The 72,089-nt window shown below is 35.1% G+C and overlaps 1 protein-coding gene across 1 annotated transcript; it reads left to right on the forward strand.

Moving 5' to 3' along the window:
• The first annotated feature begins 15,427 nt into the window (after positions 1-15,427).
• LOC149550149 (abscisic acid 8'-hydroxylase 3-like) lies at positions 15,428-21,115 on the forward strand. The gene is made up of 9 exons (XM_089794435.1): positions 15,428-15,654; positions 15,967-16,285; positions 16,378-16,527; positions 16,888-17,139; positions 17,287-17,382; positions 17,482-17,560; positions 17,670-17,776; positions 20,750-20,868; positions 21,025-21,115. The coding sequence occupies exons 1-9, from the start codon at positions 15,428-15,430 to the stop codon at positions 21,113-21,115; spliced, it is 1,440 nt and encodes a 479-aa protein (XP_089650561.1).
• The last annotated feature ends 50,974 nt before the right edge of the window (positions 21,116-72,089 follow it).

The raw sequence follows: 72,089 nt of genomic DNA on the forward strand, positions 1-72,089 counted from the left end.
TAGATTTAGTAATGATAAAATATGACATCCATAACCAACATATCTAGCCTTCATTGTTGTGGCCATAACAATGAATTTACAACTCAAAGCTTTAAATTCATAATCTTTAGATATTTTTCTATCTATCTTCTATCATGTTATCATGCTACTTTCCTATGATAAATCTAAGTTCTTATATATCCAGCTAGACCACAAGTCGGCTAGTCAGCCATTAATTATAATATAGATCTTGTCCTGGAAATGTAAACCAAACTTAAGAAATGGGCATCAATTTTTCACATGCTTTTAAAGGTAGCTCCAAACGTAATCTTTAGATATTTTTCTATCTATCTTCTATCATGTTATCATGCTACTTTCCTATGATAAATCTAAGTTCTTATATATCCAGCTAGACCACAAGTCAGCTAGTCAGGCATTAATTATAATATAGGTCCTATCCTAGAAATGTAAACCAAACTTAAGAAATGGGCATCATTTTTTCACATGCTCTGAAAGGTAGCTCCAAACATAATCTTTAGATATTTTTCTATCTATCTTCTATCATGTTATCATGCTATTTTCCTATAATAAATCTAAGTTCTTATATATCTAGCTAGACCACAAGTCAGCTAGTTAGGCATTAATTATAATATAGGTCATGTCTTAGAAATGTAAACCAAACTTAAGAAATGGGCATCAATTTTTCACATGCTCTTAAAGGTAGCTCCAAACACAATCAAGGAGTCAACTCCCAACTATGCAAGATGTCATGTTATCATAGGAAACCATGCTAAAATAAATAATATGCCACACTAGATGAAATCTCAAAAAATACTGACTAGAGAAAATGGTTCATAACTTAAAGTACATAGCACATGAACTTATGTGCTCATAGGATAAGGATCTAAAATAGGTCCTCAACATGATGTCAGTCATGCTCAAATCTAAATCAAAACAAGAAATGGATATATCATAAATAGAAGATTGGTATAGAAAATAAAGCATTTATTTTTGGTCGATGGAAGATTGTTAATTGACCCATGATGCTCCTACATCAATTATCTTCCCCTCAAAGCTAGATTTATAACATCAATCAAATATTTATGACCAATTAACCTAGTGGAAATATCTTAATCTTATTATAGTTGAAGAGAATATATATTTTGGTTATAGAAATGGAAGATGAAAATATAGAGAGTCTTAAATCCAAGTCTAAGGTACTCAACCACAAATACTAACACAATGCATGGACATTTATGCAGCATACTATAGTCCACAAATTATGACAAAAAGTGCCCAATGTGATAAAAATTAAAAAAAATTCTTTGAATAACCTTAAAAAATAAAAAAGTTAGAAATGTGATAAAATATACAAAATAATAGAGATGAATGTAAATGAAATAAATAAACTATATGCAAACCCGTATGTGGTTTAACGCTTTTGAGAAAATTGCACACTTGCAAGAGAGGGAAAACTATATGGGGTTATTTGGAAACTTGCCTTAGTCAAGTCTTTTCTTTGGTGTTTTCACTTTCACAATAGCCAAAGAGATGGATCAAAAAGATAAATAAGTGATAATTCAATAGAAGAAAACCCCTCTTGATGAAGGAAATTCTTATTACATGAGATATGCAAATAGAAAAAAAAAAACCTACTAATGGAAGAAACCCCTTATTTCATGAGATAATATAATATTGATAGAAAGGGATGTGGTAAATCCAAATATGGGTAAAATATAGAAGGATATTATTGAATGTTATTGAGAAAGCCGAGATTGCTATTGAGATCATTGTGAGAAGCAAAGAGATTTGTGAGAGCCACGTAGATAATGCATGTGCGCACATGCGTGAGAGAGAGAGAGAGAGAGAGAGAGAGAGAGAGAGAGAGAGAGAGAGAGAGAGAGAGAGAGAGAGAGAGAGAGAGAGAGAGAGAGAGAGAGTTATATATCAATATAAAAATTGAATAGTAGGGGAAAAGAGGCTTACAGGACGTTTTAGGAGATTTCCACAAACAAATAAATGGGATAGGTGGAAGATATGCACGGAGACTAACATTTGAATAATAGGATGTCAGTGGATAAATGCACTATGGTGAGTGGTCACTTTTGTGCACATCATCTTGGTGTACTTCCCCATATATAAACAATTTGAAAGTTAGTTCTTGTTTTTAGAGCCTCAAAAATGTACAAAACATAATGTGTGAAAAAAATCAAGTATTAATATGAATTTTTAGGTCCTTTGATTTCTACAAATTGTAGTAGTAGAGAAAAATTTTCCTATCTCTTTTTTTAATAGTGGAGAGAGATAATAGTTGATAAGACAAAATATATGGTGGCAAGTAATGATCGTAAGAACATAATAATTGGAAAGACAAAGAAATAGGAGATAGTGATTAATAGAATGAGTACCTGTGGAAAGATAGTTAGTTTAAGGAGATAATAATTGATAAGAGGAATACTTCAAAGATAGTATTTGTGACAATAAGGAGATAATAATTTCTAGCACAAATAATTAAAAGTTTGTTATTGATAAGACAAGTACATGGTAGTAAGATCTAGTGATTTTAGGATCTTTAATGATAATTGATAAGATAGATAATTAGGATATGGTAAGTGATACCACAAATGCATGGCAACAAGAAGTGGTTGTAAGAATGTAATAATTTGATAAGATGAATAATTTGAGTTTATAGTTTCCATATTGTATTTAGAAGAATAAAATTGTAGAGATGATAATTGATAATAATTTGGTGACAAGGTAATGATAGTAAAGAGATAATAGTTGATAAAACCAATAATTTATTTTGATTGCACACACATACAAAAATTGATAGGATGAATAATTTTATGAGATGATAATAGATACCACAAATATGTGGTAGTGAGACAGTGGCTATAAGGAGATAATAATTTGATAAGATGAACAACTTATTTATAGCTTCTATTTTGGATTGAGATGAATAAAATTGTAAAGATAAAAATTGATAATAGCATGGTGTTAATGTAGTGATTATAAAGAGACAATAGTTGATAAAACCAATAATTTATTTTGAACACACATTTCATTCATTTATCTTTTTCAATTGTTATTATGATCATGATTTTAAGATATGATTAGCATTGTTTTGGCTCTGATTTTCAAATTATAAAATCTAATATTTAAAATTTGCTAATATTTTTATGAATATGTATAATTAGAAGCTAATTGAAAAACAAATTTTTGAAATGTATATTTATAATGTAAAAAAAAAAAAAAAAATTGAAATGTATATTTATAATGTAAAAAAAAAATTAAAAATCAAATTTAAATGAAAAAAATTATAAAACCAAAAAAAAACTTATATAGATTTTTAAAAAAAAGGTAGATACTAGAAAAAGAAATTAAAGACCAAAACTTTAACAATGATAAAACGCATGTTAAATGAATATTTCAAACTGTAAGATACAAATCTATAATAAGATGGAGAGAAGGATCTCTCTCTGGAAGAAAGAAATGAATATTCAAAAAAGTGAGATATAGATATGTAATAAGATGGAAAGGAGGATCTCTCTCATATATATATCTCTTATCTTCATTATTATGTCTCCCTTTATCTTTTCCTACTTTCTTACCTCTCTTTATCTATTTCTACCTCTACCTTTTTCTAGATATTTGTACATATTTTTCTCCCTCTTCCTCTCTTCCTCTATATTCCTCTTTACCTCTCTATCAATAGATATGTTTCCTCTAGATGTCCACCCATCTATCCCCCTATCGCTTTACCTAGAACTATACATTTCTATTTATATTTTTATCTTTATTTTTCTACCTATTTTTATCAATCCATAACTCTCCTTGTATATCTCCATATCTTTATCTCTATTTTCTCCTATCTCCCCATCTCCTCATTCTTCTCTATATATTGTTGAAGTTGAGAGTGAAACTCACAACCTTTAAAAATCATTGTTATCTATTTTTTCCTTCTTGTCAAATTGAAAGATTTAAATTCAAACATAATATAATGTTCATTTATTTTAATATTCAACTATTAGGGCATGCAAAAATATCTATTTTAATACCTTAGGTTATATTTTATTTCCTAAATGACTGTGCATTTAATATTTATGTGGGCCCAAATCTTGTTCACTATCTGATGCAAGAGGATCCATAGTCATCGCTTTGTCACTATCAGAAATTGTAGAACCTTTTATCATAGCAAAAAAGAAAAAAACATCCATGTAGCACCATGGACCCCTTTTCCTTCAATTAGCATAGTTCTCAATAGGTCTTTTCATCCACTATCAATCTTGCAACATCTATGGTCATCACTTTATTGCTTTGCAAAAGTGTGTGGGCTTTACTTCATGTGAGAAAGTGACGATGTGACATGTGGCATGTGGGTCCTCTTTTCCTTGTTAGTCAAAGGTGAGGTGGAAATTTGTTAGGTAAGCTGGAAAAAGGTAGCATTTCTCATTGGTTGATGTGCTAACAAGATTAACATATCTTTGGGACCGTTAGATGAAACAAGATCCACATGGTTATCATTATGTTGCTATGCAAAATTACTTGGACTTTATTTCATATGACATAATGGCAAATGTAAACATGTCCCAATAGGCCCAATTTGAAAGTAAGTAGTCACAACTACATCATGGTTAAGTCTATGGTTTCTTAGAGTAGTTACAGTTAAGTTGAAAAGGTGGTGTGGTTAAGGTAATAAGGTGGTCAACTTGTGAAGACATTTGTGAGCTCATAGAAAGAAATAAAACCATTGGTCCATGTGGCTCATTCTAGTTGTTGGACCCAGTTTGACTACTGATTTTGATTATTTGTTGAGCCAAGAATGAAAAAGTTTAGTTTTCTCTATCCAATCCAATATTCATGATCAATCTCAACCACTCTGAATGAATGTAGAGGCTAGAAATAACACAAAGGACATTTGATCACCACCTAGTTATCCATCTACTTGGTTAGAGCATTAATGGAATCATTTCTATCACTTCAGAGTTTTTTCTAGGTTAGGGTTTTGATGAGTTTCCTACATCTGAAGTTGTACTAGATCAGATCCATCATCTAGATTGTATCCAATCATCCTCTGACAATCTTGAATGCATTGGTTAAGTTGTGAAGAAATCCATAGTTTATGCTTGAGCTATAAAGGAATATTTCAAAACCCTTGTAATGGTTGACTATTCTCTATTTCTTTGGCATTGCTCTGGCATGCTTATTGTAAATTCCCTTTGCCTCTGAACTTCATGACATTCTACTTTATCCCTTTCAGCCATTGATGTATTGTGTAAGATTCATTTGCCTCTCATCAATGTATTGTGGTTATTTGTAATTTGCATGATTGTATCTCTTTTGGCCTATGAATGATATATAGTGAACTCTCTTCTTCCTTATGTTATTCATTTTGGTTGTTTGATCTACATGTGATTGTTGGATTTAAACAAGTCTGAATCTATATATATTTGATGTCATAATAGTTCAACTATACATGTAAGGGTAGAAATTGATTTGAACACTCTATTTTGGTGCATCACCTCCTTAAGATAGATTAGGTAAGTGTTTCATGCATGCTTTCTTCCCTTTCCCTCTCCAAGTGTAGTTTAGGTGCACCCTGATAGAAAATGAAGCTGACCTTCTCTAGAGACTCATCCTGATAGTTCAATTTCCATAGCTTGGAGGTTGTTTCCATGTTTCACAGGGTTCTCCATAGGTATAAAATTTGGAAAAGGGTGCAAACTTTTGTGACAATAGCTTATGGCATGCCCAATGGGACATATTCAGATTCATAAGTCTATTGGTTAGCTAGTTGAAGATTCATTCATTGAGAATTTGAGTGTTATGCTTAGTGAAATCAGCCTTAAGCATTCCATCAAACACCAAGGTGACTCTAGAGCACAGTCTACTAGTTCCAAATAGACACAGTGCTGGTATGTAAAGATCATCCTTGATCTTTGTGATTTTTTAAGTTTTCTATGAGTTTTCAATTTTTATGAAGCCACAATAATGGACCCATTCCCTAGAAATGGCCACTATTTCCCCCCATATCATGAAGAGGCTATTCCTTAGCCCTCGTATTCCCTATGTCATTTGCAGCCTAGTTATGACCAGTAGGATTATCCAGATCACCAAAGGAAGAAAAAATTAGGCTCATTTGCAGTTTCCTCCATAGTTTCAGTCTCTATTACAATACCAAATGACTAGCCTACTCAGTTTCCCACCAAGCCTTATAATATTCCCAAAGACAAGATGGAAGAGCTCTGAAATAGCATAAATGGCCTATCTTCTTACTATTCCAACCTAGGAGGGACTTTTGAAAAGGTCCATAACCCTTATGAGCATTCATATGGTGGGAATATTTCCTTCATCATGCTCCCCATGAAGTCTTGGGTTGATGCAATGCATAGAGATAGGGAGACATGGTTTTATGACTCTTATACCTATTAGAGTGGGGTTTCCATTTCACCAAAAGACCAATCTTCCAATGCTCAATACAACCACTCAACTTATAGTGTATAGGATGTGGTTAAACCCTTGTCAAAAATCTTGAGGGGAGTGTTAAACAAATTTCCAATAATCTCCCCCTTAGCATTATCCAAGGGTCTAAGGATTCAAACCTGTGACCAAGCTCTGATACCACTTGTTAGAGTGGGGTTGTCATTGCACCAAAATACTGATCTATCAATGCTCGATACAACCACTCAACTTATATTGCATAGGAGGCAGTCAAGCCCTTATCACGAATCCCAAGGGGAGTGCTAAAAAAATTTCCAACAATACCTGTGAGGTGGTAAGTGAGACTTCAGTGGTTTTCAGAAGGGCTCAAGAAGCTCTCTCCCAATTTCAATGGGAGGAGGAGTAGAGGTAGATAAGGATCAACAACAAAAGAGAAAGGAAAATGAGGAAGTTGGAGGAGGTAAAGCTTAAGCTTTCCAAAGTACAAAAGGTTGAAGTGCAAGAGCCTCCAAGGATGAGGTTTACCAATTTTAGACAAGGTAGCCCTCCCCAACCCTCTCTTTCAAGCTACCCTAAACCTCAATCTACAATTTAGACATCTCTACATGCCAAGGAGGAAAATGCCCCCCCTTCCCCAAAATATATCACCCCATGTTTTAGGGGAACCCCTCTATTGGATGAGCCTTGTGTTATTTCCTCTCTACCCCCTGTAGGAGAAAGTTGGCTTAGTCATGAGCCCCCTGGACCTATCACTACTTCTCTATTTCAAGATGGACCAATTGTATGGACTCCTAATGGTCCAAATAAATAATTTTGGAGGAGTGAGTTCAAGCCCACAAAGCTTCCATAGGAGGAGTTGTAGCCTATTGAAGAGGCAAAGGACACAGCGGTTGAGGAGAAGGAAGAGAGTCCAATCCTCTTATTTGAAGAGCTTCCCTCCTTTGTTGAGAAAGAAGAAGAAGAAGAAGAAAAGGTTTTTCCTTATTTCAAGGAACAAGTCATGGCTTTTGAGCCTTTTAAAGAAGATGAGGATCTACTACAAGCTTAGCAAGAAGTGAACCATTTTTTGCAGCAAACAATCCTCCATGATTTGGTGGATGGGAAAAAGAGCCCCAAGGATAGATCTGTCCTTGAGGAAGCATATGTTAACCTGCATGAGGTTTTCCCTCAACCTATGCATGTTATTGAAACTATAATGGAGGAGATTGATGATGAGGATGACCCTATGGATGAGTTGGATGTTATTTTATCTTCCATAGATCTTGAATCATCATTTTGTATCTATGTAGAGCATTTTCTTCATCAGCAACAAGTGGAGACTCACGCCATATGAGTAGCTCCCAAGGAGATGGCTCATGAGCATTATGAACAAGATGTAGAGATTAGTTCTTCACAGAAGGAGGGGCCATTTCCAAACTAGTTAGAGACTACCATTGCAGAGAACAATCAAGTGATCAAGGATGATTCTTCTGGCCCTGCACCATCAAGAGGATGTGATGCAAAGATTAACTCAATTATAGAAAAAACAAAAGGAACCAGCACCAGAAAGAGATAGATAATAATATTCATCTAATTAATTCATTAAATGAATAGTATATACACTTACTTTACTAAAGATTTCTTCTTCCATAACTTTGTATCCAAAAAAATTTATCCAAAGCAACTTCACTCTGAAAAAACCTATCCAACTCTAAACCTGAAGACTCCATTTATACAAGCTAAAATGGTCTAGGGAACATTCTATATTATTACATAGGAAAACTGACCCTGCGAGACTAAAACGGCTTATAGAAAGATCTAGATCCTTATCTCTTGCCAAAATGGCTTATAGATTGTTCCAGAACAAGATAGAATAGGGTAAACCAACCCCACAAGGACCTATACAAATCCCAAGATAAAATCCTCCAGTTGGCTCACGCAGAACTGACGCTCGGTAGTGACTGATTGGCATATGCACATTTTTTTATTTGGGTGCTTTTGTACCATACTCCTGGGGACAATAGAATCCGAGTCCCTTCGATTGGCCTTCCTCTATCGTGCCTTCCAATTCTTTGGTATTTTTTGTTTGTGCTCTTGAAAAATATCCAAATCAACTATCATATGTGCATAAACTTTTACCATATTTAGATAGAACTCCTACAAATATACAATGAATGGATTAGATGGAACCTCATTAAATATGACTTCACCAATTTGGGTTACTGTAGGGACTGCTGCATCCTTTGTTGTGATGTCTTTATGCTGTAATATCTCCATGTGTGGAGACAAATTCATCACTATTGGAGCCTCCTCTATCCTCTTAGCTTCATCACAAGTCTTCTTCATTGCTGCTAGTATCCTTTTGATAGGCCAAACCACCTTCTTTTTTAACTTCAAATGCCATTTCTTGGTTGCATTAAGGACCATCACATCCAACTTTTTATTAACCATTTCATCACAATGCTCATCAATGATTTCAACTTCTTTTCTATCTTCAAGAACTTATGTATTATAATTTCATCAAAAACATGTTGCTCCTCACCTTGTATATCTGCTTCACTATGTTCATTTGGTAAATCAGCATCAATCTATTCATCTGGTATATCAGCATCAATGTGATCAGGTTGTTCTTTCAACAGATAACTCTTCTCTTTCAATGTCTTGGTATAGGCTTTTGTAATTTGAATTGGTTGATGCTCCAAATTTGTATTTTCTTTTTCAGTATTTTTTAGCAATTTCTCTTTTAGTCACACTGAATTTTCTTCATGCTTTCACAGTTCCTGCATTGAGAATTCCATTTGTTCTTTTATCTCTTGATCTATTCTGGCTTCCTCTTCTCGTTTCTTCATTTTCTCTTCCATTATTTTCCTTGCTTCTTCCTTCTTCTTGTTCTAAAAATCCCAATATGAAACCCATGCATCAAATAGTATCTTTTGATCATGAGATAAATCTCCTCCTGTGACCATTGTCTCCTATCTAGGTTCTATCCTCTCAACCTAGTCTTGTGGCCACACTTATAGATTCTTTCCTCAACTTGTCACAAAATCCAATCCACCTTAGAAGCTAAAAGCTTTTCCCAAGATTTTCTCAAGCACCTTAGGAGCTTTCCCCAAGCTCTGATACCAAAAATGATGTAGAGATAAAATCAACAGAAGAAAAAACAAAAGGAACCAGCACTAGAAAGAGATAGATAATAATATTCTTCTAATTAATTCATTAAATGAATAGTATATACACTTGCTTTCCTAAAGATGTCTTCTTCCATAACTTTGTATCCAGAAAATTTTATCCAAAGCAACTTCACTCCAAGAAAAACTATCCAACTCTAAACCTGAAGAGTCCATTTATACAAGCTAAAATGGCCTAGGGAACATTCTAGATTATTACATAGGAAAACTGACCTTGCGAGACCAAAATGGCTTACAGAAAGATCTAGATCCTTATCTCTTGCCAAAACGGCTTATAGACTATTCCACAACAATATAGAATAGGGTAAACTGACCCCACAAGGACCTATACAAATCCCAAGATAAACTCCTCTAGTCAGCTCGTGCAGAACTAACACTCAGTAGTGACTGATTGGCATATGTACATTTTTTTTATTTGAGTGCTTCAGCACCACGATGCCCCATAAGGCATCTAGCTCTACAAAAAATCTGCAAGTTGCCCCCAATCATGCTTACTCATGAGCATGAGGATGAAGATAAAAAAGAAGAGAAAGCATGTTTTTCTCAAGTTAACATTGTACTAGTACTAGAGAGCTTTGTTGTTTTCAGCATTGAGAAGGAGGTATTTCATGCAGCAGTGTGTTTTTCACATTTGCTATCATTTTTAGTTGACCTCATATATGAGAGAAGAAATCAACTGGTGAGGAAGGGGATGAGCTACATTAACAAACTAGTCAATGGGTTTGTTTAAACTTTTCATATATGTAAAATAATGTATATAGTTAAGGTAGTTTCTTTCAGTTCTTTCCTATTTTCCAAGAAGTGAGTGGTGCACATGGTTTTGTTCCTTTGGAATGACTAGTTTTGAAGAGGTTTTGCAGAGGACAGAGGTGGGATTTTCCTAAGCTTTTTGCAATTACAAAGTTTATTTTCCTTCAGTGTTCTAGTTTTGTGCAGAGGGTGGATCTTCATATTTTTCAACTTTGTAGCCCAGTGGATGGTGAAGGTAACTAGTCGTATGCATAATAGGCTTGCATCCCCCTTGAGTCGCCAAAATTGTTAACTATTTTTTCCTTCCCACCAAATTGAAATATTTAAATTGAAACATAGTATAACATTCATATAACTGAATATTCAAATATCAAGGCATGCAAAAATGTATATTTTAATACCTTAGGTTATATCTCATTTCCTAAATGACTGCACGTTTAATATTTCTTTGGGCCCAGATCTTGTTCATCATCTGATGCAATAGGATCCATGGTTTTCATTTTGTCACTATCAAAAATTACAGAACCTTTTGTCATAGCAACAAAGCAACAACTCACCACATAGCACCATGGGCCCCTTTTCCTTCAGTCAGTGTAGTCCTCAATAGATCTTTTCATCCACCATCGGATCTTGCAAAATCTATGATCATCACTTTGTCACTTTGTAGAAGTGTGTAGGCTTCACTTCATGCAAGAAAGTGAAAGTGTGACATGTGGCATGTGGGTCCTAGGCAAGGTGGAAAGTTATCAAGTGACTTGGCAAAAGGCAACATTTCTCATTGGTTGATGTGCTAATAGGATTAACATATCTTTGAGACTGTCAAATGAAATGAGATCAATGGTCATCATTATGTCACTATGCAGAGTTGTTTGGACTTTATTTCATGCAACATAAAAATAAACAAACACATGTCCCAAAGAGCCCAGTTTGAAGGTAAGCAATCACAGCTACATGATGGTTAAGTCTGTGATTTCTTAGAGTAGTTACTATTAAGTTGAAAAGATAGTGTGGTTAAGGTAATAAGGTAGTCAACTTGTGAAGACCTTTGCAAGCTAATGGAAATAAATAAAACCATTGGTCCACATGGCTCATTCCAGTTGTTGGACCTAGTTTAACTATTAATGTTGATGATTTGTTGAGCCAGGAATGAAAAAGGTTAGTTTTCTCTGCACAGTTTGATCTTCATGATTGATCTCAACCACTCTAAATGAATGTAGGGGCTAGAAACAACACAAAGGACATTTGATCACCACTTGGTTATCCATCTACCTAGTCAAAGCATTAGTAGCATCGTTTCTATCACTTTAGGGTTTCAATCAAGTTAGGTTTTTGATGATTTTCCTACCTCTGAAGCTATACCAAATCAAATCCATCATCTAGATCATATTCAATCATCCTCTAATAGTCTTGAATGCATTGCTTAAGTTGTGAAGCAATCCAGAGTTTGTGTCTAAGCTATAAAGGAATATTTCAAAACCCTTGTAATAGTCGACTCTTCTCTATGTCTCTGGCATTGCTTTGGCATGCTTATTGTAAATTCCCTTTGCCTCTGAACTTCATGACATTCTACTTTGTCCATTTCAACCATTGATGTACTATGTAAGATTCATTTGCCTCTCATCAATTTATTGTGGTTATCTATAATTTGCATGACTATATCTCTTTTGGCCTATGAATGATATATAGTGAACTCTCTTCTTCGTTGTGTTATTTATTTTGGTTGTCTAATTTGCATGTGATTGTTGGATTTAAACAAGTCCAAATCTGTATATCTTTGATATCATAACAGTTCAAGTGTGCATGTATGGGCAGAGATTGGTTTGAACACTCTATTTTGGTGCATCACCTCCTTAGGATAGATTAGGTAAGTGTTTAATGCATGTTTTCTTCCCTTTTCCTCTCCAAGTGTAGTTTAGGTGCACCCTAATCCATGTTTCAAAAGGTTTTCCTTAGGTAAAAACTTTGGACAAAGGTGAAAACTTTTGTGACAATAATCACCTATAATAGAAATACCTATCACGAAGAAATATCAAAGATATCATGTTAGATTTGATAGTAAACCCCACAACTCCTAGAAATTATCTAAAAGAAAAATACATGATACAAAGAGAGAGATCAAAAAAATTAATTTTATCATCAACTTAAGAATTATATATTCATGTGACAATTCAAACTTAATATAATGTTGAACATCGAATGTCTAGAAAAGAAAAAACCTCAAATTATACCCAAACTGGGGATTAAATTAACTTCAGATAATGTCCCCATCTTAAGCAGTCACAAAACATAAGCTATCATTGGTGCAACCTAATAATAGACATAATTTACATGTCTTAGCTTAGTTGAAATGGAGTAAAAGGGAACCTAAATAATTAATCCCAATCATTTTCCTTTCATATTCATTTGATTTAAATCACATTCCCTTCTTCTTTAACAAATTGCATTTGGGTTGATATTCACATGTACAAACCTCTTCTTAGGGATTTGGTTCTCATGGTTGAGGATAGGCCATGGAATAAATCATTGGATTGTCAGGGCCTTCCCTTTTGATATTGTTGATGCTTCTTTACTGGTCACTTAGCAATGGACTATTCTCTCTCATATTGTAAGGGCATTACCACTTGATGGAAGGACACTTAGGGTGATCACCTGATTGTCCTGGGTTTCAATTCTTCCTCTAATAACTCCTCACAAGTTGATGATGACTCCTCTAAGATGATCTCATGTTTCTAGTTTGGCCTTCTCTAACCTTGTGGATCCTACTCCACCCCTTGTTTCTAGTGTGTCCCTCTCTAGCCATGAGGACCATTCTTCACTTGTTGCTCTTGTTTTACTGCAACCTTTGGCAGACGATGTGAACTTATCAACACTTTTCTCCTTGTCTTGATAATCTCATAAAGGAGATTTTCCCACTTGCTTGAATGATAGCATTGTCTATATTATTGTTTGTTTGCGTAGTAAAGATCATTCCTCCTCATATTCTCATTCTTTTGTCCACATTGTAAGTGAATTGCCTACCAACTCTTGATGTATGTTACTAGCTATTATACTAGTTTGTTGTAAATGTTTTGTTCTAGGTTTTGTTATATGTGGCCTTTTCTTGAACAAGTTGTTAATGACCTTTTTAGTATGTCTTTAAAAGACTGACACTCTGATTATACTACTAGTTATATCAAAAATAAATTAAATCTACATATTGAAGTACTATTTTGAAATAGTTATCTTAATTCATACATATCACATCTAAAAACATCTAACAAAATCCAAACACATCTCATCAATTACTTTTCCTTATATTCAACAAAGCTGATGAAATTTTTTTATGTGCTCCTGCATCGTTTTGATGAATAGTTGATATATTCTCTAGAACCAATAAAACATTTGTGTGTGCTCTACATCAACTCGATGAATAGAAGATTTAAAAGAAAGACATGCGAGAATCTTTGGCAAAAACCAATCAATAATGAAAACCAATTGATGCACATATGGCTTGGTCACAATTGTTTTAAGTATAACCCCTAACTTCACATGTAGGGCACCTATCTTTACAAACCTCACACGAGACCCTAATCACCAATTGTCTAACACCCTTGGCAACTATCCAAACCCCAATTCATTACTCTTGTATCAAGAGATCCAAGGTTTTATAGCTTTGAGCACCTCGGGACCTATTTTGCAAGTCTTCCCCTTAAGAGGTGTGTGTTTTCTATTCTTGATATATGTAAAAGTAGTTGTCAACAATCTACAGCCACCCTTAAACATCACACACTAAGGGAAGAATTAAGCTTCCGGAAAAAAAGATCAACTTTGACTATTTAATACTTTTGGTCTAGGAATTAAGGTTAGTGTGTGATATTTAAGCCATTCCACCATCTACAAGACAAATCAAAGGTCGCCTAGATATTTTGCATAGAGATTTCGTTTTAAAAATTTAACTCCTTGAAATCACATAACCTATGCATAAAGTTCTTCGAATTTGATTGGCTTATGAAAGAGAGTTTAATCGTTGTCTAAATGCTATCCCTCCACTATAGTTCCCTTGATGAACTAATGATCTTCCCCAAACATGTGATCACTTCTATCCGTTGACCTCACAATCTGTCGCATCTTTGATGACAAGCCCTTATAGTTTTGTTATATTTGTGAGAGAAATCTTTGCCATGCAAAACGCTTTGCCAAAACAAGTCAATGTATTTTATCATCTCCAACCATAAGGTTACCATTTAAATATTTTGACACATATTAATACAACTCTAATTAGAAAATTCTTCAAAGATTGGATCACGATAGAAAGTTTAACTGTTGATTAATCTTTTGAAAAAATATCACTCTACTTCAACATTAACCAAACAAATATCACTGAATGAGCCTCTGCATAACATGATGAAGGGAAACGTTAGGACAGCTGTGAAAAGAATTATTTAAAAGTAACATTAACATCAAGCTTGTAAGAACCTCTTGAAAGAGGGATCCACTTAACCTTTTTTTATCATTATTGACTTTCTAGTTATTATCACATTGGCAATGACAATGTTAGATAACATATAAAACTTATTTACAAAAGGTACCTTTTTTTATCATTATTGACTTTCTAGTTATTATCACATTGGCAATGACAATGTTAGATAACATATAAAACTTATTTACAAAAGGTAGAGAGCTATTCATTGTTTGTTTTTTAAATGGAAAATGGCATATTCCTATTGCCAAAACAATTTGCCCTTTGGGTTTCAACAATTGTCTTGCATGTTTATTTGGTTCTAAACTTGCTGTAGAATGCTTAAATCCCAAAAAGCCATTGATGGCTAAATTTTTTTTTGGATACATTGTAAAGCAAGGATTCCAAGTTTACTAGGCCAAACACCCATAAGCCAAAAGAGTTTGGATTTTAATATAATGGCAGAGTTCTTAATTGAATAAGCCTTTGTTTCTTTGTTGTACAAGTATATTCTGAAGCGGCCAGCAGGACTGCAAGAAGATAAATAATGTTGAATTCCGTGGGCACTCCAAGACATGAAGATTTAACCAATATATTTGCATATATAATAGACCAGGTGTAATGGGCATGTAGAAATCTATCAGAAGAGAAAATGGCAGAAATGTGGAAGTTGGTTGCCCTCCAAGTTGTTTTTCCTCTAATGACGGTTGTTTTCTTTGTTTTGATGAGTTTGAGAAGGAAAGGAAAGAGAAATGATGGTCTAGGAATGGTGGTGCCAGGACACACAGGATTTCCCATTGTTGGGGAAACTCTTTCATTTTTCTCATCACTTAAAAGCCCAAAAGGAATCCAAAGCTTCACAGAAGAAAGAGCCAAACTGTAAGACATAAGACATTCTTAATATTTGAAGGGTTATCTTTGTATGTTTCTAAATTTAATTGTATTGAGTTTTTTTATCAACGTTTCGGATCATATTGATCTATCATCAGGATGAATGATGGAGAACATAATTGAAAACATTGATGCAAAAAAACAACACCACAATTGAATCTCAGACATTTACTGTCTTTCATTTGAAATATTAACATCATATTTTTTTCCTTGTATTGATTCATTACAGTTTGGATATAATCATCTAGGAAAGTTTTGAAGATTTTGTGTCCTAATTAAGTTTTTGGTCATCCTATGTAGGTATGGAAGAACCTTTTTGACCAACATCCTTGGGAATAACAGGGTGTTCACATCAGAAAGAGAGGCAGTGAAGTTTATATGGTCAAAAGAGCACAATTTGTTCAGATTTGGCGGAGGAAAAGCAGTTGCAGATATGTTTGGGAAAAATAGTTTGTTTTACGTAGGAGCAGATGATCATAAGAAAATGAGAAAGTTGGTTGGAGAGCCATTGTCAAAAGATATTCTCAAGAAAAATTTTGAACAAATGGAAGCCATCTGCCATGATATTCTTGATGGGTGGTCAGGGAAAACTGTTTCTGCTCTTGATGGCACTTCAGCAGTAAGTACAAAAATTATTTTCAATCCCATATCTACTTTTCTATTTTTCTAAGTACCCTTGAAATATAATTCTATCATTGGATCTTTTGGCAGTTTGCATTTCAAATCATAAGCTATATAACAGCAAGCATAACCAAAGGGCCGGAGCTCTCTCTTTTATATAAGAGATTTACTGAGATCATAAGGGCAAGCGAGAGCTTTGCCATTAATATACCAGGAACAGCTTATTATAGAGGACTTAAGGTGCCCATCTCTTACCTTCACGTGACTATTATTGAACTATAAGTGATAATAACTATATCAAAAGCTCAAAAATTCTCTGCTGAAAACAAGAGTGAGGCAGGGGGGCAAAAACAAGTTAACAAGTGAATTCAATTAAGTTTAAAATTATATTAATTAGTGAATACCATTATTGAAAACATTTTAGAATCGTGGTTATTAATTAAGGATATTAGATTTGTGCAATTTATATTGTTGATTGTAATTCTTTCTAAATTTTATTCCGTGATAGTTTTTATATAATATGGATCACAAAGTCAAATTTAGAAACATTTATAGTCAATATAATTATTATTTTGAGAATTGTGATGTTGTGATTTTTAGGCTAGAGAAGATATTATGGCCTCATTAAACACCATAATTGATAGAAGAAGAAAGGGAGATGAAATCAAAGATGACTTCATTCAATCAATGATTTCAAGAGATGGGCTTCCTCCAGATGAGAGATTGACCGACATGGAGATAAAAGATAATTGTCTTCTTCTTCTTTTAGCAGGACATTCTACAACAGAGGCAACTCTCACATGGGCAATGAAATATTTGGAAGACAATCCTACTGCCAAAGAAGCTCTTATGGTATTTTCAAATAAATGTTATTATTTGTATAACTAAATGATCTAAATTCATAATTTTATTAAGTATATGTTATTTATTTATTAGTAATTATTAGAAATATATGATTTTATATTGTATCTTAAAAAATTGTGTTGTGGTGTGATATAGGAGGAGTACAAGAAGATCCAAGAAAAGAAGAATACTTCATCAAACTTAACTAATTTAACATGGGATGATATTAGTGATATGCCATATACTCTAAAAGTATTTAAATTCAATTTTATCTATATACATTTTATTTTGGCTTTATTTTTAAAATAAATAGTATATGACTTTATTTATTTTCAATTTCAATTCTATTAGGTAATATTTGAAACTTTAAGAATGTCAAGCCCGGCTCCATGGATTTCTCGAGAAGTACTTCAAGATGCTTCATTGCAAGGTATAGTTTCTCTTACTTTATCGATTTTATATATATGATATTGTAAATTACAGTTTAGTTTAAAACTAATCAGAGGATTTTAAAATATGAGTTAATTTCATTTTTGTAGGTTTTTTTATCAAAAAGAATTGGTGCGTCAATATTGATGCCAATGGGCTACATTATGATCCCAACCTTTTTGAAAATCCAACAAAATTCAACCCCTCGAGATTTGATGTAAGTTTTTCAACTTAGCATTACAAAATATATATTGATTTTTTATATTTTATTTATAAAGAAAAGATACATTATAGGAAATGTCGAACAAATTTTGCCTAGTATTTATGTTTTAAATGAAACAATCAATAAAAGGTCCAACAAAAAATGGTTTTTCCCCATCTAAGAATATAAAACAAATGATGTTGCTTATTGTATCTCTTGAAATTACTATAGAAATTAGGCAAGTAATGAGATTAAACAGTAAAGTCATTATGTTCTTTTTCTTAACATTTGATATTTTAAATCAAGATATTATAGCATTAGTAATATGATATTTAAATTGATTATAGTTATTAATATTAATTACAAAATAAAGAGAAAACTTGTCATGTCATTATTGGATGTCATTAAATACACCTTATTTTATAAAGAGATTATACTTATTATAGATATCAATTAGAAAATAAGGGAGATTAGATGTGGAGCTGTAGGGACTAAGATTTTCTCATGTTGGCTAGGGGAAATCCTAGTTGCTTCCTATTTTCTTTGGTACAATCTATGTTTACAATTTAGGGTAGGGTTTTTTCTTTGGAAGCTAATCAAATAGGTGAGGTAGTGATTTGCAAGTGGTGATTGCATTTTTTGAGCCAATATTTGTACTGAGTAGGCATGTTATTCTTTAATGGCTATTTATGTAAACCACTCATTTAGTCTATGGCATTTCATTTGTGGTATTTTCTTTCTTTTCATGTTCTCTATTTTTTTGTTTAATTCAAAGTTAATTATGGTGTGATTTATTTGATGTGTGAAGGTTTTGGTTCTTTCAGATTTTTTGCATAGAAAAGTAAATTATTTCTTTGAACCTGTGGGCACAAGGCCTATGGATTTTTTTATCCTATATTCTTCATTATATTAAAATGTTCTAGGATATTTCAACAATACTTTGGCTAGCAAAGGTTCATTATCCTCAAAGGGTCTCAAAGAATAAAGAACATGAATGGATGCTTGGAGAGGTGCCCAGAACACCTTGTATTGGCTATTCAATTGGGGATGATCTTGGATGATGTCTCTTATTAGAGTAATCACACTCTTATCTATAAATTTGTAGGGCTCCAACTCTCCTTGTTAATTCTAGAATCTTGGGTGTGAAAAGCTTAGAGACCAAAAAGGGACATAGAGATAAGCTTGGAAGCCAAAAATTACTTTTTTTTATTTTTCTCATGCATATAAGATCAAAATAAACCTTTTGAAGGTAACCCATATTCAATTGATGAATATGTGCTCTTCATTAAATCCCAGCATGTGGGTTTCAATTCTAAAGAGGAGCTTCCCTTGAGCCTACATGTTTTGTCTCATCTTCCAAGGATTTCATTTGAATTTTGGAGGGAATAAATTATCCATTCCAGTAGTCTTATTCTTGGGAAACATTTAGGTTCAGGTACTCATATATAGGACATGAAGGTGATATCTTATACTTGAATCTATGTTGAAGTTGATTTAAAGGACTTGCCACCAAATTCTATAGAAATATGTGTTGGATCCTCCTCCTAGATTCAATAGATAGACTATGAGACACTTTTTTTCATGTCCAAAATATGTCATGAGTATTAGCATTTTCCAAGAAGCTTCCCTAGATCTATGTTGACATCTATGTCAACTAATGCCCCTTATAATTATGCTCCAAAGGTGGAAAATAGAAGGCTTCTTCATCTAAAGGGTCTAATGATAGAGTGGGATTATTTTATATTAAACCATGCAAGAAGGAATGAGGTAAGAAGAGAACTCTAAAAGATAAGCATAATGATGCAAATTTTAACTAATTTAAAGTTTTCGATGACTTGGTTCAAGAAGACAAAATCCTAGTTGACTTATCCTTAGGTGACAAACAATGGGGAGTGACATTAGAAGAGGACAAAAGAATTATAATTATAACATATCTATAGTGCACTTATAAGAGGGTTTTTATTGATACATATTTTTCTCCTATGCTTCTATATGTGTCACTACCTAGTGGGGCCTTGAGATTGAAAAATGATGCATTAGTGTTAGACTCAAATTTTTCTTTAATAAAGGAAACCTTGAAATCTAAGAGATGTATGGTTTCTTTAAATTTAAGTCTATGAAAAATAAAATTCGAAAGGGTCCTTTGGAGAAGCCTTGAAGAGTGGACAAAAGATAGACTAGGAGAAGGTATATATTATTGGGGATCATACTTTTGTAGAATCTAGATTAGTAAAAACCATTGGTTATCATTTCTCTAATCTACATAAATGATTATTTTATCATAGAAGGTGATGGGTTAAATCAACATCACTAAACAAAAGGTTTTTTGGGATTTGATTGGTTTGCATTTTATTAATATTATATTTATTTAACAAACCAAACTAACAGAGGAAGGTTTGGATAATAGAGATCCCTTAATTTAGTCTCGTGGGTCTTGTCACTATATTATATCCCATTATAGTTTGAGGGTAAGTGCTTGATTATGAGTTCTGAGGAAGATTGTCCCTAGGTGGGGGTTTAAATTAATTCTTCTATTTCTATAGTTTTTTTTATTTTGATTATGAAGAAATCTATAATTTTGTCATTTTTTATGCTCCTACTAATCATTTGGCTTTAGATCATATTTCCTTTGTTTCATAGTCCTTGGGATTAGAATGGAGTGTATGATTTTTTAGCATAACAAGATCTAGAGAGTCTTGATAGGTGGGATGTGGATGGTTGAGGTTGTATGCACCCTAAGTACAAAAATACTTTAAAGGAGTCAATTATGGAGGGACAAATTACGTAATTTATATGATGGGATGCCTTTTAGAACCTCTTCTTGTTCAGTGTTGGGTTTTCTCCATTTAGATTTGGGCCTTTTGATTTGTACTCTTAGATTTGTAATGAATGAATTTTTACCCCCTCTTTTTTCAAAAAAGAGTTAGCAAATAAAACTATTATTTTTAAAGTTGGATAGTATTTTAGTAAATTTTATAATTTATGCAGGAAACACCAAAACCTTTTTCATTTGTTGGGTTTGGAGGAGGTTTAAGAACATGTCTTGGAGTGAATCTTGCAAAGTTAGAAATGACCATTTTCCTTTATCACTTATGTACCAAATATAGGTAAATATTTTCAAAATCTTTTTTATTCAAAAGTTTCTTTGTTGATAATCTCTTGTAAAAATTAGATTAAAATTATTTAATTATCTTTATAATATGCATATTTGGTTGCTTATTTCTAATTTATGTTTTTTTTTTTTAACTTTGAATGTGATGCAGGTGGAAAAGTGTAAGCAATGATAACACCTTAAGTTCGACTTTTGTTAGAGTTTTGAAAAATGGGTATTTAATAGAAGTAGAACCCAAATAGAGTATACAATATCTTTTGAGATAAATTATGGGTTTTTTTAATTTTAAAATTACTTTCTTCGATCCAAAATTTGTTGTAACAGCATTAATATATTTTTATTGTTGAATAATACCATTCAATAGATGGATATTAAACTCTTCCTATATTTAATAGAAAGTTCATATAGTGTTTTAGTTATATTTTTATTTTATTAATTTATTTAAACTTTTACAACATTATTAATAAGTGGACTTTGGTATGAGGGCTTGGATATTTCATTATCATAGGACATCTCTATAGATTAGAATATGCAAGTGAGGTGAATATATCATAATTTATAGCTATGTTATATGATTATTGACCAAGTTACTTATAATATGTCCATATCAAGTTGTCACTAATAAGAAAAAATACTAGATAATATTAGTTTCACCAAAATATGTAGTATTGCATCAAAGTTTGGGATAATATAAACTATATTATTAACAAGTACTATCTAGCATGACATAGAAGCTTAGTCACATTCACCTTCAGCATGAATCTTATCTATGTCTTCCTCTTCTTGGCCTCCACCTTCCTCATCATTGGCCATCTCTTTACCCTTACCTTTGGACACTCTTTTCCTTGGATAGGTCATATTTATCTGAAAGGGGTTGAATGTTTGTGTAAGAGGTGCGGAGATCCTTTCCTAGCTATAGAATTGTTAAAGTTTTGATAAGGGGGCTCTAAATGTTTAACTAGCTCATACCTCCTTGGTTGATATTGATGCTTCTTATAGTACATATTTTGGAAGTCAATGTATTCATCAAAAAAATTGTGTCTATTTTTCTAAGATCATAAGGCCAAAACTTATAGTTTTTTCCTTCATAATCTTCATAAATATGTTGGTTGGGAGCTTCATTGTAGAAGTGAACTATTCCATAATTAAGATGGCAATGAATATACATGTAAACTAAGTAAGGTCCCTTTGTTTACTATTTCTATTGGTCATACCACAAGTTAGTATACTAAAAGGGTGGGGTGAGGGGTCAATCAACCTACTCACTAGTTTTAACTTTTTACTCTAAATCACACTTCACACTTATCTATGGGTTTGTGATGACTGTTGGGTGATACAACGCGCTCTCCTGCCCACAGGTGGTTAATTATGTGGTGTTCCATGTTCACTAACAATCATGGTTTTTGGTGCAATGGAAAATGGGCCCTACAATTGGTATCAGAGCCTGGTTTTGGCCTGGTCATGGGTTCAAATCTCCTCGGTGCCTTCCCGACCCGCGTAAGCACCTTGAACATTCATTTTTCTCTGAAACAATCAGAGTAGTAGGAACAATATGATCTATAGTTGAGTAGGGAGAACAAATAGCTGTTGTAGATTCTGATATAGTGATGTGGCACAATAGACTTGGGCACATGAGTGAGAAAGGTATGAAAGTACTTCATTCAAAGAAAGTTTTACCAGGTTTGAAATGTGTTAATATGGATTTCTGTGAAATTTGTGTGTATGGAAAACAAAAGAGAGTGAGTTTTGTAAAGACTGGGAAGGAAAACAAAAAGGATAAATTAGAGCTTGTGCATACAAATGTATGGGGACCAGCTCAGGTATCTTCCTTTGGTGGCTATCATTATTATGTTACATTTATTGATGACGCAACTAGAAAAGTATGGGTTTATTTTCTTAGACAGAAATCTGATGTATTTCAAACTTTTAAGAAATGGAAATGCTTGGTTGAAAATGAGATTGGTAAGAAATTAAAATGTCTTAGATCTGATAATGGTGGTGAGTATTGTAGTCATGAATTTGAAGATTATTGCTCCACTAATTGGTATCAGAGCTTGGTTTTGGCCTGGTCATGGGTTCAAATCTCCCCGATGCCTTCCCAACCCGTGTAAGCACCTAGTATGCATTTCGAGGGGGAGATTGTTGGGTGATGTGATGCGCTCCCCTACCCATAGGTGGTTAATTATGTGGTGTTCCATGTTCACTAACAGTCATGTCTTTTGGTGCAATGGAAAATGGGCCCTACAATTGGTATCAATTGTTAGATTGTGGTGACTGATCAGGAAAGTACTGTAAAAAAAAATTTGGTACTATTCGCCATTTGTAGATTTGTGACTAAAGTTATGGCTAATTATGGCCAACATGTTATAACCCTAAAGCAGTTTAATACTTGTATAAAAGGGTTTAGGGTTGGATATTTTTTCAATATATTGTGATGCAAAATTGGTTCTTGCGGCAGTATTGAGCTGTAAGGGATTACGGATTGTAATCAGGTTGTAATCACTGGATTGTAATAAGATCGAACTTTTTGTTTGGTGGACATAGCCCAGGGATTGGGTAAACCACGTTAAATCTTGGTGCCTTGTGTTCATTTATGTGTGATCTATTATTTTCTGTTATTGGTTATATTTGCATGTAGTTTTTTATTTCTGTCTGTGGTTTAGCCTAACAATGACTATAACTTAACTAGTTAGGATTAGGAAAAAAGAAAGAACATGAAAATAAAAACACATAGCATAGTATTTATCTTGTAGAAACCCAGGTAGGGTAAAAAACATGGTGTGTGATTCAATCCACACAAAGCTTTCACCCTCTTGAAGTGCACCTAGCCGAGAGCTCAACCCTATTAGAAGATTAAAGGTGTTACTCGGTTAAAGGATTTTGATAAGACCTGTTAAAGTTGTTCCTTGTTAGGAGTGACCTGGTTACATGACTTTGGAACAAAGTTAATGTGTCACCCTATTTGGGGATTTGTACAAAGAACCTATGAGGTTCCAACCTTAATGGGATTTAGTAGTGAAAATATTAGTAAAAAATAGAGAATGATCAAACAAATAGCTACTACATTTAACTTGAAAATTAATCCTTCTTCAACTCTCTTGACCCATAAAAAACTATTCTCTGCCTTCTCCTGATTCTACAACTTCAAACCTCAATCACTTGTGCACTTGGCTACCATTGATCTTACACATGATAAACCTTATGTTTTCTAGGATTACTCACTTCTCTTCAACATGATAACTTTTTTAAGGAGGTTTCTCTATTTTCACTCTATTCCACACCTTGAGATTCTTCTTAGCTTGGCTCTTCTAGCTCTTTGGCTAATCACTTGGTAATCTAACCTTTTCTCTTTCAACTTTGTCTCCTTTTACACTTTCTTCTAGCTTCTCTTGGAAGACCTAATCTATGAATTCAAAATTTGAATTCTCACCCCTACTACTAGCTTGTCTTCTTGTTGCAGTAGTACGTTGCTTTTGTTAGATGTAGAATGTTCATATAGGATTTATAGATTTCAAGTATTCCCTATGAGTTACTTTTCATTCATTTGTTCCTCAATGTATTCACCTGTCACTATTAAATACAACATTAAGTACACTCTTACCCTCTAGATGACTTAGCAATCACGAGTGTGTTGCTCCATGCTTAACTCGTTAACTTGTCCAAACCATCTTGTGTGGCCACTGGTTGAAATTCTTTTCTTTTTGTTTTGTCATCCTCCTACTGACACAAACTTCACTTATCATACATCGTCTCAGTGGATCACCTTTATCATCACCTCTACTAGGCTCACACTTCTTCTCTTCTTTGATCACCCTTGTGAACTAGAGTTGTACATCAATGTGCTTTTATGCTCATTTCTCTCTACCAATATTAGTTCCTTCATGTGCCTTGACATTAGTGAAAACACCTTTGATAACTAAATATATCGATCTTTCTACCTGTCAGTATTTAGGGTTGAAGACAGTTGTGCCAATAGTTTCTTCCATAAAATCCAAAGAATATTAGTGGTGAAGAACACCCTTCTAAGGACTTCCACCATCACTTTTTTTTTTGTGTTCAAATTCTCATAACAAGTATGTAATTAGAATAAGAGCTTCAAGCTCATTTTGTGTGTGTGTCTAGGCCTAAAATTTCAAATGGTCTTTAATATATAAATGGAACTTTGATTCAATGTATGCTTTCATCTTGAAATCAGTGAGATTTGGAGTCTTAGGTTGGTTTTGGTTGAATTTTAACACATGAGAGTGCTTTAGGAGGATTTCTTTAGAGGTCATTGAAGCCTAGAAGCAAGGTTGCTTTAGGCGACAAAAGTTGTTTAAAAGATGTCATCAATTTTTTAAAGTTGTTAAGCAACTTTTTCATTGATATAATCTAACCATGCCAAGAGGCTAAGAATCCCTAACCAAACACTCAGCCCATAGAGAAGACTATAATAGTCATGAGAAACCCTAAACCAAGAGTTAGTGAATATTATTGTATAGCCAAAGTACAAAACAGAAGACTGAGAATTGAAAAAAAATGACGACATTTACTAGTTTTTGTGAATTTTTGAAGGTAATAGAGAAATTTTTGTGATCTTTGTGGATTGGAATAGTATCTATAGTGTTTTTTCTATCATTTTCATGCATTAGATTAGGTTTCTTCAAGTTCTGCAAGTGTTTTATTTAATTCTATCTACATAAGTTGAATTTTGCCAGTTTTGGCATAGTATGTAAATAAGGGGTTGTATCTTTGGTTTCCGAAATGGGAAAGACATGGAACCTTGGAATATTGAAGTGAAAACCTCATTTTTTTGCACAAAATTATAGGGCCCTTGGATGTAAATGCAACAATTTTTTTGAGCTTTCCCTAGGCGAATACAACAGTATTTGGCTAGGAGTGGACAGAAGTAAATTGGCTCTAGAATGCAGAGGAGTAGGTTTGAAGCTAATCCCTTTGGAGGGATCTAAGAGGAGTGTTACAGGGTGATATTTGGTGAAGGAAAATTTTTTATAAGTTTTGGAAGGTGTTGAAAAAGTGAGGACAGCAGGAAGCCCTTTAAAACCCTCAAAAACCCTTAAATTTAGCATAATTGTTGTACAACTTTTTGGTGGCTCAAGACCCAAAAAATCCTTCAGGTTTAGTCATTGGAAGCAATTTTTCTTATTACTATATTTTATGAAAATTTAAGGAAAAGTTGGAAAAAGTCCTATAAATCTGCAAGGAGGCCTAATTGGGGCTCCTTTAGTAGCCCTGTTTGTGAAGAAACTCCTCAATCAGGTAACAACCCAACTTGGATATCATCTTGATCATGTGGAATAGGTTATAAAAAATTTGTAAAAATCCTCACAATACTTTTTAGATCTTGTTTTGGTGAAAAACCCTAAATGACCCTTATAAGCTTGTAGAGAGTTGGTTGCTAGAGAACAAACTTGTAATGCTAAGGAGTTTGAAGTCTTGACTTGGTGGGTAGGTTTAGGTAGGTCAGGGGATTCTTGAGTGTTAAGTAATCCTATAGACCATTAGAGGTATTAGAAGAACACTTAGATCCAGTTTAGGATTAGGAGCATATACTAGCTAGTCTATCTGAAGCTTCTCCATTAGATTAGTATCTGAGCCTACAAAGGTGTGGGACAAAGCGAGTGTAAAGCAAGGTGAATATAGTCACCTAGTCAATCTAGTGATTCTAACACAATGGTAACCAATTCTAAATTGGCCAAGAAGGTAGAAGAGCAAGAGGAAGACAATAGGTCTTTGAGAGAAAGATTGGCACAACTGGAACAGTTGTTGAACGAGGTCCAATACACCACAAATAAAGTCAAGTAAAAGATGGAGCAAAAAGAAGAGAAGGAAGCTAAAGAGAAAGACATTGAATTGGAAGAATAAACTCCTACACCAAACCCTATTTTACCATAAGAGCCTTACTTGAAGGCAATCAAGGCAATAAATAGCAAAGCCTTGGAAGGCATTCCTTTATTTAGTGGTAAGATGGATCCCAATTTCATCATGGAGTGGATTAAAGGAATGGAGAACCATTTTGAATGTTATGGTGTCTCTGATACTCAGAAGGTCAAGGTTGAGAGGTACTATTCTAACTTGGTGGAAATTTGTTCAAACAGAGGCAGAAAAAGAAGGAAAAAGTCATATTGTTACTTGGAAAGGTATGGTGGCTAAAACAAGCCTACATTCCTGAAGATTATGAAATACAGCTGCATAGAAGGAGACAAAATCTAAGGAAAAAAGATATGGATGTGCACTCTTATACCAAATAATTCCAAAAGCTATGCTTAAGGTCTAAAGTGGTAAAAGATCAAAGTATCAAGTTGACAAGATATTTGAATGGGCTCAAGTGGTCTATTCAAGAAGACATGATCCTTGTCACTCCTAAAATAGTTCATCGTTATTATCAAATGGCCTTAAAGGTGGAAGAAAAAGAAAAAATAAAGTAGGACCATGCTTCTAAGAATAGAGGAAGAGGTAGAGACTCTAGAGGAGGTCAAAGAGGTGGTTCTAGTAGAGGTGGTGAATCAAGAAACCAAGGAGAGAGTAGACTCTTGGAATAAAGTTCTGAAATCAGCATAGGAGGATCTTTTGATAGAGGAAGAGGATCTGAAGGAAATAAAGGAAGAGGAGTAGGAAGGACCAACTCCTTCTTTCCCACCATGAAATGTTATCAATGTGGACAGCTTGCACACCCTACTTATAGGTGTCTTGATAAACCATCAACCTCAAGTAATGAGAAGAGGGTAGCTTATGCCCAAGAAGATAGTAGTAGCTCATGTACTAATGAAGTCAACAAGTTAGAATTAGAAATGGGTGAGAACTTAATGATCAAGAAGATACTCATAAGGTAGCCTAATCAAAGTGAACCTAAATAGAGGAGGGCTCTTTTTAGAGTCAGGTGGAAGATCCAAGTCAAAGTTTATAAGGTTATAGTGGATTTAGGGTCAACAAATAATATCATATCAAAGGAAGAAGCAAAGAAGCTGAAACTTACAAAGGTTCCCCATGCAAACCCCTACAAGGTGACTTGGTTGAATCAAGAACAAAGTGTATTAGTTAATGAGTAAACATGGGTGGAGTTTTCAGTTGGAGCTTATAAAGATAGAGTGCTTTGTGATGTCTTTCACATGGATGCATGACATCTTCTATTGGGAAGACCAAGGCAATTTGATAGAAAGGTGATATATGATGGAGAAGAGAATGCCATTTTAGGTTATAGTGGATTCAGGGTCAACAAATAATATCATATCAAAGGAAGAAGCAAAGAAGCTGAAACTTACAAAGGTTCCCCATGCAAACTCCTACAAGGTGACTTGGTTGAATCAAGAACAAAGTGTATTAGTTAATAAGCAGACATGGGTGGAGTTTTCAATTGGAGCTTATAAAGATAGAGTGCTTTGGGATGTCTTTACCATGGATGCATGCCATCTTCTATTGGGAAGACCATGGCAATTTGATACAAAGGTGATATATGATGGAGAAGAGAATGTCATTTCTTTCAAGAAGGATGGAAGGACTTTCAAGATTCATTCCTTAATAAAGAATGAAGGGGAAACTTCTAAGACACTTAGTGTATTACTTAGTAGTGGTAAAGATTTCTTACAAGCACTATAGGATGAGGAGACCATAGGATGTGCTATTATGGTGAAGCCAAAGGAGGAAGATAGGAAGTTGCAACCAATACCTTTTGAAATACAGTAGATTCTTGATGATTTCAATGACATTATTTCAGATGGTACACCAGCAGTACTACCACCTAAAAGAGAAAACATCCATCAAATTCACTTTGTACCTGGTGCATCTCTACCTAAAAAAGTAGCCTATAAGCTTACTTTGGATCAGAATAAGGAACTAGCAAGACAAGTGTAAGAATTATTGGATCATGGGCTGATTCAGAAGAGTATTAATCCATGTGTAGTCCCAGTGGTCTTAGCAACAAAAAAAGGAGGAATGTAAAGGTTTTGTATAGATTCAAGAGCTATTAACCGGATCGCCATTAGGTATAGATTCCCTATTCTAAGAATAAAAGACTTGATGGATTGTTTAGGACATGTTATATACTTTACCAAGTTGGATTTAAAGAGTGGTTATCACCAAATTAGAATCAAGGAGGGTGATGAGAAGAAGACCACTTTTAAAGCCATAGATGGATTATATGAATGGCTTGTAATGCCAATTACTAATGCCCCAAGCACCTTCATGAGTTTAATGAATGAGGTCTTGAAGGACTTCATAGGAATATTTGAAGTAGTGTATCTAGATGATATACTCATCTATGACCAAAAAAAAAGAAGACCACCTTGAACATTTGAAGTTGGTCATGAAGAGACTCCAAGAAGAGAAACTAGCCATTAATCTAGAAAAGTGTGTTTTCATGTAGCAAGAATTAGTTTATTCAGGATTTTTAGTGTCCAAGGGTAATCTAAAAATGGGCCCAAGCAAGGTGGAAGCAATATTGGATTGGCCTACTCCTAAAATAGGGACTGAAGTTAGAAGTCTTCATGGCTTGGCACAATTCTATAGAAAGTTTGTGAGGAACTTCAATGGGATTTGTGCACCAATACTAGACACCATCAAAGGAGGACTGAAAACAAAGTTCAAATGGACTAAGATAGTGGAGAAAGCATTTAAAACATTGAAATAAGAGGTAGCTACAAAACCTATCTTACTCTTACCTACTTTTGATAAGTTGTTCACCATTGAATGTGATGCAAGTAATGTAGTAGTAGGGGGTGTATTGAGTCAAGAAGGAAGGCATGTGGCCTTCTTTAGTTAGAAACTCAATGAGGAAAAGAAGTATTCAACCTATGACTTGGAGTTGTATTCATTGGTACAATCTCTTAAGAAGTGGAGGTATTACCTTCTACCCAAGGAATTTGTTGTCTTTACTGATAATCAAACTTTAAGCTAGATAAATAATCAAGAGAAGCTTAGTAATAGGCATTTGAAGTGGATGGAGTATCTCCATCTTTTACCTTCACATTCAAGCTCAAGAAGGGGCAGCTCAACAAGGTACCAGATGCCTTGAGTAGAAAACTTTTAACTGTCCAAGAAGTGCAGTTGCAAAGCATTGGAATAGAAGGTTTCAAAGACTTATATGAGGAAGATGAAGACTTCTCCCAAGCCTACAAGGTATGCCTAGAGTTTGAGAACCATTTTCATAGTGAGTTTGCAGATTATACCCTTCAAAATGGATTTTTGTTTAAAGGTAATCAGTTATGTGTACCTAAGGGATCCATGAGGGAAAATTTGATTCAAGAAAAGCATAATGGAATCTTGAGTGGACATTTTGGCATAAAAAAAACATTGGAGTTAGTATAGAGATACTACTTTTGGCCTAAGTGAGAAAGGGATGTAGAAAGATATGTTGAGCAATGTAGAATATGCCAAAGAGCTAAAGGAGGTTCAAGCAATGCAGGACTCTACCAACCCTTTCCAATTCCAAATAGGCCTTGGGAATGTGTAAGTATGGATTTTGTGGTTGGACTCCCCAAAACCAAATTAGTTATGGATAGCATCTATGTTGCAGTAGATAGGTTCTCTAAAATGAGTCATTATATTCCATGTAATACTACTCATGATGCAAATTATGTAGCACATCTCTTCTTCAAGGAGATAGTTAGGATTCATGGAATCCCTTTGAGTATTGTGTCTGATAGGGATAGCAAGTTCATGGGTCATTTTTGGCAAACCTTATGGAAAAGGCTAGGAACTAATCTCTCTTTTAGTTCAGCATACCATCCTCAAACTGATGGTCAAACTGAGGTCATCAATAGGGTGCTTGATAACTTGCTAAGCTGCTTGACAAAGGAGTATGGGAAGACTCAGGATCTTGTTATATCTTAGGCTAAATATGCTTACAATGATATTTTCAATAGGACCATAGGAAGAAGTCCTTTTGAGATAGTGTATGGAAGACACCCTAGAGGAGTGAGTGAGTTAAGAGACTTAGGTCCTATGGAGTTAAAAAGCAGAGAAGCTGAAGATTTTACCAAAACTATCAAAGATGTTCAAGAACAAGTGAAAAAAACCATGTTGGAGTATACTCAAAGACTCAAGGCCAAAATGGATGAGAAGAGGAAAGAAGTATAGTTTCATATTAGGGACTATGTCATGGTCCACCTTAACAAAGCAAGAATCCAGCAGGATATGCCTACTAAGCTCTAGATGAGAAGAGTTGGCCCATGCAAGATTATAGCTAAATATGGAGAGAATGCCTAAAAAGTGGACTTTCCATCAGACCTAGCCATCTTATCAATGTTTAATGTTGTAGACCTAATTAGATTCAAAGAAGATATCAGTTAGCAAGGTACAACTCCACCAAGGGTACTACAAGACATTAACACTAATGCAATACCTAGGAAGAAGCCAGCCAAAGTAGAGAAAGTCTTAGAATCTAGAGTAAAGTAAGCTACAAGGCATCAAGTCTACATGGAGAATCTGATCAAATGGAAGCATCAACTTGAATCTAAAGCCACCTAGGTTGAGGAAGGATAGTTCAAGAAGTTTGGTATTGATCCAGCTCTTCTTGACCCCAAAGTTCCTTAGTTTGTGTTTGGGCAGGGGGGGAGTATGGTGTAGGAGAACCCTTCTAAGGACTTCCACCATCAATTTTTCTTGTTTTTTTCAACTTCTCATAAGAATTATGTAATTAGAATAAGAGCTTCAAGCTCATTTTGTGTGTGTGTGTCTAGGCCTAGAAGTTCAGATTGTCTTTACTATGTAAATGGAACTTTGATTCAAGGCATGTTCTCATCTTGAAATCAGTGAGCTTTGGAGTCTTAGGTTGGTTTTGGTTGAATTTGAGCACATGAGATTTCTTTAGGAGGCTTTCCTTGGAGGTTGTTGAAGCCTAGAAGCAAGGTTTCTTTAGGAAACAAAAGTTGTTTAAAAGATGTTAGCAATTTTTAAAAGTTGCTTAGCAACTTTTTCATTAATAGAACCTAACCATTCCAAGAGGCTAAGAAGCCCTACCCAGCACTCACCCCATGGAGAAGACTAAAAAAATCATGAGAAACCCTAAACCAAGAGTTAGTGAATATTATTGTACAGCCAAAGTGCAAAACAACAAACTATGCATTGAAACAAAATAGTGACACTTATTGGTTTTTGTGATTTTTTAAAGGCAATAGAGAAGTGTTTGTGATCTTTATGGATTGGAATAGTGTCTATAGTGTTTTTTCTTTCATTTTCATGCATTAGATTAGGTTTCTTCAAGTCCTGCAAGTGTTTTATTTAATTCTTTCTACATAGGCTGAATTATGCCAGTGTTGGCATATTATGTAAATAAGGGGTTGTATCTTTGGTTTCCAACATGGGAAATAAATGGAACCTTGGAATATTGAATTTTATACCCCATTTTGTTTGTACAAAAGTGCAAGGCCCTTGGATGCACATGCAAAAAAAATTTTGAGCTTGTCCTAGGCGAGTACAGCAGTATCTGGCTAGGAGTAGACAATAGTAAATTGGCTCTAGAATGCAGAGGAGTGGATTTGAAGCTAAGCCCTTTGGAGGGATACAAGAGGAGTGTTAGAATGTGATATTTGTTGAAGGAGAATTTTTCATAATTTTTGGAAGGTGTTGAAAAAATGAGCACATTAGGAAGCCCTTTAAAACCCTAAAAAACCCTTAATTTTAGCATAATTGTTGTATAGCTTTTTGTTGGCTCAAGACCCCAAAAATTATTTAGGGTTGGTCACTAGAAAAAAATTTTATTATTACTATATTTTATGAAACTTTAATAAAAAGTTGGAAAAAGTCCTAGAAATCTACAAGGAGGCCTAATTGGGGCTCCTCTAGTAGCCCTGTTTGTGAAGAAACTCCTGAATCAAGTAACAACCCAACTTGGCTATCACCCTGATCATGTGGTTTAGGTTATAAAACCTCTATAAACCTCCTCACAATACCTATTAGAGCTTGTGTTGGTGAAAAACCCTAAATGACCCCTATAAGCCTAGAGAGAGTTGGTTGCTAGAGAACAAACTTGCAATGTTAAGGAGTTTAAATTCTTGACTTGGTGGGTAGGTTTGGGTAGTTTAGGGGATTCTTGAGTGTGAAGGAATCCTATAGACCATTAGAGGTGTCAAAATAACTCTTAGATCTAGTTGAGGATCAGGAGCATAGACTATCTAGTCTATCCCAAGCTTCCCCATCAATTAGTAGAGAAAATATGACAAAATTCATTATGTTTTCTATTTGGATCAAGTGTACAATCCATGGGAAATTTAGAATTAAAAGTCACATTAACTTAATATGACCCATTATTAGAGACCAAATTGCATTAGTACATTGGCAGTGGAAGGAAATATGAGAACAACTTTCTATATTGCTACAAAAAATACATTTACAAGGTGTTTTTCTAAGATAAGTTTATGAAGAAAAAGTTTCCACTCAAAATAATTCAAATAAGGTTCAATGTTAATAGACCAAAAAGCCTCACAAGTTTTCTTCAATAAATTATAATTAAATTTCATCTTTAAGTTCTCAACAATATGATCTGGGATACTTTGGGTTTTTGTGAGTAATTGTCTAGAAAGTTTTATATGAGAAACTTAATTAAAGATATATTGTTATCTTTTTAATAAGGGTAAAAGAGGGATTTTTAAAGGTCCCCAACCCTTATACATATAATAATATAGATTTATCAATTAAGCTTCACAAACATCACAAATATTGCAAGGAATAAATAACACAAAAGATCGATAAACACTAACCATACAAAATATCACCTCACTAATGAGGATAAAAATATAAGTAAAACTAGAATGGTCTTATTAAATTGAATTATTCGAATCAAAACAAAATCTAAAGTAAGATTCAAAGGACGTGAAATTTTGAATTATCAAGAACACTAAGATTCAAGCAACAAAACTTCTCCTTAGAAATAGAATTTGCATTACATGTATGACAACATGAGTATGAGAATTAATCAAAGGAATTCCAATAGAATTTGTGGAATATGTGAAAATATATACAATTGAAATACATATCCAAAAAATCTAGTAAAAATAATCTTACTACTTTCTATCTCTCAAATAATTACAAAATCAGGAGCAAACTCAAAACTATTTCCTTCTCAAAAAATGTGCTTCTAAATAGATAGACATGAGATTGATTGGAATAATGGAACACTAAGTATATCAATGAAAGTTCCTTCACTTGTGTCATTGAATCCCTTATTATAGGTTCATCTACTAAATTTAAGACTTGCATATGTGCAAAATAACATTCCTTTGATGTTTTCTATCTTACTTCCTACTCTAGCTATTGTTGGTTATGTATATGTTGATGATGAGAAAGATGACAATATTGAAGATGAATTTATATTTTTTTCTTTTAAATAATGTGCTTCAATTTATTAATTTTTGTTTTATAAACTTATGTTTATCATGCCTAACTATTTTATAACATAAAAACTTGTGGGTTACTCTTTTTTAGGTTTATAATCTTTAAAAGGGTGGAATGTTTTGGTTTCTTCTTGTAGATGCTCAAAAATGGTTTGCATCTACACTTTAATCATATTTTCACACTATCATGGCCCATTATCTCATTTTATTACTTCTGATCTTTTGGCCAATTTAATTATCATTTGAGCATATTTTGATAATACTCTTCATCATCCACACTCCCTTTCAAATCAACTACAGATTATTTCATAATTGGGTTTGGTTCTATCCAAAAAAATTAGAATCGACTCTAAACCATTTTAGCATCATCAAAATCTCATCCAATCAACCCTAAACCATTTTAATATCATTGAGATCCTTTCTAATCAACCCAAAGTCATCCCAAATCAACCCAAAACCATCCCAAATCAGCCCTAAGCAACCTAAAACATGTCAAATATCTTAAATCAATCAACACTTATCCAGTCCTAGGCATTGTCATATCCCCTAGTGTCTTGGAAATGTATCAAATCTAACCTTAGCACTACTATGTCTCTTAGTGCTAGGTCAAATCTGTCATTTTTATCATTCAATCATCAACATTGTCAAGTCCCTCAGTGTTAGATTGTGACATTATCCAATCAATTTGATAATATTTGACAATGTCCATCGATGTTATTATCATTAATCTTATCAATCAATTTCAATCTTTTGGCCTTTACAATGTTCATTAATCCATGTTATATGTATTTGCAATGCTATCAGTCGTAATCACTCAATCAATTTGATCATAGATTTGATTTGCCCATCATCATCCTAGTTGATCTGCACAATCATTGCATTTCATACAATTGGCCAATCATTTACTAATTTGTCCTTTAGGATTAGATAACCCATAATCTATTCGCATCTTATTTCAATCATTTTTCATCCTGCCTGACTAATTATTCTTACTAACCAACATTCTCAATTAATTAATAGTTATTAATTAATTATTTCATCTTTGAAAACTACAAGAATTCTCAATTTCCTAAGTTCTATTTCCCCATTTCTAAAATCTAATTTACTAATTTCCATTTGTGTGGAATTATGAATTTTTAATACAAATATTCCACCTAGTCTTGACATATGGACATAATGGGTCATAGATTGTCTCTTTATGCTTGGCTAATATGTGTCATGCTTGACATATATTATTCCTTAAACATGACTATAATAAGCCACATTTCTCATAGGTTATTGTCTACAAGTGGCTTTGATGTGTCATATGCATGTCATAGATTCTCTTCCACATTTATCCATGTTGACTTTTGTGCATCATATAATCCTATATGTGGCATATTGTGTCATTTTTGTCATAGATATTCTAAGGAATATCGTGCCAAGTTGCACGCTCGAATGACAAATGTTCATATCCTCATTCATGTCTCACCTCTTGCATTTGGATATAAATTGAGCCATCTTACAATCTTTTCTGATCCTTAACATTTCTTAGAACCTCTTAACATTAGACAAAAACCACACTTCTAGTATTCTCAATAGTATCATCATACCATTGTGTCATTTTCTTTCAATTGTGTGTGCACTATATGCAATTAGAGCTACATCAAAATGGAGAAGAAAGAAGGACATGAGAACTTGTTGCCCCATTTTTCATCTTGTACCCATTATGAAAATTGGAAAATGGTCTTGTGTCTCAATTAGGTTTAGGTATGTCTGAGTCTGTTTCTTTTCCCCAAGTGAAAAGTCTCTCCATTGAATTTTCAGCTTCCTCCTTCTCTCGCATTACATAACTGGGTGGGCTTCCCCTTGTTGTTATGAGTTTTATGGGTAATCTATGATCCTTTTCAATGGAGATTTTTAGTTTGTATGATGATCTTCACAAAGTCATTTCCAAGAAAGAAATTTCTCATGACTCATTATAGTTTACACATAAAGAAAAAGAAGTCTGTGGAAAACCTAGCATCAGCTTCTCCTTGGCAGATTGTCGCACTGTGTAGGTGATTTTTTGCAAAGGCAAACTAATAAGGTTTATAGGCTAAACCAAAGAAGAAACAAGTTATTTTATGGATAGATTGTTCCTACACTATAGTATTCTACCTTAGGAGTTACTCAAAGATCATTATAATGATTAGAATAGTATTCAGCGAAAAATTCTGAATTAGCTTCTCCACGACAGGTTTTCGACCAAGGAAGTTAGTTTTTTGTGAAAAACATTTGTAAGGGAGAAAAGCAAGTAAGTGGGTTTATTTTTCATTTTTGTCACCCTTTTAAAAAAAATTAAAGCTTAGAGACACATTGACTTAAAGGGGCTAAGTGAAAATGAGACAAAGGTGGAAAAATAGAAGTTGCCTTCTCCTCGGCAAGTTTTCAACCCTTTGAAGCGAATTTCTGCATCCATTGAAAAATTACTTCTGCGAACATGTTGGGCTTATAGATCAATCATAGGATTCTTTAAAAGTATAATGGAAGCTATTTGATCACATTTGGGAAGGTATCTTGAGAAAAATCTAGTTGGGCGGATTTATCCCCATGAAGTACTCTGTTCTTAATTCTCTGCAACTTGGGGAAAAATGGCAAAGTAAGTCTGTAATAAAGGAAAGTAACCATTGGGACAAAGGGAACAATGAAATGACATTAAAAAATCCATTAGAAACCCCTACATTTACTAATCTAATAGATTTATCTTTTAATTCACTTGTGTGGCGCGGATCTTGAAGATTAACGGATGGATTGAGACTTCTATATAGAGATGAACATAATGGATTTTTAAACCACTACTTTCTTATTTGAATTGTTATGCTATTGAATTGAATAGTCATTTCAAAATCCTCACAGCTGCAAACCTCTACTCTTTGTACTATTTTCAATTTTAAGATTTACAGCTCATCTCTATCTCAGTTAAGATGGCAACAAGATTTGTTGGTTTCAATGGACTAAATGGGATTAAGTCAATATTGCAAAATATCATAGATACTTCACTCCACTTCTTTGACATGCAGGATTTTCAAAGAAGATTGAAGATGGATCCAATCCACCCTATAACAGAGAAACTCTAAGGAAGTGGGCTAGTGGAAGCAGTCGAGTTCTCGTTAGCAATTTAAGCCCCTGAGCTGATTGTTGAATGCATTAACCATTACAATCTGTGTACTAAAAAATTGTGTTGCTAGATCATACAGTTTTAATCTCAATTGACCAAAAAGCTATAGTCAATTGCCCCTGGATTCCAGAACGAGAAGAATTTTCCAAATTGACCATGAGAAGAGCCATGTTTGAACTCTCCTTGAAGAAGATGGTGTGGTAGAAGGATATCATGAGGTCTTCGTTCCAAAAGCCACAAGGACCTAAGAGTAAGGTTCCTTAGACACTTTTTGGCACTAATCTCAAGCCCAAAATTGTGGACATCCTAGTTCTTTTGCATCGATTGAAAGGTGAGGTAGAAGCACTCAATTTTGTAGAACAATATTTCATTTTAGTGAAAATCATCTGTTCAGACACACATTATGTTGATTGGGTGTATGAGGTGAGTGAACATCTTTCCAAAGCTCTCAGTGCTACAAAGTTTTACATTACCTTCTATATGTCTTCTTTCCTGATTTACATGTTGGCTTCTTTACAATTGTGGTCGGGCCTTCCCAGAATAAAAGATTTTTTTGACAATGTTAAAAGCTATGAATTTTATCCATGTTTACAATTACAGAATAGTTATGCAGAGTATGTTAGGGTTAATGACTATTTTATAATGAGAATTTGTAGGGAGCTACAAGGATTCCTAAAGAGGAGGTTTAGTCTAGAAACAATGGCAGCCATAAGTCAGTTGGGTAGCTACTTCATTCAATTCTCATCCTTCTCATATTTGCATCTTGTAGCTTTTGATGAATTTCCTTTGAAGCTGCCTAGATGCCCAAGTCACATGATCATGCTCATAGAGATCATAAGACAAGCTATCCTAGTGAACATGTTGAGCACCAGTCTAAGGAAGAAGGTATATGAGTTCCCCATGAAGGTTGGGGCTTATAGTTGTGATTCTCGAGCTGATGCTAAAAACATGCTGAAGGCATTCGAGAATAAGTACAAATTGGAGGAATATGAAGTTATGAGGCCCATGTTTGACCCAAATGGATCTGCAAGGGAGGTGCATCAGATTGGGAGTGTGATCAAACATGTCACCACTCTAGAGGATTATTCGGTAGATTACAAAGATGAGTTGGAGAGCCGTGATTGTGCATTTGCGAGACTCACGATGGAACAAATAAAGACATATGGTGTTGATCTCAGCATAGAGGGATTAGAGGATAATGGTCAAAATATGTATAGCAATACATATCTTACTAAATTAAGAGGAATTTGTATTAGTTCTAAGCCATATGTGGACATGGAGGAGAGTCTTGATATTATGATGGCAAGGATAATCAAAAGAACAGGGAAGTTGGTTGAGTGGACAACCAGAAAGAGCCGGAGTAAGGGTGCAACCACTCAAGCCTCTCTAGTAGCTGCAATGCCTACTTAATCTTAGAGTGTTATAGTGGATGTGACCATAGCTTCCACCCAAGGACTGGCTCAACCTATGGGTGGAGGTGATCAACCCCCAGAAAAGAATGTTCTTATAGGCCCAACATGTCATGATGGATCCTTGCCAGTTATAGGAACCCAGACTAGCACTGAAGAGAAGAAAGTAGAAGAACCAAAGGATAGTGCTCCTTCTCTAGTACCTTCCCCAAATACTACTCCCATTCCATCTCCTCACACTACCCCTGTTCCTTCTCCATACACCACTCCAATCTCATCCCCTTATCATAGACCCATGCCATTAGCAAGTGCTTCCCTTTTGAGACCAGGTGGTTCCCCCATACATATAGTGGACTCAAGGGATGGAAAAAGTAGCACCAGTGAGTCAACTAAATCAGATGAAGAGATGAAGAAGACTTTAGATCCTTCTAAAATCATCTCCAAGGATTCAAGGAACCCTTTCTCTTCAACTGTTGTGGCCATGACTTCAGTGAAGAAGAAGATGTTCATCATTAAATCACTCATAACAGCTTCCAAGATGATAGGAATTGATTCTTAGCTAGAAGATACTTTGGAAAGGAAAAGAAAGAGAATGGATGAGGGTGTTTCTACAAAAGACACTATATCCCTTCCAGTTCATTCCAGGACTACATTGACAATGGTTAAGAAATAGAAGACTCTATCCATACTTGGACAAGATCCAGAAATAGGGCACTTGAAAATGGAGATAGAAAAGCCAAACAAAGGAGGGAGAATTGAGGATATGACTCCTGACGATTTTACTTTGCATTCAATTAACCTTGAGGAAGCTAGACATGATACAAAGGTTGGCTTGTGGAGATCGAGTAACAAAGTGATAGAGGGACAATTAGAGAGTTTTAAGTTGTCAAAGATCAAGATGAAGGAAGAAATAGAAGAATTGAATAAGTTTATTAGGTAGCTAGTCACTCCACTAGCAACTATTTTTGGTATGTCTGTGACTCAAACCCCTAGTGTAGCTAAAGTGCAAGCTCTCATTTCCCAGCTCCAAGAAGATAGGTACTATGGCTAGATCAGTGGAGAGTGGATTGAGAGACTCAAATCAAAAGGAATTTCTCTCATAGATCAAATTGGAAATGTTATTCTCATATTGGAAATGTTATTCTCATATTGGAAATAGAAAAGAATAACATATTATCTAACAGTAATACTCTGGTTGGTGAAAGAGCTAGATGTGATGAATGCATCTCCCTTTTGAAGATGGTCATCCAGATGAAAGCCAAGGAAGTAGTCAAAGCCAAGATTCTAAAGAAAGGGAATGAACCTTTGTTTGAATGGTTTCAAAGTATGCAATTCAAACTAGAAATGATCCAAGAAGCTGAGAAAGGGCTCAAGGAGATAGAGGGAAAAATAAAGAAGACTCAAGATAGAGGATTTGAGCTGATGAGAGGGTTACACACTAACTCTCAAACTAGTGGCCAAGGAAAAGACTTCATCAGAATAGAAGTGATGAAAAGTAATTTCTCTACTTTTTAGATAACTTGTTTTTAGTAGCTTCCAATAGACAAAATAGAACTGTAGAACTCCAAGTGCTCAGTGGATGGGTACATGTGGCCATAGAAGAGTTGCTAGATCAGATGAATGTCATAAAAGAGTTGGCAAGGGAACATGCAAAATGGATTTTGAGATTCACCAATATATACGTGCCCAATCATGAAGAGTTGATCCCAATAATGGTTGTTGCCAAGTCACATAGATCAAAAATAGAAAAGGAGAAGAAATCTAAATGATTCATATTATACCCTCTTTTTGTTTTCTTTTGTAATTTCCTTTGTAATGGTCATCTCAAAACTCTATATGTATGAATTGAAAAGATTAATGAAAGGTCAACAAAAAATTTGATGTGAAGTACTGTTTGTTGCGGAGATAATTGAATGGTATTTTATGTCAATCATTTTTTGTTCCAATTACTATTATATTTAGTTTACACTTTCTCTTTCATTTTGAATTGGAATAAGGGAAGAACAGAGTTTCACCTCCCCTTTTTCGAGGCAACGGATGAATGTGGTAAGTATTGTTATAATTCATTTGATGAAGGGATTCTGCTAGTATTTCCAATTTATTTATCATAGTTTAGATTTGAATTAGCTTAGTGAAGCATTAGTTAATTATGTGGATGGAATTTATGGATTCATAAGATGTGTGGATGCCTAAATCTATTTCAGAATTGAGAAGTTTTACCTACCTGAGTTGGATTTTATTTAGGTCTAGCTCAGTTATTCCTCTACTGTTCTTGGGTTAAGAACATAACCTAAAGTAGTTTAGGAAGAAAATAGAATTCATTGTAAATCTATTTTAGGGACTTGTACCTACCAATGCAGAGGAAAACTAAAATATCTATAAAGAGCTTTCCAACTATTTGTGATCAGATATTGTTCTGAATTAGGCATTAAAGAGTAATAATTTGAAAGAACAAATCTATTTACCAATAGATTTTTAGCAACTTTGTTGGGGAGACGAACAATCACTTGACCAAAAAGCCTACATCATGAGGGAAAATGGTACTACCTCATGAAAACATAATTACAGTGCTCTAACCTAACCTTGGTTTCCAAGATGACCAAGAGGACATAATTTCATCCCTAAACACATTCATTTGGAGACATAGATGGAACACTAAACATTACAGGAATGCTAGCCAGGTATTGGAGGAAGATGAGAGGAGAGCTAAAGCCTTGGAGAGAGTTGTGCAAAGGGGAGATATCCAAAGAGTAGAAAGACAATTGAGATAAGAAGCTCAGAGATAAACTAGACCCAGCATCCTAGAACAATTTAGGTTCCTTAGAAGTACCAAGGAATAGGGCGGGCAAGATCCTATCTTTGATAAGCTTTCAGATCTTGGCTTTCCTATTTTAGATGTCCCAAAGTAGAAAAGAAAAGGTAATAGCTATATACCCCCATCCCCTGTTAGAAATCAAGACGCTAGCACTTTGCATTCCACTTGTTAGGTGTTAGCACTACATGGAGTTACTGCTCCTCCAATTGTTAATTTCCCACCATATACTGCCAAGACAATCATGGCTTCTCCATGAGCTGCAACAATAGGACCCTTAGCATTAAATGCTTGTCATCCACTTCCGACAGGTTCAAGGAAGAATTTCCCTAAATTCTCAAGTGATGGGAAAGTCACTACAAATGAGCACATTAAAGCTTCCTTTGTAGCCACTCATATCTTAAGGGTGGGACATGAAGATGTGGTTGTAAGGTTGTTTGTAGAGACCCTCATAGACAATGTAGCAAACCGGTTTTACCATCTAGCTAACGGCTCAATAACTGATTGGGATACATTGAGGAGAACCTTTCAAACAAGATTTAAGACCACGGAAGATGAACATGCCCTACTAACACAGTTGACTTCAATTAAGAAGAAACCAACTATGAGCATGAGGGATTTCATTGCCAAATTCAATAAGATTATCAGCAAAATTCCAGTTGTTGACAGACCCACACCAGGTAATTTGAAAACCTTTTTTATTAGTGCAATGCCTCCAGATGTCAGTTATGATTTAAGGAGGGTACATCCCATGGATCTACCTGATGCACAAAAGAAGGTGATTGAATGTGAGGATGATTTGATTTTAGTGGAAAAATGGAAACGAGAACTTCAAACTAAAGAAAGTTCTAGTAATACCACGTCATCAGAGGAGATGATTCAAAAATTGTCTAATGAGCTGGTAGCAATGAAGAAACAGTTACCTAGATTCAATAGGGACTATCAACAAAATTATCAAAATTCATTGGGAAGAAGCAACGAAAGTAAGTATCCACAGCTTACAAGTTCACAACCTAGGTTGCAAATTGAGGTAGTGCCAAAAAAAGGAAATATGTGAGTCTTTCATTTGACCATATATCATGATAGCGAAAGTTGTCCTGAGACTGCCCGCATGATGTAGTTGTTATCTACTAATGAATTAAACACTATGACTCCTTGTTTAGATCTCAATTCCTATCCAAATGGTGACTCTAGAAATTTATTTTTGGAATACGAATCAAATTCTGAATCAAAAGGTGAGTGTTATGCAATAATGTATGGAACTTCATACACAATGCTTACCTATGGGCAAAGGTTGAAGAATCAATCCTCTAGTGACACTCATAGAAATGACTCCAGTTCTTCAACAAATAATACACATACCGATCCAAGAAGAACTATTTCATAGATAGGTAAGGATAAGACATCCTTTGATTTCATCCAATTTTTTGAAGAGTCAAAGATTCAAATTTCCACTATTGATTATTTAAAGCCACATCCTTCTGAGTTAAAGAGATTGGTAGACCAGTGTAAAGGAAGTACATCAAATACAAATTGTAATGTGATGGTTGAGAAGGAAGATGAAACCTTGACATCTGGTTTGTTTAACCAAGAAGACTATATAGTCTTGGCAACATCACCAGGACAAAAACTTGAGCCTTTCTATATTTCATTGTATATTAATGGATGTAAACTCAATAATTGTATAATAGACTCAGGTGCATCAGATAATGTTATGCCTTATTCTATAGCCAAAGCCTTGGGTCTCAATCTCACAAAAGTACATGGAAGGTGCTACTCGATGGATGCTAAACAAGTTCCCTTACTTGGGCAGATTAAAGATGCTCAGGTAGCCTTAGCTTCTCACCTAGAAAAGAAGCTCCTATTGACTATTTTGGTAGCTGATATTCCAGCTAGTTATGGACTCCTTTTAAGTAGAATTTTTTGTCAAGACTTAGGAGGAGAAATAAAGCTGGACTGGTCACAAGCGGTGATACCTATTGTGTAATGCCCTGCTCAAGAACCCAAGAGAAATAAACCTAACATGTTACAATGTTTATTGAACTATTTTTATTTTTTTTAAGTTTAAACAACAACAAGATAACATTAATGTGGAAGCAACATGAACATACACATCAAATACACATAATAAATTATAGATACAGTTTCAATTCCTCAAGGGTTCCTTTACATTGAATCACATTTAATAATTTTAAATTAATTAGTTTAAGTTTCAAGTACAATGTCTCATGATCATAAAGAAATAACAGATACATAATCGCATAAGCAAAGCATAAGTATAACTAATACAATGAAAGTACATCCAATTAATAACATCCACTACACATGTCACAAGGTATGTGAGAATAGATACAATACATCATCTGAAAAGAAGTCTCTAAGATAAGAAATAAGAATGATAAAGGTACATCATCTGCAACAAACATCCATCAGCTGGAAATATGAGGGGAACCCAATTGGTAAGAAGACACTACCTCCCAACCGCGTGGTTACCTAGTCAAGCTTCCACTCCCACCATGTAGGGAAGATAATGAATGATCCACATATGGCTATCAAACATAAAACATTCCTAGGCAAGGTACCCCTAATAGCCAAAACTACCTCAAAGGTAACACATGCTACTCAAGAAGATAAAATAATCCAAAAGTAAGACCACTCAATCCAATACCAAAACCTCATAACCAAACATCATTCACAAACCAAGTATAAACCAAATAGCAAGATCATAAGATAAAATCAATGAAAGATAATCACCTCAAGTCAAAAGCCACATGTCAAAAGTACATCATCCATGAATCACCAATCATCATCAATGAAAGTAAATAACCATAATAAACACATCCAATAATAAGTACACCACCAGAGGTACACAAAACCTACAGAGGAGACTCAGACTACATACTAGGGAGTGTCATCACATTGCTACTTGAGTTACCCTAGACTGATCTCTTAATAGACCCCGGACCCTCAAGCATTGAGTTACCCTAGACTGGTTACTTTGAACCTTGAACCCTCAACATCACACATGTGGAAACCAGAAAGCCCTCTTAAGAAGATGAGGCACTCATCCCATTCCATCCTTAGTCTATACAAGCACTCAAGGCATGGTTGGGTCAAATATCTCTAACTTATCTTTTTAGTGTGTTTCCCCCCAAAAGTTTTAATTACCAGATTATCACTTATTACATAACTTGCATTAGGCTACCCTGGCACTGACCACTTTGGGTCCTGGACCCCTATGCAAGCCACTCCCAAAGTCATGTACCTAGACAACCTCTCCTAAGCACATAAATCCACAATTGTGTCCCATACCACAATGCTCATAAAGATCAAACTTGGTTCCTTAACAGGCAACCTAAAAATAAGATGGTTCTCCCATCCAAGTACACATAAATGCTCCACAAGTAAATCTCATAAATATAATCTCAATCTGAATCACAAAACACATCATGACATCCAGCCACGTAAACGGTATAACAGAAATCTCACAAACCTTTGGTGTACATCCTATACTAGTCAACATCTAAACAACACCAAAATCCAAAGCATAGACAATACAAGCAAAATAGTACAATTTCATAGTCTAGGTTTGATTTGAGAATACACAATTTGATTACAAGTAAAGTTTTAGTTTACGTTTTAATGTATGTTTTAAGTATAGAAGATTCTCAATTTATTCTACAAGTCAACTCATTCATTAATTTGGATAAACTATAAAATTACCCCCATCTATATAATATCAATTAATTATTAAAATAATAATAATTGTTCTTCGAGTAAAATTAATTTTCAATTTCATTAAAGTCAATATCATTAATATTAAAATAATTCTGAATTCCACTAAGTATTCTCTTATATTAATTAATCTTAATTAAATCAAATTTTAATTAAACAAATTAATATTTATTTATTTATTTTTAAAAAAACTATATTATATTTATTAATAATTTATCTAATTATAAAATTATTAATAAATGGTAATATAAATTCAATATAATTAAAAGTTTAATAATTAAAAATCTAATATAATTTAAATTTAATAATTTAAAATTTTAATATAATTAAAATATCATTAAACTAAATTATAATTCAAATAAAATTTAAAAACGTATATTAAAAAAAAGCATTTATAGCCCATCGGCTATTAAAAAAAACTGGCCGCAGCCTTACTAAAATATGCAGCAGCTCTGCTGTAGCAGGCTGTTGCCGCAGCAACAGTACATAGTATTGTTGTTGTTGCAGCAGTCACTGCTACGACAGCAGTTGACCATCATATTATGGAGGACAAGGGGGTAGGGGTGGGTAAAACCCGCCCCTCCCCATATTTTTTTATATTTTTTTTTTATAATACTTAAATTGCCCACGTCTAGCTCATATAAATATATATTATTTTTTTAAGAACTGTTTTATAATTTGGTAATTTTTATTTTAACATAATCAGATTTCCACAATCCATTAGTATGTGAGAAATGTTTCTGGATTAGATTGTGTGAGTTTTTTAATTTATTTTATTTTAATTTAATTTAATTTTATTTATTTATTTTATTTTATTTTTAAATAAATAATTGTCATCTTAATCTGATAGGACGAGTATGGGCAAATGATCAAATTTTGCTATAAGAGAATTTTCTTTTCTTTCAAACCCTGCTTGATTTAAATTAATTTTCTCTATGATTTTCTTCTGTAAATATAAATGATGAGAGACTAATTTCAATCAACCAAATCTAGAAAAACAATCAAGACAACAAATAGAATTTCAACCACCCAAACAAACACGGAACAAACGGATATTTTTCAATCAAGAACAATTATTTGTATACCAGAAAAACAACACATGCAACAGACACGAAGCAGACAGAAGTTTGAATAGCAAAAACTACTATACAATTAAACCACGAGATCCTCCCTACATCTGATGCTAAACTCTGGCAGCTAGATAAAGATTCCTACTGCAAGCAAAATCCTTCAAGCTACGAAAAACTTCCCTTCTTTTCCAAACCCTCTGATTTTCTCTTCAAACCTGTGTGTGCAATAATGACCCACAACCCTCTAATATAGAATCTAATTACCTTTTAGGGTTTCTATCCCCACAACTCTAAAATTATAATTAATTTATTTAATTAATTCTGTCATGCACAATTAATTTCCTTTTTAATTAAGACAAATGAATTATTAAATTACTTTATTTAATTTCCACTTGACTTTGCTTTAAATTAATTTATTAACTTTTTAAATCTCATTCACGCATCATGAAAACTTAAATCTTTTTCATAAATTAAAATCTTTTCACTTCTTAATTTATTTTTGAACGTTTAATTTGATAAATATTTATTAACTTAAATAACAATAATATTTAACACTTATTTAAAAATGAACTCTAAATATATTATTATTAAATTAAATAAATATTATCATGTTCTAAATTTATTCTTATAACTTTTATCTTCGAATTCCATTATTTATTTATTTAATTAATTTCTCAATTAATTAACTATTAGAATGTCATAATAATTTTCCATTAAATTAAATCATTAATTGAATCTTTTAATTAGACTTAATTAACAAAAAATTCATTAAAGACTCACAAAACAACATACGCACAAAATACTCACAGTTTTTAAAAAGGGTAGACAGTCTGTTACGAGTCCTCCTTGCATGACAAGTATTATAGGCTTATGGCTAGGATTGGACCTGATCATTATCTTCCCATTCTCACCATTTGAGTATTTGTAATAGGGCACACTCATCTTGGCAATTCAAGGAAGTCAATGTCCGGTACCTACATCCTGCACAAAAGACAAGCATGTACATGTATATAATTATATCTAAACTAAACAGGCAATGGTAGGAAGTGGTTCATCATGTAGATCACGACTAGCAGGTGACTACGACTCCCTCCCTTAACCACATCAAACATGTCAAACAGAAAGATAAAACAATCACGTGCACCATACACATGCAAGTATGGGGTAAGTATCATAAAAATCACAAGTCTAACATCAAATGTTCAAGTATAATAATGCACCTCTATGAATACAACATAATAATCATTAAAGACATCACGTTAACATTGTTATGAAAGAAAACACATTTACTAATTAGGAATCACTGAGACATCATTAACAACATCTGAAATGAAATCAACTAAGCAATTATAGCAGATATATCACTAATTCAAGTCATGAAATAATATCATAATATCATAAATCCAGTATCTCTAAAACTAATCAATGCATATAATCGACCTAAAAGAACTTGACAATGACAACAGAAATGCAATCTAGGGGCAGGCACTACATATCGGGAATAAGAAGGTCAGAACCTAAGGAAAAGGAAAATTTCACAATCTTGAAATCAGATGACCCTAAAGCTCAGATTCTCTACCAAGAGCTAGAATTCGACAACTATATGTTTTTTACTAAGGAAGGCTTGGATGAACAAATAGATGAGAGTCAAAGAAAGGAGTTTTTTAAAAGAAATGAAAATGCATCAGATATATGGACACTTGAATTTAATGGAAGTTGTTCCACCTCTGGATCTAGAGTAGGTGTAGTATTGATATCCCTGAAAGGAGAACTTGAACCTATGTCTTTCAAATTAGAATTTGGGAACATGAATAATACTGTGGAATATGAGGCCTTATTATTAGGGATAATAAAAGTGAAAGAAAGAGGGATAAAGATTTTAAAAGCTCAAGGTGATGCAGAGCTTATTTTGAAGCAAGTAAAAGGATAGTATTCTACTAAAAATCATAAGTTGAAGAATTACATAAATAGAGTCTGGGATGAAATTGAAGGCCTAGATGCCTTCTCTATTGAAGCGGTTCCAAGAGAGATGAATACCAAAGCTAATTCCTTAGTAGTCTTTGCATCCTTGTTACTTCCTCACCCAAATTTCAAAAACAAAAAGTATCAAATCAAAATTGTGTATCAATCTGTCATTCCAAATAACATAGAATCATGGCAGGTTTTCAATGATGATAAAAGTTTGCAAATGTTCCTTGAAAATGACAAGTCTAGTTTTGAGAATGAATCTAGTGGAAGTAATCATGAAAGCTCTAATGCGAGTGGGGAATGGAATCAAAATGGATAAATTCAGCTAAAAGGTAATATTATTCCTCTATATTTTGTGGCTTTAGAAAAATTATTTAATAGACATCATGCTTACATAAAGTAGAAGAGATCAGAAAAGGGGCCAACAATGGATGAATATGAAGGAGTTAATATTGGAGATATTCATAATCCTAGAATGATTAACATTAGAAAGTGTTGTTTGCCTGAAGAGAAAGAAACTACGAGAAATCTATTCATGGAATTTAGAGATTTTTTGCATGGAGCTATGAAGACTTGAAAAGTTATAGAGATGGGAAGGTAGAACACCAAATCCCACAGAAGCCTAATGCAGTTCCTTCCCAGCAGAAACAAAGGAACTACAATCCTAAAGTCACAGATGTCATCTTCTAGGAAGTAGATAAGATGTTAAAAGTGAGAATCATTTATCCCATTCATCATTCCACCTGGATAGCCAATATAGTACCCATCCAAAAGAAGAATAGAGAAATAAGAATTTGTGTTGATTTAAGCAATCTAAATCAAGCGTCCCTGAAAGATAACTTTGCTCTTTCTAATATGGATTATTTATTGCAAACTGTAGTGGGATCTAAAATGATGTCTATGCTCAATGACTTCTCAGGTTATAATCAGGTCAAAGTAGAGGCAAAAGACCAACATAAGATGGCATTCACTACTCCTTGGGGTACATTTGCATATTGTAGAATGCCTTTTTGACTTATCAACACTAGTGCTACATTCCAAAGGTGTATAAGTAAGACATTCTCTGATTTGAAAGACTGAATCATAGTTATATACCTTGATGATCTTACCATGTTCTTGAGAAAAAGGAAAGATCATATGGAAGATTTGAGGAAAGTTTTGCAAAGATACAAAGAGCATGAAATTTCTCTCAATCCCAAGAAGTCAATTTTTTGTGTAATAGAGGGGAAACTCCTAGGTCATATAGTGTCCCAAGAAGGCATTAGGATCGACCCTAAATGGGTAGAGGCTATTCAACGATTGAGCTTGCCTTTGAATAAGATAGGAGTTAAATCTTTCTTTGGGCATGTGAATTTCCTCAGAAGATTTGTGCCTAATTTCATGGAAACAACTAAACACATAGCAGATATGATGAAAGGAAATTCAAGTTTCAAAGGGAATGAGGTGGGAAAGTGAGCCTTTCAAGATATAAAGACTGCTATTACTAATGCCTTGATGTTATGTCATCTGAATTATAAACAAGATTTCATCATCTATTGTTATGCTTCCAAACACACCTTATCAGCCATACTTATGCAAGAAAATTATGAGGGTGTACAAGCCCCAATAGCTTTCATGAGCATACCTTTGAAGAATCATGTATTGAAATATTCACAGATTGAAAAGTGTGCATTTGCAATAGTTAAAGCCCTTAAAAATTTTCAATTTTATATCTTACATTCACATTCTATGGTCTTTGTCTTAGATGTAGTAGTGAAGAATGTATTGACATAGCAAGATGTGGGTTGTAATGTCAGAGGAGCATGGGTGGCAAAGATACAGGAGTATGATATAGAAATAAAACCTACTAGGCTAATAAGGGGAAATTCTTTGTGCAAAGTGATTGCAAAAAACAAGATAACTAAAGAATCAAAAGAATCAGGAGAGAAGTAGTTGGTGTTGGTTGTAAGCCTCTATGATTCATGATTTGAGAATATTTCTTATATGTTGACATATGATGAATGCCCAGAAGGCTTAAATTCAAAACAAAGGCAAGATCTCAAATTGAAAGTAGCCAAGTATGTAATTTAGGACGGTAAGCTATTCAAAAAAAGCCATTGATGGAACTTTCCTTAGTTGTGTAGACAAACAAGAAAAACTATTGAAAACATTTCATGATGAGGCTTGTGGAGGTCATTTCTCATCTTTAGTCATAGCTTTTAAGATACTAACACAATTTTATTACTGGCCTGGGATGTTTAAAGATGCATATGTTTGGGTAGCGAAATGCAAGAAGTGTAAGATGTTCTTTGGACATCCTTAATTAGCTACTCTACCATTGAGACCTATTATCATTGAAGGCCCTTTTTGACAATGGAATCTTGACTTCATTGGTCTGATTAGTCCTATATTTGGTGCTAGTCACCAATATGTGATAACTACAACTAACTACTTCACCAAGTGGCTGGAAGCTAAAGCTACTAAGAAAACTACTTCCAAAGTGGTGTGTGAATTCATAAAGGAGAGCATATTGGTTAGATTCGATGTTCCTATTAAACTAGTGATGGATAATGGATCTTATTTTTCTTCAATTGAAATTATTGATTTTTGCTTTGAGTATGGCATCACCGTGGGTCATTCATCTGACTATTTTCCCCAAGGAAATGGCCAAGTTGAGTCAAGTAATAAGAATCTGATGAATATTGTTAAGAAATTGGTTGTAGATAATCAAAAGAATTGGCACAAAAAGATTCATGAGGCATTGTGGGTAGATAGAGTGACACCTAAAAGGGAAATCGGCATATCTCCATTGAAGTTGGTTTATGGAACCAAAGCTAATTTTCCCTTACTTCTAGAATTAGCCACAAATAAACTAAGAATCGTGATCGAAGATGATGTTTTCAAGGATGGTTTCGAAAAGAGGATCCTGTACTTGAGTAAACTTGAAGAAGAAAGGGAGGAAATCGTAGACCACATCACACAACACCATATGTGAGTGAAGGATCTCTTTGATAAGAGAACAAGACCATGGAAATTCATAGTGGGAGATAGTGTGCTACTCTGGGATAAGCGAAGTGCTCCGAAAGGAATGCATAAGAAGTTTGATACTTTATGGAAAGGCCCATTCAAGATTCATCAAGCATTTGAAAATAATTCTTTCAAATTGGCATATGAAGATGGTGAAGTACTACCCCTTACCTATAATGGTCAGGCTCTGAAGCTTTATTAAATTGCTAACTGAAAATAGGTAACTCCTATATTTGTATTATAGTTAGGCTTAGTATCTCCTTGTGTTTCCTAGATAGTCCTTTCCCTTTGCTTTTTTTTTCCTATTCTTTTTTTCATTGTGTTTTTTTGTGTTGCCGCCTTTTTTTTTACCTTCTTTGCGAAACCAAAGATTTTGAGTTCCTTGGTTGGGTATGCTCAACCCAAGTCCCCAGTCAGAGCCAACTGTTGCCCCACTTTTCATCTTGTACCCATTATACAAAGTGGAAAATGGTATTGTGTCTCAATTAGGTTTATATATGTCTAATTCTATTTCTTTTCCCCAAGTGAAAAGTCTCTCCATCAAATTTTCATCTTCCTCCTCTCGCTTACATAACTGGGTGGTTTTCCCCTTATTGTCATGAGTTTTATGGGTGATCTATGATTCTTTTTTATGGAGATTCTTAGTTTGTATGATGATCTTCACAAATTTATTTCCAAGAAATAACTATCTCATGACTCATTATAGTTTACACATAAAGAAAATTAAGTCTACAGAAAACCTAGCATCAACTTCTCCTTGGCAAATTGTCACACTGTGTAGATCATTTTCTACAAAGGCCAACTAATAAGGTTTATAGGCTAAAACAAAGAAGAAACGAGTTATTTTATGGATAGATTATTCCTACACTATAGTATTCTACCTTGGGAGTTACTCAAAAATCATTATAATGATGAAAATAGTATTTGGTACAAAATTCTAAAGTAGCTTCTCCACGACAGGTTTTAGACCAAGGAAGTTAATTTTTTGAGAAAAACATTTGTAAGGAAGAAAAGCAAGTGGGTTTATTTTTCATTTTCACAACCCTTTTAAAAAATTTCAAAGCTTAGAGACACATTGACTTAAAGGGGTTAAGTGAAAATGAGATAAAAGTGAAAAAATAGAAGCGCCTTCTCCTCGACGGGTTTTCAACCCTTTGAAGCAAATTTTTACATCGACTAAAAAATTACTTCTGCAAATTTTTTGGGCTTATAGATCAATCACAAGATGCTTAAAAAGGATAATGGAAGCCAATTTATCACATTTCAAAAGGTATTATGAGTGAAATCTGGCTGGGCAGATTTATCCCCACAGAGTACTCTGTTCTTAATTCTCTGCAACTTGGTGAAAAATGAGAAAGTAAGTCTATAATAAAGGAAAGTAACCGTTGGGAAAATGAGAATAGTGAAATAACATGCAAAAATCCATTAGAAACCCCACAATTACTAATCTAATGGATTTATGCTTTAATTCACTTATGTGGCACAAATCTTGAAGATTAATGGGTGGATTGAGACTTCTATATAGAGATGAACATAACAGATTTTCAAACCACCGCTTTCTTATTTGAATTTTTATGTTGTTGAATTCAATAGTGATTTTAAAATCCTCACAACTACAAAGCTCTACTCTCTATACTATTTTCAATTTTAAGATTTATAGCTCGTCTCTATCTTAGTTAAGCTGGCAACAAGATTTCTTGGTTTCGATGGACTAAATGGGATCAAGTCAACATTGCAGAATGTCACAGATACTTCACTCCACTTCTTTGACATGCAAGATTTTCAAAGAAGATTGAAGATGGAGCCAATCCACCCTATAATAGAGAAACTTTGAGGAAGCAGGCTAGTGGAAGCAGCTAGGTTCCTAGTAGCAATTTAAGCTCCTGAGTTGATCATTGAATGCATTAACCATTACAATCTAGATACTTTAAAAAAAAAAAATTCTAGATCATACAATTTTAATCTCAATTGACCAACAAACTATATTCAATTGCCTCTAGATTCCAGAACTGGAAGGATTTTCTGGGACCATGGGAGGAGTCATGTCTGAGCTCTCCTTGAAGAAGATGGTGTGGCGAAAGGATATCATGAGGTCTTGGTTTCAAAAGCCATGAGGACCTAAGATTAAGGTTCCTAAGACCCTTTTTGGCACTAATCTCAAGCCTAAAATCATGGACATCTTGGTTCTTTTGCACAGATTGAAAGGTGAGGTAGAAGCACTCAATTTCGTAGAATAATATTTCTTTTTAGTGCAAATCATCTATTCAGACACACATTATGTTGATTGGGCGTATGAGGTGAGTGAACATCTATCGAGAGCTCTCAGTGTTGTAAAGTTTTACAATACCTTCTACACGTCTTCTTTCCTAATTTACATGTTGGCTTCTTTACAATTATGGCCAGGCCTTCCTAGAATAGAGGATTTTCCTGACGATGTAAAAATTTATGAATTTTATCCATGCTTGAAATTATAGAATAGTTATGTAGAGTATGTCAAGGTTAATGACTCTTTTACAATGAGGATTTTTAGGGAGCTACAAGGATTCCTAGAGAGGAGGTTTAGTCTAGAAGTGATGGCAGCCATCATTCAGCTTGGTAGCTACTTCATTCAATTCTCATCCTTCTCATATTTGTGTCTTGTAGCTTTCGATGGATTTCCTTTGAAGCAACCTAGATATCCAAGTGACATGACCATGCTCATAGAGATCATAAGACAAGCTATCCAAGTGAACATGTTGAGCACCAATCTAAGGAAGAAGGGATATGAGTTCCCATGAAGGTTGGGGCTTACAGTTGTGATTCTCAGTTTGATGCTAAAAACATGCTCAAGGCATTCGAGAGTAAGTACAAATTGGAGGAATATGAAGTTATGAGGCCCATGTTTGACCCAAATGGATATGTAAGGGAGGTGCTTCAGATTGGGAATGTGATCAAACATGTCACCACTTTGGAGGATTATTGGGCAGATTGTAAAGATGAGTTGGAGAGCCATGATCGTGCATTTTCTAGACTCACGGTGACACAAATAAAGACATATGGCATTGATATCAACGTAGAGGGATTAGAGGATGATGGTTAAAATATGTATAGCAATACATATCTTACTAAATTAAGAGGAATTCCTATCAGTTCTAAGCCATATGTGGATGTGGATGAGAGTCTTGATATTATGATGGCAAGGATAATCAAAAGAATTGGAAAGTGGGTTGAGTGGACAACCAGAAAGAGCTAGAGTAAGGGTGTAGCCATTAAAGCCTCTCCAGTAGCTACAATGCCTACTTCATCTCAAAGTTTTATAGAGAGTATGACCATAGCTTACACCCAAGGACCAGCTCAACCTATGGGCAAAGGTGATCAATCCCTAAACAAGAATTTTCCTATAGCCCTAACATGTCATGATGGATCCTTGCCAGTTATAGGAACCCAGACTGGCACTGAAGAGAAGAAAGTAGAAGAACCAAAGGATAGTGCTCCTTCTCTAGTACCTTCCCCACATACTACTCTCATTCCATCTCCTCACACTACCCCTATTCCTTCTCCATGTTGGCATTAATTTATTATTGCCATTAGTGACAACACTTATCTATATCAGTATCACTACCGAGCTTAGCACTCAGTTTCCTACACTCGCTGAGCTTCACAGTTTACACCAAGCATCTACAGTGTATACCAAGCATTCAGTGGTTATCTTATAGGTTCATCACTTAAGTAGTTCATATCAGGCTCCACAATTCACACCAAGCATTCTAGTGTTAATCGAGCTTCGCAGTTCACACCAAGCATTCCAGTATTTACCGAGTGATGGAAGCACAATGTTTACCGAGTAATGAAATTGTAGTATTTACTAAGTAATGAAAGTGTAGTGTTTACCAAGTAATGAAAGTCTAGTGTTTACTAAGTAATGAAAGTGCAGTGTTTACCGAGTGATGGAAGTGTAGTGTTTACCGAGTAATGAAAGTGTAGTTTTTACTGAGTGAAAGCAAGGTAAACAAAGGATTCAGTTTTTACCGAGTGATACTATATCTATCGAGTCTCCAATGGTTATCGAGTTCAAAACTATGTATCAAGTGATTAGTATGGACCGAGCTTTCACTTCTACCAAGTGCATGATAATTTTGAGCAATGCAGTGGACGTTGAGTATTAGAAGGTCACCGAGTCAATTCAGTGAACCCAAGTTATTTACTTTTTGGCTGACTCAGTAATATTTTGTTCTCTTGTGTTCTAGCCGATCTTGCAATTGTAATTATTGGAATGGCATATATGTAATATATTATATCATTTACAATCAATGGATTAGAGTACTAAGAGAGGCATGTAATTTTTTGAAGTGTAAATACGAATCAGCAGAAGAGCAGAATATTTAGCAAGGTCTACAAGGAGTAGTAAAGATTCATCAATCACAAGAGGTGATCTATACTTCAAGGATCTAATCAGCAAATCAAGTTTGTAATTAGATCCAACTGTTTCATCCTAACAGGTGAATCAGTTTTGTAAATCATTTAACAGGGTAGACTTAACAGTCTTTGTATAAATCTCCTAACAGAGTGCATACTTCAATGTATGTTTGTAAATCCTCTAACAAGGTGGACCTAGCAGTCCTTTATGCTCCTAATAGGGCAGATCACTAGAAGTGGTCAATGTAAGCCTTAACAGGCCAACTTCATACTGCAGTAACAATTTTTTGTGGGTATCAACCCCACCCCAATTTTACTTTCTATTTGGAAGGTTTCTGGGTCACCAAATCACTATGTACATGTGTTATAAATGTTTGTTTTCTCATATATGTAGTAGATTAAATGAATGAATTGAGAATAGTATATATGGTTAAAGTGCTAAATTGTTTTAAAATTTTTGATGTTACTAATTCACCCCTCCCCTCTCAGTAGCATATCATATCTTGAATATTTCCAACACTCCATACACCACTCCAATGCTATCCCCTCATCATAGCCCTATGCCATTAGCAAGTACTTCCCTTTTGAGACTAGGTGGTTCCCCTATACAGATAGTGGACTTAGGGGATGGAAAAAATAGCACCAATGAGTCAACTTAATTAGATGAAGAGACGAAGAAGACTTTGAAAATAGAAAAGGGCTAGGCTTCTTCCTATAAGGAAACTTGGCAATGAAGAATATAACTGTTTCCAAATAACCCATAATAGATCTAAAATAAATACAGAATTAAAAATCCACATGTAAGAGAATAGACAACATACCCACAAAATTGTGACACAAGATATACCCTGGGAAATCCTCATTGAAGGAAAAAACCCAACCTCCAAAAGCATCCATCACCATATATTATTTAGCAAAAATACCATTGCCATACAACCATGAAAGCCTTCATGGCCATAGCCACAATCGAGCAAACTATGTGAACAAACATGAATCCACACATCCCATGCCATGCTTTCAACCTTCACAAATGCTCCCTTGGCTAACTTGTCAAGCCTTGTCCCACTCGACTCTTGCTTTTCTAACTCTTACTCTTGTCACTCTACAACAACTACCCTTGTGGTTTATTATATAGTAACAAATCCCACAAAACCACCAAGTGGTATTACATAAACCATATGCTAAAACCATGTGCTACCTAACCCACTGACCCCACATTTAATATTGGGCATTTAATTCTTTTCTCCAATATTAAATAATTACATGAAATATTATCACAATGTTACAATACAACTCATCAAGAATATTTCATGGGAATCTTTAAATGTTGCACATCCATCTAGATGCAACATTACATAATAAAATAAAATAATAAAATATAACAATATTATGCAATGTGTGCAACACCCATTATCTCAACAATCTCCCACTTGTTGTATACATTTCAGAGGGTCAATCCATAGCCACATAAATGAACAAAGGAACAATCCCTCCTAGCACATCGACCATCATGGATCAAAATACACCAAGTGCTCCATCCTAGTACCCACAACAAAATCAAAGTATCCAACATCTTAAACATGAATGATCTCACCTCCTATTATTCCACTGCCACTGGACATACATAGAAGCCATCCAAAGAGAAAGCCACCCAACCTGCTGCATTAGAAGATCATAAAATCATGTACCTACTAAAATTCCAAGCACAAAAAATCTGATCCAAAGGTAATCACATTTATTCGTAGTTGTCAAAATATCCATAGCTGAAATAGCACCCACAGCAAGTGCCAAACCCATCCAACTATCCATACCTCAAAGGTATAACAAGTGAATCTCATATCATCGACATATCCAATCTATAACCAGCAATCACAAGCCTCAAGAGAAATACTTGCCACATATATACCAAGAAGCTCCCACTACAAAAGATAATGTCAAATCTATAACCAATCCACTCACAACATCTCAAAGAAGTGAATCCATGTAGTATCAAGGACATCCATAATACATAAATAGATATCTTGCAAGAACAACTCTCATAACAAGTCTCCAACAGTCTCCCAAATTCTCCACAAGCAAATAGAGGAAAGAGATAAAGTAATAACCATGTTATCTCTCACATGACATACATGAGCACAAACCAGTGATCACAATCTCTAACCAATCTAAAAAACAATGTAAGAAAAATTAAACATCCAAGAAGATAACCAAGACCAGAGAAACCATGCAAATCATAACTTGTATCATGTCCTTCTACACACACCTCTAGATGTAAACTGTGTAAGTATGATCTCCTCCATAAAACCCCAACAAGAAGCCACAACAACACCCAAACCATACCATATAACTAATCATGGATTTAAGCCTCTCACAAGAAGATCAAACTCAATAAATCATTCCTAAACTAAGAAATAACCATTCCTAATCCAAGAGAAATGCCCAATATAAAACCATCTCCCAAACTCAACCAGCATAACAACATATGCACATGGAGATAACCAATGCTAAACCATCTCTCAAATGAACCCTCCAAAACTAACTCATGTACCATAGCTCAAGATCCATATCCATGAAAGACAAGCATAAATATAATGCAACTGAGAGAAACAATGGGCTATACCTCTCAAGTAGCAAATTTCCCAGTAGACTAAGAGTGGGGAATGAGAATTCTTATCAAGATACCCAAGTCTCCAACCAAGGATCATCTAAGAAAAATCTCCTCTCAAAGTCCATATCAAGTGACTGCCCCTCAGACTTCCTATTGAAACCATCAACCATCCCAACAAATACTTCTCTAATCCAAGAGAAATCAGCATCAACACCATCTATAAGTATCCATGAGCACCTGTAACCAATCAATCCATGCCAACTCTAAATGCAACATAGCAATATCATGAAGTATATAGCTTATGATCAGTGTACTCAATACCAAGAAACTAAACCAAGATCAATTTTATAGTTCCAACCATGGCATCAAGAACATAAACATGACAACATGATCTAACCATCTCAACCAAAGGGATAACATGTTCCACATGAACATACTATAACATGTCACAACTCTAAATTTGTATCAAGAGTATACCAGACATAATAATGAAACCATCCTTATACGAAGGATAACATGCCAAATAAAAGCATAAACCATACCTTTGCCAAGAACCCTATGAGTCCTCAAGATGCAATCATCTCCACACGCCATGAAGATAACCAAGAACTCCATGAGTCCTCAAGATCTAACCATCTTCATACACCATGAAGATAACAAGTGCACCATGCAAATGTCAAAGACGCTTCTGCAGAAAAAAGATCTAAGACAAACCTCCAACATCTACAAACACTCAATAAATATATCAATGCCAACAACTCCCACTCAACTATGGTACCAAGTCACCTATGGCATCATAAAATCCATCTCCTACATGAAGATCCAAACCAAACCAGGAACTAATCCTACACTATCACCTCATCACTCTCACAATTTCCCACTAAACTATGTATCCAAGCTATCCATGACACATGATGAAAAAATCATCCTCTAACCATGAGAATCAACCAAAGCATCAAACCATCAAAGAACTCAAAGTGCACATCATGAGCTCCTCAAAAGAAACCAAATAACCATGATCCACAACCAAGAAGATATACCACCATAACTGAATCAGAAATCCAAGCTAATGAACATCAAGGATGTACCTGTATAACCAATCATGTCATGCCAAAATCCATGACACCATGATCACATCCATGAACCGAGCATCTGGCTCTCAATATGTCTAACCTGTCAGTATAAAATAGTCAACCACAATCCTCCACCATCACTATACCTGGTAACAATATCTTATCCCTTCTACATGAAGAATAAAATCAACAAATCATGTGACTTTGGGCATAGACAACTCAAATCCAAGCCACCAATCTGAATATGCATCAATAATGAAAGATCAATGGGCAAAGACAACCCATAACCAAGCTATAAATGCAACTTGTAAGTATAGATCACTTACAACACTGCACAACTTGTAGATCCAACAAGTCATCATACATATCCAAACTAAACATTGATAACCATATCATCATGAGACCAAACTTGAGTATACAATGACATCAAATCTTAAATCTCCAATGCCATAAACTCATAATGTTACCATAGTCAAAATATATCTATAAACTATTTAGATCAATATATCAACAAACAAATCATGTCAAACCTACACTAAATCTGAAGTAATGTGTAGAGCTCTCCAATAGCTTTTTGTTGACTAAACGAAGTCCAAAATTTGACTTTGTATGCCCAAGTTATGCCCTAATCCATGCTCAAAATAAATAATATCTATTTTTAGGGCTCTTAAAACCTGACAAAATATCAAAATCATAGAACCAAACCTATACCAAGTTGTAGTACTCTAAATTAGCTTTCCAACACCTATAAAAACTTTGAAATCTAATATTCTGAGAGAAAGTTATGGTTGTTTTACTAAGACAGTCTTTTTACCATTTTCACTGCAATTTTTTATTTTTTAGTGTGACGAAAATTTTGACAGGATTAAATTTGACAGCCATCATGGGCTGAAACCAAAAAAATCTTTCATTTCTTCTAAACATGGCCAAACTAGGGCATATTATATATCAAAATTTATGTAAATGTCAACCCGAATCCAATGGTGAGGTTTGTTTTTACCAAGGAGGCCATTTCTGCATGCTACCCCCCAAAACTCTCATTTTAAATGAAACATCTAAAAAATCCTTTTGTCAAAAAAATTTCACATGCTCAAATATTTTAACATCACATCATAACAACAAACCCAAAACCCTCAGATCTGCAATAAATCATTCATATATCTTGCCCTTTTCTTTTATCCTCTCATGCATTCCCATGGATTCAATCTAGGGTTACAATAATAAAACTATAGCTCTGATACCACTTGTAAGAAAACTTGGCAACAAAGAATATAAATGTTTCCACATAACACATAATAGATCCAAAATAAATACAGAATTAAAAATCTACATGTAAGAGAATAGACAACATACCCACAAAATTGTGACACAAGATATACCTTGGGAAACCCTCATTGAGGGAAAAAACTCAGCCTCCAAAAGCATCCATCACCATATATTATTCAGCAAAAATACCATTACCATACAACCATGGAATCCTTCATGGCCATAGCCACAACCGAGCAAACTATGTGAACAAACATGAATCCACACATCTCATGTCATGCTTCCAACCTTCACAAATGCTCCCTTGGCTAACTTGTCAAGCCTTGTCCCACTCGACTCTTGCCTTTCTAACTCTTACTCTTGTCACTCTACAACAACTACCCTTGTGGTTGCTTATATAGTAGAAAATCTCACAAAACCACCAAGTGGTATTACATAATAAAATAAAATAATAAAATATAAAAATATTATGCGATGTGTGCAAGACCCATTATCTCAACACTTCTAGACTCATCTCCAAAGATTCAAGGAACCCTTTCTCTTCAACTGTTGTGGCCATGACTCCACTGAAGAAGAAGATGTTCAGCATTGAATCACTCAAAACAACTTTCAAGGTGAGAGGAAATAATTCTTGGCTAGAAGATACTTTGGAAAGGAAAAGAAAGATAAAGGATGAGGGTGTTTCTACAAAAGACACTATATCCCTCGTGATTCATTTCGGGACTGCATTGAAAAAGGTCAAGAAACAGAAGACTCTGTCTATACTTGGACAATATCTAGAAATAGGGCACTTGACAATGGAGATAGCAAAGCCAAATAAAGGAGGGAGAATTGAGGATATGACTCCCGATGATTTTACTTTGCATTCAAATGACCTTGGGGAAGCCAGACATGATTCAAAAGTTGGCTCTTGGAGATCGAGTAATGAAGTGATAGTAGGACAATTAGAGAGTCTCAAGTTGTCAAAGATTAAGATGAAGGCAAAAATAGAAGAATTGAATAAGTTTATTAGGCAGCTAGTCACTCCACTAGCAACTATTTTTGGTATGTTTGTGTCTCAAACCCCTAGCGTAGCTGAAGTGCAAGCTCTCATTTCCTAGCTCCAAGAAGATAGGCACTATGGCTAGATCGGTAGAGAGTGGATTGAGAAACTCAAATCAAAAGGAATTTCTCTCATAAATCAAATTGGAAATGTTATCCTCAGATTGGAAACAAAAATGATAACATATTATCTAACAGTAATACTCTAGCTGGAGAGAGAGCCAGATGTGAAGAATGCATCTCCCTTTTGAAGATGATCATCCAGATGAAAGCCAAGGAAGCAGTCAAAGCCAAGATTCTAAAGAAAGGGAATGAACCTTTGTTTGAATGGTTTCAAAGTATGTAGTTCAAACTAGAAATGATCCAAGAAGTTGAGAAAGGGCTCAAGGAGATAGAGGGAAAAATAAAGAAGACTCAAGATAGAGGATTTGAGCTGATGAGAGGGTTACACACTAACTCTCAAACTAGTGGCCAAGGAAAAGACTTCATTAGAATAGAACTAATGAAAAGTAATTTCTCTACTTTTTTAGATAACTTGTCTGTAGTAGCTTCCAGTAGCCAAAATAGAACTATAGAACTCCAAGTGCTCAGTGGATGGGTACATGTGGCTATAGAAGATTTGTCAAATCAGTTGAATGTTGTAAAAGAGTTGGCAAGGGAACATGCAAAATGGCTTTTGATATTCACCAATAAACACGTGCCCAATCATGAAGAGTTGATCCCAATAATGGTTGCTACCAAGTCACATAGAGCAAAAATAGAAAAGGGGAAGAAATCTAAATGATTCATATTATACCCTCTTTTATTTTTCTTTTGTAATTTTTTAATATGATAAACTGGCACCTTGCCATTTGTCACCCTTAGAATATTAACTGATTAAACTTCCTTTGTAATGGTTTGTTGCAAAGACAATTGAATGGTATTTTATGTCAATCATTTTCTGTTCTAGTTACGATTATATTTAGTTTACACTTTCTCTTTCATTTTGAATTGGAATAAGGGAAGATCAGAGTTTCACCTCCCCTATTTTGAGGCAACGGATGAATGTGATAAGTATTGTTATAATTCATTCGACGAAGGGATTCTGCTAGTATTTCCAATTTATTAATCATAGTTTAGATTCAAATTATCTTAGTGAAGCATCATTTAATTATGTAGAAGGAATTTATTGATTCATAAGATGTGTGGATACCTAAATCTATTTCAGAATATAGAATTTTTACCTACTTGAGTTGGATTTTATTTAGGTCTAGCTCAGTTATTCCTCTACTATTCTCAGCTTAAGTACATAACCTATAGTTTAGGAAGAAAATAGAATTCATTGTAAATCTATTTCAGGGAGTTGTACCTACCAATTCAAAGGAAAGCTAAAATATCCGTAAAGAGCTTTCCAACTTTTGTGATCAGATATTGTTCTGAATTAGGCACTAAAGAGTAATAATTTGAAAGAACAAATTTGTTTACCAATAGAACTACAATTGAAGAGGAGGTTTTCCTTAATTTGATCTCTTTATTTTAATTTATTTTCATGGTAGATTAGAAGGGTTTAGTATATGTTGATTGAGTTTGTGGTTGCTCATAGTATGCTAAGTTTTAACCTATTTTCTATTCCTACACTTATTATGTCAGTCTTTGGGTGATTGGTAGATACTAGCTCTTGGGAATTACATCTAACTACAAACAAATGCAACATATTTCAGAAGAAGACATAGTGAATGGAAATTAAATAAAAGGTCAAAGAAGTAATCAAATTAATAATATAGATCTCTTCTAAAAGAATAAATGATAAGAGGTAATATGCCTACATTATTATAATATAAAAAACATGTGATCTAATTATTTTATAATATAAAAACACATCATGCTCAATTATTATAATATAAAAATATGTGGGCTACTCGTAAAATAATAATCTTTATAAAAAAAGTGAGAACCTCATTATATTCTATTTTAGATGTTGGTTTCTTCTTTTAAATTAGCCTTTGGATTATTGGGATATCTATACACAACTCTTCGGAATTACATCTAACCACAAACAATCATAAAATGTCTCAAAGAAAGACATAGTAGAAGGATTTCCTTGGACATCCATAGTGAAATAAATGGTAGAAAAAATGACAAAAATAATAATATCAATCTCTAATATCAAAAATAGGTTAATAAAAGGTAGGACATCCATATTGAAAATAGCCATTAGGTTTGCATCTCAAATTGACATTGCCTAAAGAGGAGTTCTTTAGAGGTTCAAGGGAAATCTCTAACTTGTGATTAATAGCTAAAAGAAAAATAATATTGTTGTTATAATTAAATATTCACTAATTACACTTACTTAAGCTTACTTAGGATAATGCATTGCATAGTATTTTTTTGATTGAGACACTTAGGAGTTTGCGCCTCAATTAAATAGATGGTGTAGGAGAATTCTACTCTAGGTGGTCATAGTTGTTATCTCATTCCACCTTTAGTGAACTTATCACATTATCATCCTCATCATTGCACATAATTCATTTCATAATAGAGGATGATCCACCTTCGGTAGACATGTGATTCCACCTTGTGTGGGTGATAGCTTATCTTCTCCTTATCATTATCTCTTATCGCCTCTCGAGGCATAATATGCGCATTTTAAATAAATCAATTGGATGCCAATCAATTACATTATCAATAATAGTATTCTTTCATCTTCACACAATTTTCTTGCCAATCTCTTGTTGAAGTTTTCTTGGTCTTTCATTTGATCTTGGGGGTGGTGTAGAGTCACCTAAAACTCTAACATGGTATCAAAGCTCTCATGGTGTGAAGACCTCTTCTCAAGAAGTGAAATCTTGTCTTGACTTATTGTTGGTGTAGCATTTTCAATTTGGACATCACAATTTGGAGGAGATTTTGGGAGTCATATTTTGTGACCTTCTATTGTAGGCAAAATTGGAGCTTGCTGGTGCAAATCAGAGGTTGGCATCATATAGAGGAGGTCCAAAAACCCTTAAATCAATTTTTTTTCATCCAAATCAAACATTTGAGGCCAAATCTAGAGCCATTTGGTTTTTGAAGGTGTGGCGGCAGCAATTCAGAAAAAATAATTTCAGAGGCGATTTTGAAACAGCGATATCTTCCTCATATGGACTCTTTTTTCATAGCAATTTTTTTTGTTTTAGGGTAGAATTTCACAATCTACACAATGGTGCAGGTGATTTTGGATCTCTGTCTGTGAGGTTTTATGAAAATCACAAATCCCATTTTTTGCAACTTTCAAGGCTTTGTTTGGGCACATCCGGTAACATTTTCAGGTGCAATTTTTTTCGAAAGTGTGTGATTTTTCCTCTAATTCCCAAATCTATAATCAAATTTTAGTGATTTTTAGTTGACATATCACTTTCAAAAATAGATCCTTTTTGGCTATATTTGCACCTGGTGAATACTTGGGTTTCAATTTTCTTAATTGAATAAATAATTTGAAGGAGTTATCAATTAATTTCAGTAATCATTTTATTACATTATGGATTTTTCAAAAGTTCCATTACTCACTCCATATAACTATCATGAATGGAAACAAGCAGTTTCTAATCATTTGGTGAGTATTGGATTGCTTAGAATGATTATTGGATAGGATCTAGATATTAGAATTCTTTTAGAATAACTAAGAGGGGGGTGAATCAGTTATTCAAGGTCTAAAAATGTCCAATAAAAATTTATTTTTCTAGCCTTTTTTCTTTCTTGTCAAATCCTTAATGGCATATAATTGAAATTATCATGCATGTAATTAAACATTAAATAATCATGAAAAGTAAACATGCATCACCACATAACACAAAAGATTTTGGTGACCCAAAAACCCTCCAAGAATAAGAACTTAAAATTGGGGTGGGGATGATACTCACAAAATTACTGCGTAATAGATTTCAACCACTTATGATGGTTTGCCCTATTAAAGGCTTTACACACTATCAGATGTGACCCTGCTAGAGGATTTCTACACCCTATTAGGAGTGTGCCCTGTTAGAGGACTTATGAACATTCAACTTAGAATGCCACCCTGTTAAGGGATTTACATAGAGCTGTTAGGCCCACCCAAGTCCATGGGATTTACAGTCACCTTCTCAAAAGAATCTTTTATCCCTCTCTAAGGATCTCCTATCCTTCTTCTAAGGATCTCTTATCCTTCTCCTGGGGATCGTCTATCCTTTTTCTAAGGCTTATCCACCTAGCTATTAAGCTAACCTAGCAATGTAGGATTTCAATATCTAATACAATGGTAAGAAAGTATTAGAAAGGTTTTGACCTGATAAAGATAGCAACTCTAACCTTGTAGATTTTAGATCACTCTTTAGTTCTTTTCTTTTCTCGACTTTTCTTCCTTGTAGTGCTGACAGCTTGTTCACCCTTCAAGATCTGTCTCCTTGAGTTCTTCCACTCATTATGCCAATGCACTCTATGGTCACTTGATCAACTCAAAGTCTTAATCCTCTGTATTTACTCCTCACAATGTCCTCCTTTTGACACTTCACACTAGCCTTCTCTTGGCTTATTCACACGACCACACTTATGACCAACCCACTCACACTCTTCTGATCTCTGACCGATAACTCTTTATAAAGAAGTTATGTTCTTCATTTCCCACTCAAATCTTCTCGCTCATAAATTTGATTTGATCTGAGAGAACGATATTGTTTTCCCTCGCAATTGTTTCTTCTAGAAACTTCATGATAAGTCCATCAATACTCGCTCAAAACTAGTTTGCATGGTTTACATAAAATTTTGTGACATCTACGCATCATCCTTATCATCCAACTAATTCACAAAATTCAATGTAACAAACTTATCGATACTGATCTAGTGAATCTTTTTGTCTTATCAATAATGTAACAACTCAGCATCATTGGTTTATTGATGCTTGGCACCTTCTATGTTACTCAGCTTCTACTACATTTATTGATGCTTGGCACCTTTTGTGTTACTCTACTTCTACTAAATTTACTAATGGCCAGTACCTTCTATGTTACTCAGCTTCTACTATAATTACTTATGCTCGGCATCTTCTGTGTTACTCAGGACCTAAAGGATTTATTGGCACCTTCTGTGTTACTCGGCACCTAAAGGATTGCTTGGCTCACACTGAATTTGAACTTGCTCATCTTTAATTAGCTAGCTTGGCACTCACAAATGAACTTAGTCAGGTTCTACAAATGACTTAGTTAAACCTTACATCTTTGATGTGTCTTACTGTGTCCATTCCCTGTGTCTTAGAGTATGTTATTAATACACTTTTTTATCATTAGGTTAGTTGATCCTTATACTTCATTACAATATCATAACTTCAACCTTTCTCTAGGTGCTCTAGTTATTGTATACACTAATATGTTAGTAAAAAATGCCAACCTATTTAAAAACAAAAGCATTAACTAACAAAACTAGTATAAACTTTAAGATAGACAAAGTGAGGTCCTTAAATGAGAATATGAGCCATGGATAGGCTCTCTCAATGAGGATGATCACTTGATTTGTAGAGGTGTCCTTTGATATGGATTTGGGATGTATGCTCAAGCTTTAAAAGTTACTTCAATGGTGGAGATGGATAATAGAAAATTGGTAGCCTTGTGAGCTCTCAATTTGGCATTATGAGGGTATGATTGATGGCTTTGTTTCTCAAACTAGCATGATAACTTTACTAAAAGGGGTTGTGATAAAATGGCTTGGGAGGGGATCCAATTTATAGGCTAAGGGCTTGAGGGATTGAGGGGTAAGATGCAAGGATGGCAAGATGGTGAGGGAGGGCTAGGATGCACTCAAAGGGGAGCACATGGATTGTGCTTGTTTAACACCAATAGGAAAGTGATACTTGTCACAAGGAGGATGAGTGTGAGAGGATAGGATAAGGGTTGGTCAAAGGCTTGATGAGGGTGGTTGAGTATGTAAGAGTCATGAGTGAGGATGTAAGAGCCATTTATGGCTTTGTAAGAGCATTGAAGGCTTATGGTTGGGATATTTTGGAGGGAGTTGAAATTTTTGACTTTGCTTGGTTTAGAAAAATCTTAAGCTTATTTAGGGAATGTGACAAGGTTAGGGGGGGATTAGACTTGGTTTAGGATTAGATTAAAGATGTTAGAGATGTGCAAGTGGATGGAATTCATGAGGGTGGATGAGTTAGTGGCTAAGCTAGGTTAGTATGGGTGGATGGGTTGGATTAGGCTAAATGGAAGATTTAGGATAGTTAAGGGGCTATTAGATTTGAGGGTTTTATTTATTAAAGTTATTTTAATAAATTTGGGATTTGGAATTAGATAGGAGAATAGAATTAATTGATAAATAATGGGTTATTTGATTTATCAATTAGGACTATAGATGATTAATTAAATTAATCAGCTAGGGGATGGCAAAGGATTAATTAAATAGGAATTTAATTAATTATGCCTTTAGAGATAGCTAAATAGGATTACCAAAGTAGTGTAATCGAATTTAGGTGTCTACATTTTGCCCCTCTTTGACATAGTGTTGAGACATCACTATTTCAAAGAAGTTGGAATGGAGACGACACGAGGAAGATGTTTTAGCAAAAAGGTTGCCCCAGTCTCGGATAAGAAGAGGAGAGACTAGACTATGAGATGCCCCCTCAAGAAGGCGATGAAGAGAGAAGACGACGCACGACGGCTTCTTGAAAAGAAAAAGAAAGTGAGACGAGCAGAGACAGAGATTGGCAAAGAGAAGGGGCAAAATTTAGCTCAAACTCCCACGATGGGAGAATGATAAAGGAGAATCAGATGCACAAGAGGAAGCAAGCATAAGATGATCCAGGATTGGGGGGGAGGAGGGAAGGGGTGGAGCATGATAAAAGGAGATGAGGAGGAAGGGATGGATGATGGGAAGATAAAGTGGTTTGGATGGGCGATAATGGAGATGAAAGAAAGTACTACCACATAGTTGAGCACAAGTTTAATATAGGAATGTCTGGTTAATGGCCAAGGTTACAAAGACTAGCATGGCCTTTTTACCAACTTTCTAGAGGACATACGAACAGACGCAAAACAAACATGCAAGGATTGCCCCAGTATCACACATAAATCCCAGAGGAATCAGCGGGGAACTGATACCAGGTAATCCATAAGCAGAAAAGAAAAAAAAACAAGAGAGCAAAGCAAGACCTTACACTCAGATTGCCCCATTTGCAGCATACCATGATAGGGAAGATCGTGGCAACCATGAGGAGGGAACAAGGAGAGTGTTTGAAAAAGATACGTGAAGACCCAAAAGGGAAGAAGTCAAATCAAAAAGAAAGCAAAAATTTAGAAGAGAATCGTTTGCCAACGAGATGGGTAGGATGAGGTACTAACCGACCAAGATCAGATAGGAGGAATGCTATATCCTACAAGGATCCATCGAAGAGTACCTAAGCTGAGGGAGAACACCTTGGGGACGGGAGATCGAGCGAAAGGATGCAGTGGAATAACTAATCAAGATTTGTTACAAGTGTACAAAGGTGTGTGGTGGTGGTTTTGCGGGATGAGAATGTGTTTTGGAAGGGTGGGATGAGCAAGAGGGGTAAGTAGGGCATCAGGGTGGGCTATAAGGGGTGAAGAGGGGGCTAGAAGGGGTCATTTGTAGTCAGATTGAGGAGGAGATATTGTTGATTAGGAGCTCTGTAGTGGAGATTACAATGGCAGGTATTGGGTGACCAGAGCACCAAGCAGACATAGTGCAATGAGTATGAGTATGAGGGACACTCGATCGATCGGTAGGGTCCAAAACCTCTTCATGATTTTTGTTTATGCATGTGTTATATCATTCCCATGAAAGCAAAAATGCAATCTTGCAAGCACAGGTCCAGCGGGAACGCGAGCAAGATTAGCAGGATTGCGATCCTACAAAAAATGGCATCAGGTGGAAGGATATGGGGTTCTAAATAGTCATTTGCAGGAAAGCGATCTCGGGATGACATGTCATGTGGGAATGGGATAGATTCAGCAGGGATGCATCACTGCGACGAGGAATGTGACTCAAGTAGCGGGAACACATCCCTACATATTAAGGTCATTAGACAGTAGGAAAGGGGTTAAAAGGGGATAGTGTAGGAATGCGATCTTGCAGGATCAAGGGTCGATGGGATCGCCAGCAACAGAGATCACAGGAACACCCTAGCAAGATTAGGGGATAAGGTCAAGGGTTTTAGAGCAAAGTCAACATCACAATCCCGCTGGAATATATTTTCATTAGAAGCGGGAGAATAGGTTTTGTGGGAACGTTGTTTCCAGGGGAACAAATTTTTGGCAAAAGAAAGGGAGAAAAACTTGAGGTGGAGGGAGGGGAGGGTGGGAGGATAAACAAGGAGATAAAAAATTGACGGTTGGATTGGTTGTGGTTGTGTGCAGTGGTCGCTGGATGCACTTGTGTCATGAGAGCGGTGAGCAATAGTGTTGCGCATGAGAGAGATGTTGACGCCAGCTGACTGGGCGTGGGTTGAGGTGATCAGGTTAGGCCACCTAGTGAGGTTGCCCCATACTCGTACTTATATGATGATGGCTATCGCACTATGTGAGAGATGGAATAGTGAGACAGTGACATTTCACCTACCAACAAGGGAGATGACGATGATGCTGGAGGATGTATATCGCATATTCAGACTGCTAGTGCGATGGACGCCAGTCATGGTGACTAGAGAGATGACAATAGAGGTGGTAGTGCAAAGATTGATGGGGCTGGGAGTGGAGTACAGGATTCGGTAAGGATAGTTTGCATTGGATGAGCATCTGGATCACGTGATGGTAGAGAGACGGATCTACTTCTATGTTTTGGGGCCGGTGCCGGGGTATATTGCCCCAAATATAGGGGGTATAGGTGTGATTCTGGCACTGATTCCAATGGTAATGCAGATTATGGATGTGGGACGCCCAGCTGCATGGGGTTCTCTAATGTTGGCCGAGTTATATCGGGACCTTCATCAAATAGTGTACCAGGGTGGCGGCCAATAAGGGAGGAGCATTGGGTTCCCAACACTACTACAGGTATGAGCATGGGAGCATATTGCAGTGCTCAGGCCATTGGGACATAGGGATAAGCAACCAGAGGAGCCATTGGCATACAACTGGGCTGAGCCTTTCACATATCATCATACAGATTCAATGGACTACTGGAGAGTGTGTATTGATGAGATAGTGGCAGTGGTGTGGAGGCCATACATGGGCTTGGGATCATGGGCAGAGGAGGGAGAGTAGCTTCCCTACACCATTTCTCCATGCTTTGTGTTTGGGAGATGGGAGCACATTGCAGAGTAGTATAGGCTGGATAGGGCACTATGGCAGTTTGGGTGGTAGTAGGTGGTAGTGGGAGATCCACACTGGTATCAAGGGGTTACCCGTGAGCCAGTGTCAATGTACAGGCCATCCTTGCGAAGGGATGGGCTATTGAGGGCATGGTGAGAGCTAGAGCCGTAGCAGTGGGATTGGTTCGACGGGGCAGTAGATGCAAGCTCCACACAGGAGTACCAAGATAATTTTGTGAGGCCAAGACTAGTGGGGAGAGTACAAGGTACGAGGGTAGCAGTGGTGGCAGGGGAGCTAGCCCTAGCAGCCTGACAGGAGCGATATGTGGCAAGGGGGTTGCGATAGTGTACAGCAGCGGTGGAATAGGAGGAGGAGCCTGCCCATCAGAGGAGGAGGGTGGTGGGGGAGGAGAGGAGAGCAAAAAAGAGGGGAGCCTAGCCAGAGAGAGGAGGAGAGGAGGCACAAGGGTGATAGAGGGAGATAGGGGGAGAGGCAAGAGGATCATCGGCTGGGGGAGGAGATGATGGGTTGACAGGTCGGTATGCCTCACTAGAGCAAGCACACGCAGTGACAAGCCAGCTACTCTGGGATACTCAACAAGAGAGAGATCAGCTTCGGGTAGAGCGAGATCAGTTCAAACAGGAGTGAGATATAGCCCAAGGGCAGGCAGACAAGGCAAGTGTGGAGGTGGGGAAGCTACAGACAGAGGTGGGTCGGATGGAGGGGAGGTTGGATGTTGTGACTATAGAGTGGTAGGGGGTGTAGGCTAGACTAGACACCCTCCAACAAGAGTGAGATAGGTTGGTGGTGGAGGTGGTGACCTTACAGGCATAGGTGGTAGTGGGAAGGGGTTTGGAGGAGCTGCAGAGACTGCGGGCAGAGATGGAGGAGTTGAGGGAGAGGGTTGGGTTCTACCAAGGGAGGTACCATGTTGTAGTGCTAGCATCATAGATTGAGAATTATAGGCAATCGACTCGGTTAGGCATAGTAGGTACCCACACATGGATGTAGGGAGTAGGGGAGAATGGATGGAGCACTAGGGAGAGAGTGCAGGTAGGTCCTGGAGCATAGGGCAGAGTTAGAGGACAAGGCTGAGCCAGTGGCATGGGATGGGA

This window comes from Cupressus sempervirens, chromosome 7 (genome assembly GCF_028749045.1).
Source record: "Cupressus sempervirens isolate cs-2001-9-10 chromosome 7, ASM2874904v1, whole genome shotgun sequence".
NCBI lineage: Eukaryota > Viridiplantae > Streptophyta > Pinopsida > Cupressales > Cupressaceae > Cupressus > Cupressus sempervirens.

What these genes read in the sequence shown, in the direction of transcription:
- LOC149550149 (XM_089794435.1), top strand. Translation starts at nt 15,428, where the DNA reads ATGGCAGAAATGTGGAAGTTGGTTGCCCTCCAAGTTGTTTTTCCTCTA. An exon ending in CTTATTATAGAGGACTTAAG is followed by an intron (nt 16,528 to 16,887) that starts GTGCCCATCTCT and finishes TGTGATTTTTAG; the next exon opens with GCTAGAGAAGATATTATGGC. An exon ending in CTGCCAAAGAAGCTCTTATG is followed by an intron (nt 17,140 to 17,286) that starts GTATTTTCAAAT and finishes GGTGTGATATAG; the next exon opens with GAGGAGTACAAGAAGATCCA.